General features: G+C 33.5%; 3 protein-coding genes and 1 pseudogene across 7 annotated transcripts; all 4 read right to left on the reverse strand.

Moving 5' to 3' along the window:
• Nucleotides 1–8,628: 8,628 nt before the first annotated feature.
• Nucleotides 8,629–32,385, reverse strand: RECQL2 (RECQ helicase L2). 3 transcript variants are annotated; one of them, XM_020680236.3, is made up of 20 exons: nucleotides 32,162–32,385; nucleotides 31,836–32,062; nucleotides 29,724–29,870; nucleotides 29,418–29,630; nucleotides 27,817–27,921; nucleotides 27,607–27,711; nucleotides 27,403–27,525; nucleotides 26,038–26,126; nucleotides 25,335–25,366; nucleotides 25,222–25,255; nucleotides 24,949–24,997; nucleotides 24,796–24,873; nucleotides 24,610–24,675; nucleotides 23,283–23,349; nucleotides 23,140–23,193; nucleotides 17,031–17,138; nucleotides 12,196–12,260; nucleotides 10,196–10,274; nucleotides 9,224–9,435; nucleotides 8,629–9,109 (listed from the first exon to the last, which is right to left on the reverse strand). In XM_020680236.3, exons 1-20 carry the CDS (start codon nucleotides 32,223–32,225, stop codon nucleotides 8,918–8,920), a joined length of 2,109 nt encoding a protein of 702 aa, XP_020535895.1. In that variant the 5' UTR covers nucleotides 32,226–32,385; the 3' UTR covers nucleotides 8,629–8,917. The 3 variants fall into 3 exon arrangements, with proteins under 3 accessions (XP_020535895.1, XP_012075079.1, XP_012075080.1); XM_012219689.4 differs by having other exon boundaries at nucleotides 24,949–25,001; nucleotides 25,330–25,366; nucleotides 32,162–32,383; XM_012219690.4 differs by lacking the exons at nucleotides 24,949–24,997; nucleotides 25,335–25,366 and having other exon boundaries at nucleotides 32,162–32,383.
• Nucleotides 32,386–41,043: 8,658 nt separating this feature from the next.
• LOC149492801 (secreted RxLR effector protein 161 pseudogene) lies at nucleotides 41,044–41,735 on the reverse strand (annotated as a pseudogene).
• Nucleotides 41,736–54,028: 12,293 nt separating this feature from the next.
• Nucleotides 54,029–56,933, reverse strand: LOC105636423 (uncharacterized). Of its 3 annotated transcripts, none has more exons than XM_012219688.4 (5): nucleotides 56,599–56,933; nucleotides 55,278–55,349; nucleotides 55,131–55,179; nucleotides 54,583–54,694; nucleotides 54,029–54,216 (listed from the first exon to the last, which is right to left on the reverse strand). In XM_012219688.4, exons 1-4 carry the CDS (start codon nucleotides 56,854–56,856, stop codon nucleotides 54,606–54,608), a joined length of 468 nt encoding a protein of 155 aa, XP_012075078.1. In that variant the 5' UTR covers nucleotides 56,857–56,933; the 3' UTR covers nucleotides 54,029–54,216; nucleotides 54,583–54,605. The 3 variants fall into 3 exon arrangements, with proteins under 3 accessions (XP_012075078.1, XP_012075077.1, XP_020535888.1); XM_012219687.4 differs by having other exon boundaries at nucleotides 55,278–55,373; nucleotides 56,599–56,928; XM_020680229.3 differs by lacking the exons at nucleotides 54,029–54,216; nucleotides 54,583–54,694 and adding an exon at nucleotides 54,707–54,866 and having other exon boundaries at nucleotides 55,278–55,373; nucleotides 56,599–56,932.
• Nucleotides 56,934–62,026: 5,093 nt separating this feature from the next.
• LOC149492802 (uncharacterized) lies at nucleotides 62,027–64,922 on the reverse strand. Its single transcript, XM_089715955.1, has 5 exons — nucleotides 64,557–64,922; nucleotides 64,347–64,475; nucleotides 62,803–63,112; nucleotides 62,423–62,565; nucleotides 62,027–62,380 (listed from the first exon to the last, which is right to left on the reverse strand). The coding sequence occupies exons 1-5, from the start codon at nucleotides 64,920–64,922 to the stop codon at nucleotides 62,027–62,029; spliced, it is 1,302 nt and encodes a 433-aa protein (XP_089572081.1).
• Between the last annotated feature and the right edge of the window lie 7,167 nt (nucleotides 64,923–72,089).

Raw genomic sequence — 72,089 nt, forward strand, 5'->3', positions numbered from 1 at the left:
TGATATGAAAACTAAACGATGATAACATTAAGCATAACCAACAATTCAGTAATCAAATTAATTAAAGTTACATTTTCTCTTGTATTAGTTAATCTTTCCATTTTTGTTTAATAGAAAAAAATTATTCAAAAAGATTTAATTAACACAGTGTGGAGTAACAGAGAAAACACCTATGTTGAAAAATATTTTTAATTTTTGGTTTATTTTATATTTCAAAAAGGCCTAATAACAAAAAAAAAGCATGTATGGCTAATGTGACAGTTATCTCTCACAAATGAGCCCTACAACATCTAATGTCAGCGTAAAGTCATGTATCTATGTATATTCAAAAAAAATCATGAATTTTAACGTTTTTATCAAATCTTAGCACTTCTTTTAATTTTATCAATCAATACCACGTATTAATTAATTTCTATCAAATGATTTTGTTATGTTGATATTTATTTAATTAAATAGTTTATTAATTAACCATATATATTAAGTGTATAATGGAATTAATTAATTAGAATTTAATTTTACTGAAAAGTCTTTTAACGATTTCTGTGTCGGTTTCCACCACATCTCATAGACTCTGGGCCTTCAAGTATGCCTTCATCCAACAGTAGTGTTGGAAGTCATCCTCCCTCAAGAAGTGTTTGGTTTTCTCATTTTACAAAAACTCAAGAGAAGCTATTCATTTTCAATCAAAAACAAAATATCCCATAAATTTTTTTTAACTGTAAATCTCAGTGCTTTTCAAATAATTTGTTTCATATTGCATGTTGAACATCTTCTTCTTCTTCTTCTTCTTTCTTTTTTTTTTTTTTTTTTTTTTTACTTCTAGTTATAACATTGTAAAATTATAGTATTTGAGAAATTTTTGAAGTTTGTAAATTGGATTCATAGTAATTAGCATAACAATATATCATTAGAATAAAAGGCAAGTCGCTAAATTGAAGTATAAAAACCTACTAATGTATATTAATAACTATTAATTTAAAAATATAATATATACATGTAGTTAATCAAAATTTTATTTTTGATATTTTTTATTTTCAACTCCACAACTCCAATTATATGGAATTAATTATACTTGGATCAAATTCTACTAAAATTGATAAAATTTATAAATGAATTCTAAATTTAAAAAGAGCTACGAGCTAATGAACTTTAAATACATATTTAGAATAAATTCTACATTTTTTTTTTTGATAAAGAATGAATTCTATTGTTGATTCAAAAATGAAAATTCATTTAATAATAAAATAAATTTGACATGAGTTTATTTCAAATATTATGTGAAATATACTTCTATTTTCTTCACCATTCCACCTGAAATTTAATACATTACTAATTAAATGTAGTAGTAAATATTTTTGACTCAACAATCCATATCACCTTTTAATAATTTAGAAAATTCAAAAAGAAGACATAAAGAACAAAATAAAATTCAATAAACTGGTATAATTCACTTAAAAAAAACATAATCATACCAGTTTACCAACCAAACTCACATACCTATAGTGATGAGAATATAAAATTTGCATTTATCCTTCATTATTCTGATACCAATTGATGCAGAACGGTCACGTAAATGTGAATAACGATTATATTCCGTCAGGAGTTTTGATCAATGACGTTTGATCTGATGAAAGAATTAGCGAATTAAACTCTCAAGGAAGTTTATTGAATATGAATAATGATCAAGAATAATAATGTCTGCTCATAATACAAATAACCTATTTATATGTTTAGGTTAATCACATAAAAAACCCTAAAAATAACACAAAAGTCGTAACTGGACAAAACCCTAGCAAGGTCGGCGGCACGAGCATGCGTGGAATGGCATGGGCGTGCTTGGACTTCCAGAGGCTAGCACGGGCATGCTTGGCATGACACGGGCGTGCCGACACTCGAATCGTAACTGGACTCGTCTGCACGGGCGTGCTTGATATGGCCCGGGTGTGCTTGGACTTCCAGAGGCTAGCATGGCAGACTAGCTGTGGCACGGGCGTGCTTGTGCTTCTTAAGCTTGGGCGTGTCTCGTGCCCTAGACTTTCAAAGGCTAGCACGGCCATGCTGGAAATTGCACAGTCGTGCCCCTTCTTCTTGGTTTTGTAGCTATCCAAGTCTTCCACATATTTAAGTGCTAGTTGCTCCACATCAATCCCCTCCACTTCAAAAGAACTCGACCTTGAGTGATCATCATCGGGATAGAAAGGGAATAAATCAGCAACACTGAAAGTCCTGGAAATCTTCATGTCTTCGGGAAGGTCAAGCACATAGGCATTATCATTAATCTTCTTAAGTACCTAAAATGGTCCAATCTTTTTTGAATCAAGCTTCTTTTGTCCTTCGCCACGCTCCTTGCAAAGATAAACCATGACCTAATCACCCATGGTAAAAGATTTATAACGCCGGTGTTTATCAGCTGTAGCTTTATATTTTTCATTGGTAGCAGTGATGAATTGCTGCACTTGCTTGAATGCCTCCACATGCTCGGTAGCTAAGTTATTAGCTGCAATACTCTTCTCTACACCTGCTGGAAGGGAAAGGAGATCAATAATATGGGTTGGTACCTTCCAGTAGACAATTGCAAAAGGGAACATCTTGGTGGCGCTATGGATGGAACTGTTGTAAGCAAATTCTGCTTGGGTAAGAGCAAGGTCCCACATCTTCTTCTTTTGGCTACAAATGCACCTAAGGAGATTACTAAGGGTCTAGTTCACCACTTAAGTTTGTCCATCAGTTTGGGGGTGCACGGTACTACTGTAGCGGAGTTGAGTGTTAAACCTCTTCCACAAAGTTGTCTAAAAGTGAGCTAGAAACTTTGTGTCTCGTTAAGATGTGATGGTTTTGGGAATGCCATGTAACCGAACAATCTCGTAGAAAAATAACTTTGCTATATGCAAGGCATCATTAGTTTGTTTGCGAGGGATAAAGTGTGTCATCTTGGAGAACCTGTCTACAGCAACAAAAATAGAGTCAGCTTCGTGTTGAGTTCGTGGTAAACTCAACACAAAATCCATGGATAAGTCCTCCCAGGGTTGTTCCGGTACAGCCAATGGAGTGTATAGACCGGTATTTTGGGAATGGCCTTTCTGTGTTTGGCAAACTGAGCATTTTTGTACTAGCTTCCCTGCTTCCTTCTTCAATTGTGGCCAATAAAATTGAGTCTCTAACCCCGCAATAGTCTTGTCTCACCCCAGGTGTCCACTCAATCCTCCACCATGGATTTCTCGGATTAACTTTTCCCAGAGGGAAGACCGAGGGATGCACAGCCTGTTTCCTTGAATAAATACCCGTCATGAACCAAGAAACCTTTGGTAGGCTGTTTAACATCAATTTTTGCCCATATGTCAGCAAAATATTCATCCGAGGCATACAGATCTTTAAGAAATTCGAACCATACAATCTCTTGCCTAATTGTAATCAATAAGGCTGCTCTCTTGCTCAAAGCATCCGCTACTATGTTACGAGTACCTGGTTTGTGCTTAATGATATAATGGAAAGCACCAAAATAAGTTGCCCAACGGGCATGCATCTTGCTCACTTTCTTCTGAGTTTGAAAATGAGTTAAAGCATGATGATCAGTGTAAATAATGAACTCACGCCCCAACAAGTAATGTTCCCAAGTCTTGAAAGCTCGAAAAACAGCATACAATTCTTGCTTATAGGTAGACCATTTCTGCCTAGCTTCATTCAATTTTTCACTAAAGAATGCAATAGGCTTTCCAGATTGAGACAAAACACCACCAATTCCAATCCCGCAAGCATCACAATCTACCTCAAACAATTTATCAAAGTCAGGTAAAGCAAGAATAGGGGCGGAAGTAAGCTTATCTTTGATCTCTTCAAAGCTTTTGTTTGCAGCTTCTGTCCACTCAAATTGATGAACTCTCTCCTTCTTCAAATAATCGGTGATGGGAGTGACAATGCTACTAAAGTTCCTGATGAATCGCCTATAGAAAGTAGTGAGACCATGAAAGCTGCGAACTTCAGTGTTGTTCTTGGTTATAGGCCAATTTCGAATGGCTTCAATCTTTCTGTCATCAACATGAATTCTTTCCTAGCTAACAATATAGCCAAGAAATAGGATCCGCTCGGTCATAAAAAATGCACTTCTTAAGGTTGATGTACAACTCATTTTTCTGTAAAGCATCCAACACCTGTCGAAGGTGATGAAGGTGTTCTTCCTCGCTGCGATTGAAAATTAAGATGTCATCAAAATAATCAACCACAAATTTGAGCAAGAAAGGGCGCAAAAACCTGAGTCATAAGTCACATGAACATGCTTAGTGCATTAGTCAACCCAAACGGCATAACCAACCACTCATATAATCCTTCCTTGGTCTTGAAGGCAGTCTTCCATTCATCTCGCTCTTTGATTCGAATTTGATGATACCCGCTGCGAAGATCTATTTTAGAAAACACTATAGAGCCTGACAGTTGGTCCAACATATCCTCCAGACGAGGAATAGGAAATCGATATTGCACCGTGATCTTGTTGACGGCTCGGCTATCCACACACATTCTCCAGGTCCCATCCTTCTTTGGTACCAATAAAGCAGGATGCCCACAAGGACTAATGCTTTCCCGGATATGTCCCTTCTTCAATAATTCTTCTACCTGTTCTTGAAGGATCTGACTCTCCTTTGGATTCATCTTATAATGGGGTAGGTTTGGTATCTTCAATCCAGGGATAAAATCAATCTGATGTTGAATGTCTCGCAAAGGTGGAAGTGTAGATGGTTCTTCAACTACGGTATGAAACTCATCTAGCAACTCCTTAACTGGTGGGGGTATTAGTGCTCCTTCATTAGAGCCTGTCTCTGGTTTGATTAACAATGCCAGTTGCACCAGATAATTCCTGCACATTGGAAGAAATAGCTAATATGGATTTCCCCTCCATTTTAGAAGCTTTAGCAGAAGATCCATAAGGTAAGACAATGATTTTCTTATTTTTCCAAGTGAACAGGTATGAATTCTCTTTTCCCTTGTGCAATGCATCTACTTCAAACTGCTATGGACGTCCTAATAGTACTTCACAAACATCCATATCCACAAAATCACAACTAACGGAATCTGTGTACGATTTTCCCATTGATATAGGAACCTTGCAAATCCGGTTTACTTCAATCGTTAGACCCTCTTTAATCCACACTACCTTGTACGGCGAAGGATGTGGTTCGGTGGGTAAATTTAGCTTTCCAACCAGCTACTTGGCTATCAAATTTTCACAACTACAACTGTCAATAATGAGTCGGCACACCACTTCACCAACCCGACATTTAGCTTAGAAAATTTTTCTTCGTTGAGTGTCACTTTCCTGTTTTGGAGAATCCAAAATTATCTGAACAACATATGTAACTTCTCCATCTTCAGAACCAGCCATGGATCCATCATCTTCGTCTTCTACCTCTTCAACCTCAGTCACCTCATCAACTACATTCACCTGCCGACGCCCATCATTAGCCCCCTTATGTTCTGGACATATATTTGATGTATGCCCCTATTTTCTACACCGGTAGCAATAATCTCCAGTTGGCTTCTAATAAGGATTCGACTTATTGTTTCTATCTGCCATGAGAGCTTTTCCTTGGGAGTCTTTCTTTTCTTCTATTGTAAGCTATTATGAACTCTGGTTATTGGAAGAAGTGGCTGCTCTTGAGTTCTGTCCACCAGAATCTCTACTGAACTGTTGATTTCTAGATGAATAGGGTTGCCTGAAATTCTGGTTACGATTAGGTGGTCGTCGAGGCTGCCAGTTAATTCTATCTTCTGCACGTTTGGCCATCTCAATTGCATCTGTCAAAATGAAAATCGTAGCTACACCCATCATACACATTATATCATGATTCAATCCCCTCTAATAATGAGCCACTTGCTGGGATTCAGTTTCACAATTATCGCATCGTACCTGCAATCTCAATAACTCTTCCGTGTACTCATCAAACTTTCGATTTCCTTGAAAACAGTCATGATACCTGTTGTATAGTATTCGAGAGTGATCACTGGGAAGAAATTTCTGCTCAATCAACTGTTTCATTAAAACCCAGTCTCGCACAGGTTCAATCCTTCGACGATGGCATTCGTTTTGAATAGAATGCCACCATGCTGCTGCACTGCCTTTCAGTTTATAGGCAACAATGGAAACTTTACGTTCATCCTTGACATTCATGATCTCAAAGAATCGTTCAACCTTGCTATCCAGTCGAGAGTGCTTTCTATATCTAACGATCCTAAGAAAGGTTAAAAGTCTACCTTTATCTTGTATCCGTCATGAAAATTGTCACCATTGCCTCTATAATTTCGGCCTCCATCATAATGATTTTGGCATCTTGTATAATCTGGTTGCTGTGGATTTGGGGCTGCCGTTGCAGCTGCAAGTTGTGGGTTACCTTGTTGGATTGCGAGAGTCAATTGCCTAATCTGTTCGGTTAACTCTTCGAACCTCGCCTTGATGGCTGTGAGTCGTGTCTCGTAATTGTCGGCCATGGAGATATTTCACCTTTCGGCTCTGATACCAACTGACGCAGAAGGGTCACATGAATGGGAATAACGATTATACTCCGTCAGGAGTTTTGATTAATGACGATTGATCTGACGAAAGAATTAGAGAATTAAACTCTCAAGGAAGTTTATTGAATATGAATAATGATCAAGAATAATAAGGTCTGCTCATAATACAAATAACCTATTTATAGGTTTAGGTTAATCACATAAAAAACCCTAAAAATAACACAAAAGTCGTAACTGGACAAAACCCTAGCAAGGTCGGCGACATGGGCGTGCGTGAAATGGAACGGGTGTGGTTGGACTTCCAGAGGCTAGCACGGGCATGCTTGGCATGACACGGGCGTGCCGACACTCGAATCGTAACTGGACTCGTCGGCACGGGCGTGCTTGACATGGCTCGGGCGTGCTTGGACTTCCAGAGGCTAGCACGGGCAGACTGGCTGTGGCACGGGCGTGCTTGTGCTTTTTGGGCTTGGGCGTGTCTCGCGCCCTGGACTTCCAGAGGCTGGCACGGGCGTGCTAGAAATGGCACGGCCGTGCTCCTTTTCTTGGATTTGCAGCGATCCAAGTCTTCCATATATTTAAGTGCCAGTTGCTCCACATCAACAAGGCACAAAAATTATAAAAAGAATTTGTTCACTTTGCACTTCAATTGGCATCAATCATAATGATTCTAGTTTAAGCCTAAGCACAATAATACTTAATGGACCTATTCAATTCAATTATGGCTAAAATACATAATTTTACCCATAATCTTTATTACTTTAATTTTGTAGCACCCTAACTTTTACTTTGACCCGTCAAACACTTCAATTTTTAAAATTGTACCTATTTAAACACTTAAATTTATAAAATCATCTTATTAAATACTTCAAACTTGTAAAATTAAATCAATTGAATACCTATTAAAAAAATTAAAAAATGTGAAAATTATTATCCTAAAAGTTATGTTAACTACACATCCAAATCAATATTTTGCATATAGAAGCTAAAAAGCCTTACTATTATTGTTAGTATGGAAAGTTATGTAATATTACCAAAATTTGCAACTTCAAGTGCACAATAGATTACCATAAAATTCAAGATATTACAAAATTAAAATTGTAAAGTTCAATGGTGAATTTATTATTTATATATTCCACCATTCAATTATCTGCAATAAACTAATCGTCATCATAGCTGTAATCAAAACCCAATTTCTTAAACTCATCAATTCCAAGTGTAATCAAAGATTGTACAAAAAAATAATAATAATAATAATAATTTTCACTTAATGGAGAAGGTAGAACCACAGGTTGTTGATAAATAACTCTTCTAAAGGCAAATGTTCTTACTTAATTGGAAATTTCAGCGAAAGTTGAAATATGTCAATCTAATTATCATGAGAGTCTCAGGACAATGAATCTCGTGGGTATATATGCACTATTTCAACTGATGGCATTGTGAGCCATCCTTTCCATTGTCTATGGGTCAATAATTATCTCACTAGAATAATTCTTCTTATTCGAAATTTCATATATGTAGTAGTGCGAATTTAATTTAATTTTTGATAAAGAAGAAAAAAAAAAAAAAACTTGAAAGAGATGGTCATCATATTACCATTTTGAAAAAGGTCAACTTCATACTTATTATTTATATACTCATCCAATTATTTGAAAAAAATAGGCAAAAACTTATACCTGGCCCAAGTTCACCCATATAACAAATTAACCAATATATATATATATATATATATATATATATATATATATATATATTAAATGGTATTTATGACCATTCACTAGGAATAAAGGATAAAATATGAGCAATTTTTAAAAAATTTCTTCATTGACCAGTTTGTCATGTTGATCCTAAAAAATTATGTTGGGCCTCTATAAAATAAATACTTCACTAATACGCTGATTATGGACTGAATACATAAATTCACCCTTCAACTTGGTTAAAGCAAACTTGTAATACCTTCAATTTTTGCTTTAATCCATCAAATACTTCAATTTATAAAATTACACATATTAAACACATCAACTTGTAAAATTAGATCAATTAAACACGTGTTAAATAATTGAAAAATGTGAAAATTATTATTTCAAAAGTTATACTAACTATATATCAAAATCAATATACTGTATATAAAAGCCAAAAATCGTGAAAACTATTATTGTCAGTGTGGAAAAGTGTAAAATGTTAGCAAATTTTGCAAGTTTAAGTAATCCATATAGTTTAGGGTGCATATCCAATTGCTTTTGACATTAGAAAAATACATAGAATTTAATATATTCCTTAATCCCGAGGGACATTTTCCAATTAACCAAAAAACTGAAAACCGACTGTTAACCATAACCAATCTGCCAGTGTAAGATGCAGTCTCTGTAGGGAGTGGTGCAAATAAGGATATTAAGGTCACTCGCAGCAGTGTACCTTATTCGTCTTCACTGCTTTCAATAACAACAAAATCCTTCTTGATTTTCTGTCTCTTTCTAGGTTTCTTCGTGCTGCCTTCATCATTCAACATATTATCATCAGGCTCATCGGTGTCTACGAACTTCTTAATTTCTTCAAGAATTCTACTCCCATATCTTTCTGTCTTCAGTTTCCCAATTATCTTCTCCAGCTGCAAATAAGAGTGGATGAAGTAGCAGTAGTATTAGGTTGATGAGCTAAATAAAAAAACCAGAATATGGTTAATTGGGTAGGCACTCAAAAAAAAAGCAATTTAGGAACTTGCCTCTTCTGCTGAATTCGGTTTCTGGGCGCTGATTATGCTCATCTGCTGAGCAGACAAGATAGAATGAGGGAGACCCCCATGGTTAGAAGACAGTTCTTTCCGCAGCTTATCAAGTTTAAATTCAAGCCCAGACAATGTGAGACTGCGCTTTGCTGATTTGTAGCCAGCTTTGTTCTGTTTATTAGAAATCTCGAGCTTAACAGTCTTCCTCTCTGCATGCAAAGTGAGAAACATTAAAAGAAGATGAATTAAAGATTTCCTTTTTAACAGTAAATAAGACTGCAAAAATGATAGGATTTCAAAATTCTTATCTCACCGATACAATTGGCTATGGCAAGGAAAATTAATACAGGAAAAACATGTATAGCAAACTTGTCCATTTGCGTTTGCTTAACCCTATAAGACACTGTTAAGCTGCACAAATGGCAACTTTTATAAAATGAGAAGATGGTGGATATAAGGGTAGACGTAAAAGATTGACCCATCATAATCATCAGTTGGATAGTTAGGGGCTACATTGTTAGAATCATATTATAGAAGTTGATTCCCCACCCTGGTGATTAGGGTCTTAAATAAGAAATTTGGTCCCAAATTTGGTGGCAGATTGCAAATTGAACTAAATATAGTAAATGTTTTATCAAAATTAGCAAAATGGATAAAATCAACAGTAAACCAATAGTTTAATGTATCATAATATTGTAGTAGACCTAACAAGTTATAGTGAAAGAGTGGTCGTCAAAGGAAAATATTTAGCAAAAATTTAGCTGTTAAAAAAAATAATGTCTAGCTGGTGTAGATCTACCATTTGGAATATGAAAACATTAAAAATATGAAGTAAAATATCATAATATGATAACATTAACATTATCCTGGGTTTATCATGTCAAGCTATATGGTGGAAATGATAATATTCAATCTAACATCGGAAATTAATGGCCAAGATTTATAACTAACCATAGAAGGCATCCATACCTTGCAATACATGCTTTGCCAGCGGTCCTAATTTCACATAAGCATTTGTAGCATATGCTGTATGCTGAAATTCTTCTTTCTACATCAAAAAGACTACATAAGAAACTGGTAAAGATTTTGCTGCAAATATATGTATTTCAAAAACAAAAGATAAATCATTCCATGAAACAGTTGTAGTTGGCAAATAGAGGTAATTGTCTTTTATCCCGGTGACCAAGATAAAATGATTACACAATTTTTCATTTGATTTCCTGTACATAAAAGCATGATAGTTGATTTTGTTCACCACAACACCACCAGCTCTGAACATGTATTTATACTTGTAATTACTTTGGACTTTCTTTTGGTTATTTGTTTTGGTGAGTCATGTGGAACTCGTGGGTCTAGTCTATTATCACATTTGTGTAGATGAAAAGCAAAATCTTCATAGTGAGCAGAAAGCTACTTCATTTTACTTGAATTCTCGATGAAAAGGTAACCTCAATCACCAGTCAATTCCAAACTGTAATTTTTCCACTGGACATTCACATGCATTCTGCAGTTTCACAATAATTCATACAGCTAGGATAAATTCTTTTCAACTGACAAAAAGTATCATATATTCACAAAATAAAAAATTGTGGGTGGATGTACTGCACCCTAAGTTTTAATAATGGAAATTCCTGCATGTTATTGATCAAAACTAGGTGTGCTCATGAACCGCTGTAAACCAGTCCAGATCACCGAATGGATCTAAAACCATGATTTTGAAATGTTGGTGGTTTGATTTAGTTTAGAAAATATAAAAAACTGAAAGGTCGGTTCAGTTTATAGTTTTGAAGTCAAAACCGCCAAAATTGAACCAAACCAAACATTGTATATGTATTATTTTTTCATGTGCATTTAAATTAACCAGATTACTTTTCTTTTTAATAAGTAATGTACCTTTTCATTTCAATAAGTAATGTATTGTGTTAAATAACTTAATTTGACACTTGAGGGGTAAAAAACACACTTAATTTCTGCACTAAAAATTTTATGCATATCTCGCAAATGTTAATAAGTTGACAGTTTTCTTTTCAAGTTATAAAGGCTTTATTAATGAGAAGCTATTTTCATCATTTTCTTTTTATAACATGAATACTTTTCAGAACATCCTCAAACAGCCAACTGAATTAAACCATATTCACAGGTTTTATTGGTTTGAGCACCCTTCATGGTTTGCCTCAGTTTAAATTATTTATAAATCACCATTATTGGTTAGATTTGTAGTAATTCTCCAAACTGAACCATGAACCATAAACTATAATCGGTTCAGTTTATAGTTTTGAAGTTCAAAACCACCAAAACTGAACCAAACCAAACACTATAATTTGTATTTTTTTTTTTTTCATGTGCATCTAGATTAACCAAATCACTTTTCTTTTTAATAAGTGATGTATTATATTAAATAACTAAATTTGACACTTAAGGGGGGAAAAAAGAACACACTGAATTCCAGCAGTAAAAATTTATGTAAACATCACATGTATTAATAAGTTGACAGTGTTTTTTTTTTTTTTTTAATTTATAAAGGCTTTAATGAGAAGCTATTTTTTTATCATTTTCTTTTTATAACAATTTAATACTTTTCAGACCATCCTCAAACTGCCAAATGAACCAAACTACATTCAATGATTTTGTTGGTTTGAGTACCCTTCATGGTTTGCTTCAGTTTAAATTATTTATAGATCACCATTATTGTTTAGATTTGTACTAATTCTCCAACAGAACCATGAACACCCCTAATCAAAACTACTCGAGGGAGCTCTAAATAATTGGCCAAAGTAAAATAATAATAATAATAATAATAATAATATATCAAAACCCTACAATCACTACTTTGTTAGTCGCTAGTATTGTTTTTCCTCTTCCAAATTAATTTCATTAATTTAAAATGTTTGTAAGTTCACTTTTCAAGATTTGTTCATAAGTATGTTTGCAATTATGGATCCGAAGTTATAAAACATGAGGATACTTACCAAAACACTTTCTAGAATAAGTTGTATCACAAGCTGTTCTATCGCCTCTCTCTTAAGGTCAGCACCTGATATTTTCATACAAAAGCACATTCTTATACATATGCAAATTATCTGTATTTGTAATGGCACGTACTTAAATAAATGTCGAGATCTTCGGTGGCATAAAATGAAAATATAAACATGAAGATAACTGGATGAAAATAAAACAAAAATTATCAAACCAAAAGCTGTAGAACATATAAAAATGCTTGGAATGGCAAAAATTTTGTGAAGACCAAAAAACATATAGTATAGACAAAAAAAAAAAAAAAAAAAAAAAAGGAATAATCTTAAAATATTTCCTGTCCCTAAAAAGTACACTTAAGACATTTCAAATGCCATTGGCTATAAGATAACTTAATTGCATCTTTAAATAAATATTTTTTTATTTAACTTAAAATCCTAAAACTTGCAGTATTTCCTATATTATGAGGATTTTGTATTCTTAAATTGATGTTGTTTTATACAATGAAATAAATATTATGGTTCAGTAACTTGCGTTTTTAATGCAGTGGCTCCCTAAGGGCATAATGGGATAACCATCATAATTTTCATGACTTGCACCACAAAATGAGCTAAGAATGACATTTTTTGGAAGAAAGTGGAGAAGGTTCATTAAAGAGTTGCACTTATACAAACCAGTATTTTTTGCGTTGCATGTGCGTATATTTCTATATTAGCATATTCTAATAAATTTAAATATTAAATACAATTTTTATATAAAAGATTGGATACCTAGGCCAAGAATTGTTCAAATTGCCATTGCAGAAAGCAGCAATTGCAGGAGCATAATTCTTCGAAAGATCATGAAGTATAAACATCAAGTCTTCCCACTCAAATTCCTTTGGCGTCTTCATGTTAGATAGTATCATTGTGTCACCCTTGAAAACCAAGATTGACATAGCATTAGCTTTGTCAATTCTGTTTCCCTTAACAATTAACCCAGTTTTTTCCTTCCTATAAAAGCACTCAAACGCCTTTTCAGTAGAGGTTCTTGAATGGAAAGTGAAAAAGCCATAATGATCACCTTTCCGTTTACAACCTTAACAATATCACCAAAATTAAAAATTCTCTTTAACGAATCAACATTGTCCAATCCTTTTAAGCCACCAAGAAACATGGTTTTGGGACTGTTCAATCTATAATTCAGAAGGTAGAGAACAATCCATGGGAGTGAATTGAAGGATGAGAGATTTAGGTACGGAATTGAAGGTTGAGAAATTTTATAGATAAAGAGAGTTTAGAGAGACTAGGCGAGAGAGTAAGAGAACTTGTTCTTTGTCAGTCCAGATGACTTTCGACTCAAAAGCTTCAGTTACCACATTCACTTTACCCAAATGGTATGATATGGTGCAATCAGTCTTTGAAGAGTTCTGTCTATAGGTCCAAAGCCATATCAAACTTAAAGAAAAGCTCTCATTCTCTTGCTCGGTCCCTCTACACTCACCTTATTACTAAAATATCTCATCTTTCAATTCTTTAGAAAACTCTCTCATCCCTCAATTGAATTTTCCGTCAATCATTTCCTGCCTCTTAAATTAGAAAGGAAATGGATCAATAAGTTGATTGATCCGAAAGACGTGTTTGTTGGTGGCTGGCTTGAAGGATAGTACAATAGTGACTCATTAAAGAAAAAATGTTTAGACTTTGGCATTATAGTTAAGGTTGCAAAGCCAAAAGGTGATCATATTACAACTTGTCACCGTCCATTCAAGAACTTCTGCAAACTGGTGCTTGAGTGTTTGTTTAAAATGAAAAAGAGCCGTTTAATTGTCGAGTTGAAGAGAAACGACAAAGCCAATGCAATTTCAATTCTGGTTAGCGATGTTGACATAACGATACCTACCAAATTGCATTCCCTATCCTAGAAAGACCTTAGGAAGACATTTGCGCGATGCATGACTCTTTCTAGTAGTGACAGATGGAGTGAATGCTATATGTTATGTCAAGTCAAACCTCCAAATTAAATTTTTCTGGAATTTGGACACAATGATTTCATTGGTACAGAAGTAAAAGAGGTTTAGTAGGACACAAAAAAAAAACGGTGTTTAAAAAGTTTCACTTTACCAGTTCCCAAAAACTTAAAACTCAAATTTGCAATAAAAAATACGTTCTACATATTAAGATGTAATCAATATTACATTTTTTGTAGGATTCCAAACAACCTTCTAGGATAAGCTAAACCTTTTAAAAGAATATGAACAATTACCAAGTTGTGTGGTGTCTGTTTTGTTCTTTACACACATATCATCTATCTATCTATCTATCTATATACATACACACACACTATTCCATATCAAAATAATAGTCTAAATTAGTTCAGGACTGTAAAAGAGTCAAGCTTAATTAAGCTCAAATTAGCTTGTTAAAGATACACCCAAGTTTAAAAAATTGAGCTTGAGCTTGATACTCAACTCGATTGGGATGTAAATGAGCTAAGCTCAGCTCGTTTCAGTTCGTTTATAGGCTTGTCTACATGCTCAACTTGTTTAAAGGCTCATTTACAGCTAGCTTTTAAGCTCAACCTCAACCTCAGCTCTATCGAGCTGGCTCTCAAGCCAGTTTGCAAGGTAATGAGTCAAGATGAAGCATGACTCATTACTTAAATGAGCTCAATAAACAGGTTTGAGCTTGGCTTGTTCAGCTTATCAAACAAAACTTGAACGAGCTTTTTGCAAATTGAGCCTCAAGTAAGTAGCTCATGAGTGATTTCACTCGTTCACAGCCATATTCACTAATTTGGGATGTTTTAAATTAATTGTCTACTTTCTCATTTTAATTAAAAGTTAACAAGTCAAAAGTTTATTTTATCAAACATATTGTCGAAGTAACTCCCCAATCACTACAGGTAAAAATGGGAGATTAACAAAAATACGTCATTCAAAGACTTTACTTAATCTCTTGTCAAAGTTAAAGTAGACTATCATTTTGGGAAAGGAGTAAAACTATATATATATTGAAAAACAAGTTGATGAAATAATGTTCTATTCTTTTAATTTACGGAAAACATTTTTTTCTTTTAAAATAACAAAAACAAATATATTTTAATAATATTATTATTCTTTGAGAATTCAGGGGGAAAAAACATAAACCAAACAAAAATTTCTAAGTTAAAATCTAACCTATGAAGGAAACAAATTCTCAAACAAATAAATTAGTCAAACATGCTAATCAAGACTGAAATGCATTCCATAGACTTAACCTCATAATTTTCTATTAATTATAGAATTGATAAATGTAGTTTCCAACAATCAATCTTTTCGATATTTTGGATTTCTTTATCATAGTTAATAGTAATCAAGCGCAGACAGATCTATTTGGTTTGCCTTGATATTGAAAAGTAAGGGTGTTGAAATGAGTCATCACACGGGAATACGATTCGCCTAACATGGAAATTATGCAAGTTAGGATTGAATCAAAAAAAGATTTGTGTCATGAATTGGTGACCCACATATTACACGATTTTAAACTGGTCATGTCACAGGTTGACTCACGTAACTCATCTAACCCATTTAATTAAAGGTAAAAAGGTAATTTCATATATAATATATATACCAAGTGAGTATAAGTGTCATAAATGTTGGGTTTTTTGACTTGTATATAGCCATCTAATTAAACAAGTTATGTGTATCGTTTTCATATCACTCGTTTAATTTTCATTTCGTGTTTGTGTTTAAATATTTGATACGATTATTAAATGGTTTGTATTCGTATTAATCTCAATCGTGTAGCATTTTAGGTGGCAACCCATTTTCACACCCGTTTAGGAAAGAAGAGCCTAGGCTTATTTTGTTTTCTTTCTAGTAAGTTGGCTTTGGACAAAGTTCAGTAACCAAGTTTAAGCATATACATAAATACACGGATGTGGGGAACAAATGAATTGATCAAAAAGGCTATGGTATAATTATATTTACAAAAGAAAAAATCTTTTTAATAATTAAATTTATTTATATTATAAAGATGTGCAAGCTTATATGGTCAAACTCATTTCCTAATTCTAGCAAATATTACCATATTTTGCATTCTCATTAATAAAGGATGTTTCCCGATATACTTCTAATTTTTCCTATTTAATTTCATTGATTTTCTAATTAATATATTTTTTAATTCTTCTTATTTAATTTCATTATGTCCCTATATATACAATAGTGTACATATTCTCAATATTATATATGCATATAAGCATGCACATTAAAAGAAAATAACTAGACAAGTGTATAGAATTTTTTTTTCTTGACTTATTTTTCACACATAATTTTTCATCATCATCACTATAAATATAAAATTGATTTTATTGTTCTTTCTATGCATATATTACAAATGTATCTCTAAAGTGTTCTATGTTTAGTTAATGTCAATTAACTTTATAATTTTTAGAATTTTATTGAAATTATAGTATTGAAACTTTTTTTAATTTTGAATGTTTATATGAAACATATTTTCACAGTATTTTTTTAAATGTTTTTTATTTAATAGTAATCAATTTTTTGCATAACATTATATTTTTATGTAACTAAAGAATAAAAAAAAAAAACAAAAAAAATTATATTTGACAATATTAATCTAATAGATTCTCAAATACAATAACTCATCATTATTTTTAATTAGATTTCAGCTTACTATATTTAAGAGTTATTACGAGCCAACAAGCAAAATTGTGAAAATACACTGAAATCAATGCAAATCTGAACGAAACAATTTGGAAACTATTTTACAGCTAAAACAGGATACGCATAGTCTGTGTAAGAAGATCATCCCAGCCCAATTAGAACAAAACATCAAGCTGTAGAAAGAACCTGTTTCCTTGTGCTTATTTTTCATTTTGTCCACCAATTGCAACATTGTCAATCGCTGATCATTCTCCTGCACATCTTGAACCAATGAGACCATAATTTTTGCATAACCTGTAAAGCAGCAATATTTCATTAAGATCACAACCCTTATTTATAGCTATTAGATATTCAAAACAGAGAAGGGATTCTGAAAAAATAATAACAACGAAAATGACAAACATGGAAGCATCTTACAATTCTCAATATCATGTTTATTTTGATTCTTAGGTAGCTAAATTGATGAATCAAAATAAAAGTAGATCTCATGTTTATACGAACGCATGGGAAGCCCTAAACAATAAGAGGAAATGAAACTAAACAACTAAGTAAATATTTCTAAAGGTTTAATAAGAGCACGTTTGGTTTGGCTTTTAAGTCGATCAAACCTACTTTTAAGTAAAAACTCATGAGCAGAATAGTGTTTGGTTTGGTTTATAAGTTAAGAAATCTACTTAAAATAAGTCAAAAGCCATAAGTAAGTTATCCCTTACTTTTAATTTTCTACTTATTTTATAACTATTCTTTGACCAAATAAAAGATTATATTATCCTAACAACTTTTAAATAGGCCAACAATAGCATCATTTTAACAAACCCTTGGACTTCATATTTAATTAATATACCATTTTTGGTAATTGTGATAAATTAAGTACTTGTTAAGTAATTATCAAACAAAAACTTAAACTATTTAAAAATTACTTTTAAGTAGTTTTATCAAAACATGTGACTACTTATTTTTAAATTGACTTATAAGTCAAAAAAATACATTTTAAGTCAAAAGTTAAAAGCAAGTAGCCAAATGTAGCCAAACTAAACACCAACTAAATTACTTCACCTAAATTGGATTATCTTCTAAGTTTCTAACACCATTTTTAAACAAAAGTGACCAACATGTTATGCTACATCAACTACTCTTTAAATAAATACTAAGCCCAAAAGATGTCCATCTTATCTATAATATATATAAAAGTGGAAATCTATAATCTATATCTAATAATATATATATATATATATATATATATATATATATATATATATATAAAAGTAGAAAATGGATAGGGAACATTGGGATTGCCAAAAATATCATTAGGGATTTTAATTTGATAGGTTGAAAAAATAAATGTAATTTAATTTTAATTGGTCATATTAATTTACTATAAATCTAAATTATATTAGATAAAATAATAAATTATATTATATATTATATAAGGTATATATTAAATATGGTAATAATATAATAGCTTTAAAGATTTTTAATTTTATTGGTTGAAAAAATAAAAGTAATTTAATTTTGATTGATATATTAATTTTCCATTTAAATCTAAATTCTATTGGATAAATTAAGAAATTATATTATATACTAGATAAGGTATACACTAAATATGGTAATAATATAATAACTTTAAAGATTTCAATTTTATTGGTTGAAAAAATAAATGTAATTTAGTTGTGATTGGTTATAATATTATATAAGGTACATATTAAATATGGTAAGAATGTTTAATTATTACTTTCAATTAATCTTTAATTTGATTGGTTATAATTATTTCCTACTACAAGAAACTTAATTATTCTACAAAGAATAAATTAATTTATTATTATTTATTAAAAAATATATCATAAGATTTATTATTTGATATAAAATAGAAAATAAAACTTACTAGAAATATATATATGTATGTAATATATAATTGTAATATAACACGTTATACTAGCAAACCATATATATATTGAAAGAATTTTTCTTTTTTTTTCTCAAAAGAAGCAATCATAAAATTAATAATACGTTCATAGACTTTAGCAAAAGTAAAAAAAAAAATAACATAATTATAAACGATGCTCTAAAAAAACGATTAATATATTAATTATTATAATAACTAACACTAATTTCTTATATTTTAACAATATAAGCAGTTTATGATATTATATTATATACACAAGAATTAAGTTAATTAAACTTAAATTATTATAAGAAAATCTAAATTAGCTAATAAGAAATTTTATTTTCATGAAAATTTGATTATCAAATTATAATAGTATTTTATATTATAAATATGTTCTTTCCTTAACAAGTTCTTTAATTATTTGAATTTTTATTTTATTATTTCATAAAATATTCTTTTTTTCTACTCTGTAAGTGCTCTTCAATTTCTAGTATTATAAATTGGTCATAATATTATAATTCATAACAAAAAATTAGTAGAAAATTTTTAAATACATTAATATAAAATTATTTATATAAATTAAATTACATTTACTTGCAACAAGTAAAACTTAACGAATACAAACATCGTGCAATGCACATTCAAGAAAACTAGTGATAATAAATGGGCCATTGTTATCTAACCTATTCATGGAAAATCAAAATAGTGAAATTGAGGAAACTATAAAAGGAATTAATCTACCAATACTAGCACCAAATGCCCAAAATGTCCATAAAATAAATGTTGCAAAATGTTAAAATAGATGCTTAGATATACAATGTTGGACAAGATTAAGAATGACCACAATTGACAAAAGGTACATGTAACAGAAGTTGGAGATAAAATGAGAAAAGGACATCAATGGTGGTTTGGCCACGTGGTTCATAGATGTAACACCCCAACCCAGCAAAGCGGTCTGAAGAGAGCGGATAGAGCAAAGGTAGGCTTCTAGGATGGTAAAGCTAGCTAGAGTAGTGGAATGCGGGTACGGGAATGAACCGAATCATACATTGAAACGGGGGAAACTACTCATCAAATGTGCCTTTCAGTCGAATAGTCTGGAGAGTTCGAAGAACTCCAAAGTTAAGCCTGCTTGCTTAAGGGAAATCTTAAGATAGATGACCTCCTGACAAGTTCCTCATTTTACTTGCGAGACAAAACCGTGCAGATCTTGCCTTGCCAATCTAGAATGGGGTGGAATTGGTTTGATCTAAAGCAGAAAATTCATCTGGTGGTTGGAGTCAGGATGTGACAATAGACTCCCATGTGCCCTAATTCATAAGTGTGATACTTTGGTAGTACAGGGTTCTAAATGGGGAAGAGGCAGACCTAAAACCACATGGAAGGAAGCAATAGCGAAAGATCTGTGGTGTCTTGGAATAATGAAAGATCTAACCATGAATAGAACAGAATGGAAATCAAAGATTTATATAATAAATCCCAATTAATCTAGGATTAAGGCTCCTTTGCTATCATTTACCTATGCTTGCCTATATATTCTTATTTTTCTATTTATATATATATATATATGTTTCATACGCTTTTCCTTATCTTGCTATTATGGACTCGAGTGAATACAGTGAGAAAAGATTCATATATCCAACTCCAACTAATTTGAGATTAAGGCTTAGTTGTTGTTATTGTATTATACCCATGTTTGTACTTTTATTGAAAAATAATAGGAATGGCCTCCCAAAATGAATTCTATCATTTGAAAACAAATACATGAGAACGATTCAACAATAAAAACTAATCATATTTGTTTGAAAGCTCTAAAGTTTTGAGTTGGAAAGGCAGAAGATTTGCAAAAGTAGGATTATATCACATTATCCACTTTCCTTATCTCTTGGTAATGGGATCAATAAAGCAAGGCTAAACTACCAACACACAGAGAAGGCCAAGAAAGAGAACTAGCCTCATGGAATGGGCAATTCTCATTCATACATAAAATAACGTGAATGAAGTCATAAATGCATTAAAGTAAAACAATGGATGAAAAGAATTTGTTCAAAAATTTATATATAAAAAAAAAGCTTTTCAAAAGGTAAAGCAAGCTAGTGAACGAGTCTAAGACATATGCATTAAGTAAACTTCATGCATTAAGAAAGCATAACAAGAGAACGACTTGCTAATACATGAGAGGCATATGAGAAAATCAGAAAGAAGAACGTAGGAAAAACAAACAAAAACAAGTTGAATTGACCCATTCACCATACAAGATTACAGAAACCAAAATAGCAGCCCAAATAGAAACCTGAATGAAAACCAATTAAAAATGCTCCACATCGTCAAAGATTACAGTTGCTCTTCCTAAACAAACATCATAGCATGCACAAAGGTGCCGTCCACTAAACATTTAAATTCTTAATCCCCATTTTTATATCCTCACCAAAGCCAACAGTAAGCAAAACTCCTGAATAATTCTATTAGTAAAAAAAGTAATTAATTAATATTCCTCGCTGGTAATCACACTATGAAGAAGGTAGCCAATCGTTTCACCCTTCATTAAAACATGCAGCATCAATCGACAAAAGATTTTCCCTTCTAATTCCCTTAGAAGTTAAATACGTGAGGCTTTATATTTTATACCCACCTAAACATCTAAAAGGCAATAGATTGGTCAAATGGTACAAGGCAGCATTCCACGGCAAAAATAAATATGTGTATGAAGTGGTAGATTGGTGATATTCCTATTCTGAAAGAGCAATAGAAAATAATTTACGATTAAAATAAGGTAAATAAACAAAGGTCTGGTAACTGATGGGCTTCCCTGTTGTGAATGATGATCATGGTACTGTAACAGCAGAAATAAGGACAAGGGGGGAAAAGAAAGACAAAAGGGAGAAGCAAAGCATAGAAATCAATACATGTAGATGTGCCTTCACAATCAAATGAAAACACTCAATTGCATTATCAAAAGATTCAAAAACTTAATTACGTTGTGTGGTTATTTTAGAGACCTAACTATTCTTTGCACTGTTAGGATTATTAATCCCAAATAGAAAAATTTGCAAACAACACTAAATAGGAAACAACGAAATCCCTTAGTGACAATATAGAAGTTACCGACAGACATTTATTATAGATCAGAAGTTATCATGGGTTTCCAAATAGGACAGCATTGACCAACCATGGTGTTCCATCATTGTTGCACTTTTATGTTCTACAACAGAGTAAGGAAGTTCAAAATATAATCTTGAGATTGAGAGTTTTCCCCAAATAATAAATTATGCTAAAATGACGTCACCTTAACATCTCTTAGCCTCAAAAAGATCAAAAAGTTTCCTATCAACTCCTAGTGCTCCAAGCTCTCACTTTTCAAGAAGCTAGTAATCCACTTCCATTTTCATTGCCACACTAAACTGTCTCACATTGAACTAAAAAGCCTAAAAAAATTAATATAATCGCATCCTAAACATTAAAATAAACTTCTCTGGTGGATCTTCTTGTTTACATTCTGTTTATGTAACCAACATACTGGCCATAAAAAGGCCAGATTTTGATTATGGGAAAAAAAAAAAAAAGGAAAGAAAGAAAGATAATGCATTTTCATAAAGTTACATAGATGCATTTAAACAAGAGACAACTACGATCAATTCAGGCAAAAAATTAAATCAGTTGACAAAATGAAATACAAATAGAAAAGAACTGAATGGTGATGAACTAGATTTTAGGCAACATAAGAAGAATCAAGAACTCCAAATGAAAAAATATGGAAGGTGTTAAGAATCCCACATGGACTAAATATCAAATTCACAAAGGGCATATAAGGGTAGCAAGCTAGCTAGCTAATTTGTTAGTACTAACCTTTTAGCATTGGTTAACCCAAGCCCAAGTAAGCCCACATCGCACATTTTCACCTTATAAGTTCTAACCCCTTACCTCTACCCTTTCAACTTCTAATATGGTATCAGAGCAGGTCCGGCCCGGTTTAGTCATTTCTCAGTTCATCGGTATTGCCACTATGTTTCAATTTGGGCTCTCATCTAGATGTCCCGTCCCAATGAGGCTCATTCCATTTCAAGGGCAAAAAGCCCAATTCATTTCAATTTCAAGGGAAGGATTTTCAAGTATCAAGTGTCAACCGGATGTTCAGTCCCGGTTGCACTTGAGGGGGAGTGTTAAGAATACCATATGCACTAAATATCAAATTCACAAGGGGCATACAAGGGTGGCGAGCTAGCCAACTAATTGGTTAGTACTAACCTTTTAGCATTGGTTGGTCTAAGCCCAAGTAAGCCACAACGCACATTTTCACCTCATGGGTTCTAATCTCTTACCCAATTCAATTCTACCCCTTCAACTTCCAATAGAGACAAATATCAAATAAAATTGTGTTTGATCAAAAAAAAAAAAGGTGAAGAAGATTACCAGACACATCAACTTCTGTAATATCACTTGAGAATGCACAATTATCACACATCCCTGCAAAGCATAAGTTCACACATGTAAGAATTAATGCCGCAGGACAGTCAAAAGCAAAACATTTGTAGGTAACAAACATCAAATAATACCATTGCAGTCTTGTAATGGCTCAGAAAAATGTCGGAAAAAGGCACTTCGGCGACATTGTCTTCTAGACTGCACACAGAAAATTAATAGGTCTGATGCAGAACATTTTGCATAGTACAAAGCAGATTTTAGAATTTACCTATTCTCAAATACAAAATTATATTTTCCACTAGATGGCTACTGTATACAACAGTTAGTAGAACATTGACTAGGGTTATATAAAAAAAATGTTGCTTTTATATTTTGACAGTCGAACAAAGGGCTTCAGGTTTGAAGGAATATTAGGAAGAGAAAATAACAATAATGCTTAAATGGTAAACAATATGCGAGCATATTACTGAGTCCATATTTTGGGATTTTATGTCATGGATGAACTTAAATTTTTATCTTTTTCATTTTTTTTTTTTTTGTGTGATTTCATCTTTTTTTATTCTTTCTTTTTGTCCTCCTTTTTCTGTTGCTGTTTGTGAAGTGGTGAAACCCATTTTAGCTATCAATTGAAGTAGAAGGAAAAATAGACTGCTGAAGAAGAAAAGAAAGAAGTGAAAGATTGCTTTTAAAACACAAAAATTGGAATGGGTACAGTCATATCACTTCTACATGGTTTGGTCCGTAGTCTGAATCATCATTTTCTCATACTAAGGCCACAATTGGAGTCCTATTCATGTTAGCATGTTTTGTTCGTTTATCATCTTAACTGACTTTGTGAGGCAGAATCAAAGGCTTATACTAAGAAAATGAGCATTTACAAGTTAGCATTGATATGTAAAATAGTTCTCATTTTGTAAGTAAAGGGAATCATCTTCCACATTTTGCTTAGGCTTACTAGTCAAAAACAACCCAAGATTTTCACACTTTTCAAGTTTTACCTATAATTTTTTTGTACCAATTGTTCCCAGTTTCAAAATTTTGTATCCATTATACCATGGGCAAAAATTTTACTACTAAATAAAAGATTAAAGAGTCAAATGGCCCAAGAACTTATTATACCATATTTTTAATTTACTCCAAAAATCTATGTACATGTATCAGTCAGATGGCACCTTCCAAAGTGACAAAAAGGATCCACCTACTAAAACCATAGCATCTATTGCTATCAAATAAATGCTTCTATGTACATCTCAACTTAAATAGCATTCTCCTATTCACAATCTATCTCTTGGTCATTCCTGCTATCAACTTTCAAATTATTGTCCCACATTTGGGATATTTCCTTAACTTCACTTGCTTAAGATATTCCCTAAGTTTTCTATGGCATTCAAAACATATAATTATGCCTGCCAAAACTAGTTAATCTACAGTGACGTGATTTTGTAATATAGACTATACCTGGCAATATCGTACTATGCCATAAAGATTTTGCAATCCAGAATTCTCATAGAAGACCATCGAACTCTGACAAGAAAAGCATTAGTTGCAAGATGGTATGCAAAAATATTATAGTAAACCACAATGCCAAAAGATAGATAAGTAAATAAAATTATTAAAAATTTAAGAAAGAAAGAAAGAAATTACCTGCCTGGGAACATCAGCAGGCCTAAAAAAGAGTACACATTCAGAAGCTGCTCCATCTCGTCCAGCCCGGCCACTTTCCTGCAGCAAGAAGAATAGTCCATAGAAAAATGCCTGGTTAACTACTAAAAGGAAAAGGGATAAAAAAGAAAAAACCTGGTAATATGTTTCCATTGATTTGCTCAGGCTGTGATGGATGACAAACCTAACTACAGGCAGTTATTTTGAGTGTCAGACCACAGACAATTGGCAGTTAACCATGATTATAAGCTCTCTTTTCTACACAATGATTTTGGTTAATTGCATGTCCACCAAGAATGGGACACTTCTGGGTTGGGGGGCTTTGTGGTTAGATATGCTTAAGGAGTATATTGAAGTAAATAATAGTGATATGCATTGTAACACAAATCCATAAATTTTAGTACTCACCATCTGGTTTGTTGATTCCCATGCCAAATGCCACCTGGCACACAAGCATGGCATTAGAAAAGAAGCAGATATTAATACTGGAAAGAAATTCTAGATTCACTGACATACCGTACCAACAATGACCTGTAACTTATTTTTGCTCCACCTGCAGCATGAAACTAAATGAGAATCCGAAAAGTACAAGGAAATGATTATCACTCACTTTTCCTTGCATCAAAATGGACTACAGTTTCAATGTTCTTTAGAGATTGCTACAATCCTGATTCCAATTATCACAGAACCAGAACTGGAACCTTCTGAACCGGTTATGATTCGGATACGGCGACATTCCTACCAGTTCAATTCCAGTTCAGAACTAGAACCTCTGTTAGGTCTAAATTTGGGTCTATACCAATTCTTCAGTCTACCTTCATTGTTAGAAAACCAGAAAAAATTCAGCAATTTATGCTTTTCCTTTTGAGTTGTGAGACGCAAAACTAACTGTAGGAAGTTTGATGCTTTCTTGATTGGATTAAGTCCTAGATTCTATTAGTGTGATTTGTCTGCTTAATTCTCCTTTGTTCTCACAAGAAAATCAAATCTGCCAAGTAAACTTTAAGCCATAATTCTTAATTTCTGTGAACTTAGTCATAATCTCCTAAAAGTTCTAGTTTTCCAAGATGCCATGTGTCGACACTGAAGATCAAGGCACAAGAATTTTGAAATTTGAAACAATAAAAGCAGTTTACTTCAATGTGCACTATATCAAGTGAATGAGAGAAACTATCACATCACACAATATTATATAAAGCTGATAATATTAGAAAATTGCTTTACCTCATATGAACTTTCTCACGAGCATTAACATCCATATCTGCATGGTAATAATCAGCCAAAATTCCTCTATCACGCAACTCTGCTGCAACCTACAACTCTCAACAATACAAGGATAAATATTTTTCCAACTCTAGAAATGCCACTGCCTTATATATATATATATATATATATATATATATAGAGAGAGAGAGAGAGAGAGAGAGAGAGAGAGAGAGAGAGAGTCTCAGCTGCATGACCTGCGTCTACTCTACAGCTCAATAAATAAGATAAATCATTTTCTTCCTAAAATCCCCCCATTTTATTTTCATTAATTAAAATCGCTTCTCCCACCTCAGCATGCTTTTCTCTCTCATTTAAACATTCTCACATTGTTCCTCTTCTATGTTGTAATGGATGAACAAACTAATTACATTTGCATTGGAGAACTTTTCATCCATCCATTCTCGTGGCATCAAGGTGGAATCAAAGATGAAATAAAGTAGAAAAAAGTGCCCAACCTGAAAGGGTTGGGCACTCGCGTGTTTCAACCCCGATATACTATTCATAGTTGTGGACTATGTACTTACAACCTCTATCATAAGCAAGTGAATGGCGCCAATGCACGTTGAAAAGGAATAGTTAAGTTAATCAAACTATTTCTCGCCTAACACCCCCAAATAATGACTACTTTTGAAATTAGGGGCTAATTGCTTCACACCTAACTGCAATAGCCCTTTGACATATTTTGGAACTTCTTAATCCAATAGATTTGTAGATATTTATTGAGTTTCCTTGGTAAAATACCAGCCAGTTCTTTCTTTATGATATCATAAAGCTCAAAGTTGAGAGAACAAAAAGGAAGACCATCAACATAGGGGAACAAAAATTTGGAGATATTATGTTGCCAATGAAAAGCCAATTTAAAAAATTACATTAATCCTTTAACCATAACAATCATCCTTAAAAAATGTATGCAATAAAGCAATAATTCAAACCATTTTTGATAACAGTTTGTCCTTCTCATTGCTACATGTAATTTTTAAATTTTACATAATTTGGCAATTGTTCCATTTAAGCTATCTGCATATCACTTTACTGTTACATAGAATTCTTAAGAAATGAGTAGCCTATAGTGGATATCCATCTACACTGTTTGTGCAATAGCTAATAGATTAAAAAAAGAAAAAAATTACATTTTCATGAGCCATTTGAATATTTCTTATAAAATTATCATAAAACTGATATTTTTGAGTTTAAAGATGTGAATCTTTAGCGTTCTACAACCAGAATGAAGGTAAATTAGTATGCTTGATTACTAATTTCCAGTAACAACAATACAGCAACAAAAAATGACACAAAGGAATCACTGATTAGAAAAAAACAGACCTGTTCACATTCCTTTCTTGAAAAGCAATAGACTATCCCAGATTCATTATTTGGATAAGATTCTCGAATGAATTCAGCAATTTCATTAATAACAACCTTAGCAACTGATGACTTTTCTCTTACCTGCAAAGTAAAGGAACTTAATTCTGAGTGCAAAATTATAATCAGAAACTACTTGAAGCAAAAATTTTTTATTAACTATACCATATAAAAGAGATTTGGCCTGTTGACTGTGCTAACAAATTTAACACATTTTGGAATATGCAGCATCTCCATTAAATCATATTGGACTTTCTGAGTGGCAGTTGCCTACAGAGTTAACAGAAGTCATTCTGATTATCTTAATATTGTGAAATGTCAATTCTACATATTTTATTCATATTCCTCAAGGGAAAAAGAAAAATCAAAACATACAGTCAAAGCCAACATTGGAACATTGGGAAACTGAATCTTGAGGATACCAAGGTTCTTGTAATCAGGACGAAAGTCATGTCCCCACTGACTACAACAATGAGCCTCCTGCAAATCATCTCAGATAATCAAATACAGTATGGTAGCAATACTCAAAACTGAATGCCAAAAATCTGTGACAAGAACACTGATTATCTAAAGTATTTAATGTCCATCAAAGTAGTAGACATAGTCTGAAAATTAGGTGGATTTGCAGAATATTTTTTAGAATTTTTTGTTTTAATATTAAATGATGTATCCCAGAATAACCAAAATTTTACCCCCAAAAGTACACGGGATGAATACAGGGAACTAGCATATCAGGGGACAGGGACAGGGGCAAAAGAATTGAGAACTTCAGGAGAAAAATAAGAAAAAGACAAGGATAACACGCAAGTTGTTCAGATTTAATGTAGGCTTCATTGGCAAACAACAATATAGAGCAACTCCTAGCTTTTTATATTATGCAACTATTGAATAAGAAAGTTGCTGGTTTGGTAGTTTATGAATCAAGGGAATTTTGTAATTTCTAACTTGCTAGAAACGCTGTTACTATTTTTTCAGGAGTCTTTACATTTATTTTAAGTCTTCATTTTGAGTCCTTGCTGGCTTGGAATAGTATTGATCCTTTTAGTTCATGTTGGGAGTCTGAAACCTTAAAGGACATGGACTAGTTCTAAAGCATTTTCTTAAGATCAAAATTACTTTAAATCTAAAAACACCTAGGACCTGCATGGGAGAAAACTGTGTAGGACGTTTATGCTTTGTAGTTTCATAACAGCAAAACCTCTTTCATCCCAGGCCATAGATGATACTTGGCGAATTAGTCAACTAGATGAGGTGAGTCACATGAAAAGAGTCAGGCTAGTTAATGTTAGGATTGTAAGTTATACAATCTTAAGTTGTTTTTGTTAAGAGATCAAAGGAAAGGAAGAGAAAATAAGAGAAAGAGGGAAGACAGGGAGAATAGCATAAAGCAATTGAAGAATTATTATTGAATATGAAATTACAGTGCTGACCTTCTTTTACAGGTATTACTGTTTATAACATTAAGCTAATTAGTTACAAATAGTTGCATCAGGATTCACTCAATCTTTCTATTACTAACTCAGTTAATGATCAACTTTTACAATTGCGTACATAAGAAGGAGCTAGAATCACACCTTATATTGGTGTGATTAAACAATGAAGGAGAGTCCTTTCTCTCTACACAATTTTCTCTCCCTCTTTCCCTCAGTTTCATTCAGTCTCTCTGTTTACCTTACTGAGAAGCCAAACACAGTTGCAGATTTTATCTGTAAATAAAACAGCACAAAATAAAAGGCCTCAATCCTACATTTTCCTCCCAACCACCTCTATAAAGCCAAAACCTTGACCAAAGTCCCAAGTGAAAGACAATTAATGACATACAAAACCAAAATAAAAAATTCAAAAAATTATGCAAAAGAAACTCCAATGCAAACAAACAAAGGAGTTAAAAAGGTTACCTGTGTTATATTAAGTTTTAAATATGTCAAGATGAAAGTTAAACAAAAAAAAAAAAAGGTTAAAAACAGTAGACTCACATCAATTGCAATTAGAGAAAGATGGCCTCCATGGTGGCACTTTTCAAGTTTTGACATGAATCTTTTGCTCTTTGATATTTTTTCAGGTGTGACATATAATATTTTAACTCCTTCACCCTTTTCAAGAGCCTTGTATATAAACTTCTCTTCTTCCTTGCTAGTGGTTGATGTAAGCATGGATGCTGGAATGTCCAAGGCTTTTAAACCCATAACCTAAATAATTGATTGTTGTTAGAGAGATTATTTAGGATGCAAATGAGACAAGGTTAAAGCACATCATTTAAAATGTTAATAAAAGAGGAGCACCTGATCTTGAATTAAAGAAATCAATGGACTAACAACAAGAGCAATCCCATCACGAAGAATAGCTGGTAGCTGGTAACAGAGGCTCTTGCCCCCACCTGCAGCCATAATGACAAGAACATCTCTTCCACTCATGACAGCATTGATGATCTGTTAATAGTTAACTGCTTATTAATAAATTCATAAAGATGGAAAAGCAATTGACATCACATGAGAGAAGAATTTCCAAATTAGCTCCATTTAATTTAAGGAAAATATTTCTCTAAATAGTTTAGTTTTTGGGTTTCATGAGAAAATTGACCACTAGAAAACATCTTTCTCATTGAAATGAAAAACCAAGTCTTGAGAATGTTTCAAGGAAAATGCATTTCCATTTTGAAAAGGTGATGTCCTTTTTTTTTAATTCTCTGAACTCGTAAAAAAGCAAGGAATTGACAACACAACCATATAAACACATATTCATTGGTCTAATAACCAGTGTCTACCATCAAAAATCTCCATTCTCCGCCACCAATCATCACCAATAACCATAACTCAAACTTTAGTTAACTTTCTTTCACATTTAAACATAACAAATAATTGAAGATAATTGTAGAGTTCTTGCATGTGTAGAAATTCTCTCAATCTGATTGACTCCAAACCCTCAAATATTATCACAGTTTACTTTTCAGCATTACATCTAAACACTAGACAGCATTTGTAGTCCATTCTCTCAATAATTTTTTCCATAAACCTTTCCACCAACAAATTAATTTCAGAAACAAACAAAGACTAGTTAATGAAAACATTTTGAAATTAAAATATAATATAAATTTAAAGGAAAGCTCTTGGCACCTTTCTGAGTCAAAATAGATTAAAATAGAGCCCTATTATTGAACCATTTCTAGTTCAAAAGGCCACTAATTTGTTGTTTTTTTTTTTTTTTTTTTTTTTTTTTTGTAAGTTTTACATCCAAGTATATTTTAAATATTTTTATCTGTAGCTAAAATATTTGTTCTCAGGTGGGTTTTAGCGTTGCGTATATTTTTAGGCTTTATATCTGGTCAATGTCCTTAGCTTCAATCCAGAATCCAAACTGATATAGTTTCTACCTAGAATCCAAATTGATAAATGGATTTACAAGCCCATAAATGAGGGTACTGTTTCCCCCAATTACCCATAGGCTTTGTGGTTGGGCAACTAGAAGATCTCGGCCAACAGTCATGCCTATTTTTTGAGAAAGTATCTGCCTGACGGTTGATTCTACTGGTTTCTTGCTAAAATTCTAGGATGGTATACATCTTAAGCATCTCACCCAACTTAGCTCCAGTCATATCCATCCTCTCATTTAATTGCACAGCTCCAGTATCACCTTCAGGATCTTGATGAAAAGAATTGAACTTAGAACTAATTTACGTTTTATCACCATCTTAGACAAAGATTAAAGCAAAAGAATTCCTAGAATCTTTAGGTTTTGAAATAAAACAAACATAGAATAAATTAGGTGGGATTTTCATCTTAAAAAATTAGTCATGTAAGCTTATTGTTCAATTTGAAGTGGAAAGAACTTAGGTGATCAATATCAGCTATTTTTTGCAGGCTACATTTATTTCAGTAAAAAGTGAAAGAATAGAAGTAAACAAGATTCTACATTTGTTCATATAAGTCCTTCGGCATCACAACCAAAATTCCCATGCTATGCATGGTTGAATTGAATCTCACAATTGCAGGACCCATAAGGTTCTAACCCCATGAATCACTTTACCTCTTAATCCAACTAAGATTTGAACTCCCAAATAAGAATCAAATCCCCCTTATATAATTAGCCTTAGTCCTATAACTACTTGCACTTTCATATAAAGCTAAAACCAAACCCGTGGCAACAAAATTTACAATAGTATCACTCATCTGCAATTTCATAAATGCTGAAGCAAAAGCATATTATACTAAATATAACCACCCCTATAAATGAAGACCACAATTCTAAATTTCTTTCACTATTTAAACCTTGTAGCCACATTTTTTGTAAACCTTGTAGCCACATTTTTTGTAAACCTTGTAGCCACATTTTTGGTAAACGTTAACCCAAACAAACAAATAATAATGAAACAGCCAATAGTTAATATAGGAACTTACTTCTCTCTGATTTGCACGATATGCGGAAATGCCAAAAACATGAAACTTAAGATGATCAGCTTTAGAGTCCCAATCAAATGGCCCTGACCAGTTTTCAGGTGAACTGTGAGGACCATCTTCGTCTTTATCAGGGTTCTCATTTGCAGTACATGCCTCTAATACCGCCTTCAGTTCTGATTGTCTATCATACAATTCCTCTTGCCGCTCAAGCAATACCTTTATCTGGTCTAAATAACAGGACAATTCAAGAAAACAATAAGCTAAAAAACTATTTTTAACGAGACCGCTAATTTCCTCAATTAGCAAGAAAAAAAAGGTAAAAATACCTTGGACATGTCGAAGCTCAGTTTCGACATTGCCAAGCTCCTGTATTATCTCTTCGGTTTCCATGTTTTTCGTTAACTATGGTTGCTTCTGCGCGAAAGAATATTTTTGCAGGCTGAATGCGTTTGTAGAGTTCTATGCATCGCAGCGCTGTTTGCTCCAGCGACGTGGCAAGTAATAAGGTTTTTTACTGGTTGGTTGATTGGATTTTCTCCGCTCGCCCATTTGTTGGGATGTGCAAAACATCCGACCCAAAGGGGATTCGGTTTCATCGGCTTAGTTGGATTGAACTAAAATTTTTCGTGGTTCAGCCTGGCTGGTTCTGTGGAAATTAATCGGTCAAGACTAAAATCTATTCGAAATAATAAAAACTGATCAAAACCGACCAAACCAATTGACTTGGCTCAAATCGATTCGATACAGATATCAATTTTAATTCAATTTAGTTTCCGTCAAAAAAGTTCATTTTATATTTTTACTCTTTGTTCTGTTTGGTTCAAATCCAACTGACCATTTGCTGATCCCTACCCATTGGCCCAATTCACCATTTATTCTACATAAAAAAACCTTGCGATGTTGTAGTAGATGCCAGATTTTGAAATTTTGGTTAAAAAATGACACTTTGATTTAAATTATTAAAATAACTAATCTTTTTTATGACATGTCTTGCATATGCTCATTATATATTTGTATTTTTTAATTTTTTTATTTATATCATATTAAAGCATAAAAAATATAATTACTTAATTCATATCGGACTTTGTTGTACAAACTACTAGTAATTTTACTTCTTATTTACTTAATTCTATTTTTTTTTATAATAAAGTGGTCTCAAAATAAAATTCAACCCAATCTCTAAACCTAATCTTTTAGTACTACCTAATTTATAAATGCAGATTATTAAAACCTTAATAAGTGTCCAAAAAGAAAATCAAATCATCACTCAATCTCTAACCCCATATCAATATCTATATACAGTTATAACGAAAAAAAAAAATAAAAAATTATTTTTTACTGCTGGGTAAAAAAAAAAAAAAGAAATGAGCAGAAGATTTGAATTGATAATGGTAATTATTTTGGCTACAGTGACAATGTTACTTACCCATTGTATTAAGGAAAGGAATATATGCACATACACACAAATTATTAGAAGCCCAAAAAGTGACGCAAAATAAAAATTTATAGTTCTAGTTTTTTTTTTCCAATTTTATAAATACTATTTTCTTTTAAGTCAAACAAATTTATAGTATAATAGAAAAAATATTAAAAGATTAAGAATGTTTATTCATCAAGAGCCATCTATTTATTTCTAGAGAGATATAAATCTCTTGCTAAATTAAAGTGATAGTAGTTACAAATTAATTCAATAATGGAAAAATAAAATAAAAAATTATTATTAAGAATAGAACTCTTTTCGAAACTTAACATATAACAAGAAATAAATTATATTAAAAAAATTACCAATTTAAATTTCAAAAATCAATCTCTTCTTTCTGTATTTAATTCCATTTAGATTACATTCTTCTTGGGTTATTTTACAATCGATTTGATTTGATTTTTTTAATTTTGCTTTTCTTGTCTTCTTCTCCGTTGGTGTTAGCTGCGATGCCAGATTTCTGTAAGTTTCAGGTGAATTATTTTGTTTGCATCCACCATTGAATTGAAAAACCTCTTTATGTAAATACATTTAGATATAATGTATTTACCGTTGAATTGAAGAACTTAGTTTTTCAGTTTATTTTTTTTTTCTAATTTTTCGTTTTACGTCTTTTTATTTTGTTTTTCATTTTTCAATTATAGTTTTTTATTTTTAGTTTTGTTACTTTATTACTTCGTTCTTCATTTTGTTGTTATGTTTTCTATTTGATTTTATTTTTCTTTTATGAATGAGATGTTTTCTATTTGGTTTTATTTTTCTTTATTGAAGGATACTTGACATTGTTTGTTGTTTGTGGGCAGAAGGGTGCGACATGGATTCGTTAATGTTAGGTTAGAAATTATTGATTTATTTTTTTTTTATCAAAAATAACATTCTCTCTATTTCTAATCTTTTTTGACATTTTGTTTAGTTTGAAACTTCATTTTTAATATTTATTAATGCTAACCTATAAAAATACTCTCAACTTTTTGACTATTATAAATCATTTAAAATGACTTTTGTAATCCGAATACTCTAATTTTGAAACTTAGATATATTAGCGTCCAAAACGATAAAATAATATATAATGGGACCTACAGTATAATATTAGTTAACTTAACTAAAAACTTAAACGCGTCGTTTTAATTACCACCATGTACCTAGTATTTTCCTCCCTCAACTTCTTCTATTTCCCTCTTTCTCCACTGTTGATAGATACCCATCTCTCATCCATAACGCTTCTTCCGCTTTTGCTTTTTTTATTCTTTTGAAGCTTTATTCCAGATTTTGTCTCCTTCTTCCCCCTGTGTCTTGTATATTGCATCTGGAAAATGTCAATATTTGCACTTTGAACATGATTGTTTATTTGAATTCTCTTCAGTGGGCTGTAGAAGATTGAAATTTTTTTTACTGGTGGAAAAATGAAAAGGTTGAATGGAGATAGAATGATGCATGGCTTTTGCATTTGATGTTTCATAACTATTTATTTATAATTAATAATTACATGTTATTGCTGGTCGTTCTTTTCTTTTTTTGTAAAAAAAAGGGAAACGTCATTTTTTGCTCAGTATATTGCTGAGAAAATAAAATTTTTTGGCGGTATTAATTATTTAACTCCAAGAGAGACTGCTATGAAAGAGAGAGGTTGCTATTAAGAGAAATTTCCTCTCAAAACGGTGCATTTTGCACATCTTGTGTGTTTAGATTAAGTTAACCCAATGTGGCAAGATGGAGCCCATAAAAATAAATTTTTTTATTATTTTTCCTAACACTAATTTTATATTGAGGTGCTAATATATATATGTTTGAAAATGAGGGTGCCCAAGGCATAAATGTCATTTTAGAGTGATTTATAACAAGTCGAAAAGTTGAAAGTATTTTTATAGATTAGTTATTAAGATGCCTCAAAAATCTTATAGCATTCTCAACTTTTACTTTGATATTTTAAATACTTTAATTTATAAAAATTAGGCTTAATTTTACTCGCCATACTCGAACTATATCCCATATGTCTTAATTGGCATAAACTTCAATTAGTCATTTACAAATACAATAACTTCTATTAGAGTAATATAAAAGTCTTTTTACTGATTTTCAATCAACTACCAGTGAAAAGCTGACGTTTAATAACCTTTTTGATAAATTATTTATTTTAAAAAAATAACATTTTTGATAAATTATTTGTTTTTTAAAAAATACAACATTAGATCTAATGTCATCGCTTGTAATTCCACCCACAAACTACACCCATGACGCAATCTCTCCACTATCAGCAATGAAAATCCAGATGATGTTATCAAACACAAAATAATGATACTAATAATAATGACATATTTTCATCTATTGTTCCTAATTTGTTGTCTCTAATCCATTGTTGTTGATATGAATATATTTTTAACAAAATAATGAAAAGAATTCCACTAAATTTGAAGCAAAGATAAAAATTTTATTGTTCAAAAGATGTACATGAGAATAATAATAAAAAAAAAAGCTCTATAGTTTATTTTTTCCATGGTCTTTACCCAACTTCTCTTTATCTTCTTCTATCCTCTTTTTCACAATTCTTGGAGTGTTTAGGCGAAACCATAGATTTAGAGATTTATTGATAATGATGCCATTGGTTTTTGAAGCCATTAATAGGTTTTTTTAGATGAAGAACTTTTCAGATTGAAGAAGTTGAGGAAAGAGTGTTATTTTTTTTACTCAAAACCAATGAGTTTCTCAAATCTCCATCGTGTTGAGAAGAATAACAATGAATATTGTGGTTGATTTTTGGATTTGAACCTTTTGAGATTGAAGAAGTTGAGGATAGTGTGGTTTTCAAAACTAAGACCAAGTTTTTCAGATCTCCATCGTAGAGAGAAGAATAACGGTGAATACTATGGTTGAGACTAATGCCATTGGTAAATAATGGATAGGTAACATTGTATTTACTGACAAAGTATTCTTTTATAGATTTAGAGATTATAATGCAAAGGTTAAGAGAGAAGGTTAGTGATGGACATGCAAAAGGCAAAGAGGGGAGTTAGTGGGAGAGATACGGCATGAGAGAAAAAATCTGATATGATTTTTTTCATTTATTTTGTTAAAAGTATTTTCATGTCAGCAAATTATCGATACTTGATTAGATAACTAGTAATGACACTTTTTTGTTACTCGAATAATAATTAAGGATTTTTTAAGCAACTAATTGAAATTTAGAGACAATAAAGTAATAGTATATATAGTTAAATAAGCCCAGTAATAATAATAAACACTAGATGCCATTTACAGAGGATAACTAAGACTAACCACATGCCTGTGAGTTAAAGCAAATTAATCAAAGGAAAATAATAACATTGGTCCCTAAGTTACAGTCAAATTAACATATAAGAACCTCTATTTTCAAAAAATAACTATGAGTCCCTGGTCCTTAAATATGATTTTATTGATACTTTAATTGTTTCATTCAAAATAGAGAAACAAAAGTATTAACGGAAATCATAAGGGAATGAGTAAAGTGTTAATGGAATCATAAGTTAGGGACCTTGTTGTTAGTTTCACTATTATTTAGGGATCAATTTCTTAGTCAATTGCTAATTAAAAGTCGCTACTTTGGACACAAGGATGAAGGAACGAGATCACTTGCTAATAAACAAAAGTTACATTGGTCCCTTCTCTTTCCTTTCTCTAAATCGGAGTCAAAGTGATAGAGATGAAATGATGTAGCTTAGTGTTGCGGTGACTGGTGATGAAGTGGAAAATGTTGTTCTCTAGACAAAAAGCATGTAGCAGAACGAATAATAAGCTAGTGACACAAGGAGCGCGAGAGAAAATGTAAGACAAAAGAAAGGAGAGAGAAGGTAAGAGAGAAAAAGATGAAATAATATGATGTGGCCTTTTTCTTTTCAATAATTTGCTAACAAAGTTATTTCATGTCATCTTTTCGCCAATACTTGATTAGAAAAATGACAAAAAGAGTTTTGTGTTATTCTAATAGAAGTTGATGTATTTGTGATGAATTTTAGTCTAAGGATATGGTACATAGTTCAGGGTCACCATATGAAAATGAGCCTAAAAACTATACTCGTGATATTTTTCAACTTGTTATTGAATATTCGAACTTATAAAATTAGATCGATTAAGCACTTTTTTGATAGTTGAAAGATGTGCAAATTATTATTCCAAATATTATACAAACTACACATCAAGTGAATATTTTGCAAATAAATGCTAAAAATACCAAAAAAACTATTATTGGTATTATGGAAAGGGTTACAATGTTACCAAAATATATAATTTCAGGAGTAAAATATCTCTCATAAAGTTTAGAGTACCACAAGATTTTTGTTTCGTAAAGTACATGGGTGAATTTATGCATTTGGCCAAGCTTATTTTCGCTCTAAACTTTATTTATTCTGTAAGTTGTGGGCTTTTACTTTAATTGGAGTCAATTGATTCTTTTTTCTCAATTTTAATTTTTAATCCCTCCATTAAACTTTGATAGTTACATTTGTTTATCCATTTAGATGAACTTTGGCATTTTTTTTTTCAAATCCAGTCACTTCTTTGAATTGTATCAATTAATGCCGTGTACTTATTTTTCTATATCAATTTTAGCCTTCATAGCCTTCCGTCCAATTTTTATTAATGTGGCCATTATATCATAGAAGTGGGGCCTACGAGATGCTATACAAGTGCCCAATTATATTTATATGTGTATTTACAAAAAAAAAAAATAACACCGCTACCCTGAACGACACAGTTTCAAGCTAGGGTGGATTTTTATTTTATTTTTTAAATTTCTATTAACATCAATCACAAACAACAAAAAAGAAACAAATTTGCATCCACTCATCGCTATCAAATGAACTTTTCGGCCACCAAAATGATCGGAACGAAGTGGCAAACGAATCCTCAGACACTGGTGACTATATTTTCGACTTCTTTCATTGATGAACGTTTGTCCTACGTGAATCAAGGCTTCCTTTTCTTTGCAGTTCCACCATCTTCTCCAACTTATTTTCCAGCCAAATTCCAGCAGAAATAGAAAATAGAGTGAAAATTGAGCGACGAGGAGTACGCAATCCAAGTTCAAGAATGAAGACGACGTGTCTCATTGTAAAGAGAGGAAACAATTCAAGAAAGAAGCCATCTCCATTTGCAACCCCTTAGCCGCCACACACTCTACTTATGCTATCTCCTTAAAACACATTGGAGCTTCCTTACTGATTATGCCCAAAGCGTGGTCGGAGACTATGCCTTGTTTGCCACTGCTGCCATAATAGCAACAGAAACACAATGGGAAATATGATTATCTTTGTCTGTTATTGTTACATATGGATTTTTTCTATTTGAAAAATAAAAAATATATTTAAAAACTATTCTTTTTTTTTTTGGTTTATTATATGGGTATTGTATTTAGGTTCTAAATTTTGAGAAGCTTTTCATTCTGGAATTTCAATTTCTTTATGTGGATGTTAAAAAAAAAGAGGACTCAGTATTTATTCTTAAGAATCTTTAATTGAAAGAGGAAGAATATCAACTAAATCTCTCTTTCTAGATCCAAATGGAGCAATGTGGTGGAAGGAGACAAAAAGGTCAAAAACCCGACGATGTGATTTGAGGAAAAAGCTAATAAAGTACAACAGGTGGAGGAGGATGGATCCTGTAATGGTGGTGCGATGCTAGTCCCAATATCGACAGTGGAGAAGAAAGTAGTGAAAAAGACTTTTGCTTTTTTCTTTTTTCTAATTTTTTATATTTGAGGTTGCTTAACCAACCTAATTTAGCACTTGTGGGACATATTCATCAAGGTTAACAGACACATCAGTTTAATTTGAACGGATTGTTAACGGAGACTAAAATTGATACAAATTAATTAGTACGTGGTATCATTGATAAAATTAAAAAAACTGACCAGATATGGTAAAAATGTTAAACTTCAGTTACATTAATTGGAGTCAACTGATTTCATTCTAACAATTTTAATTTTTAATCCCCCCATTAAAATTTGTCAATTACATTTTTTTTATCCATTTAAATGACACTTTTAAAAAATCCATGTAATTTAATTATTTTATTCCACCTTTGGTTCAATTAGACGAGCATTAATTAAAGGGCACTTTAGTCGATTACCATTATTTTCTTAAGAGTTAGAAAAGGCAAAAACTTTCAAATTTAATGGAACGGATATACTATTTTTATTCAATTAAGGACAAAATCTAATGGAAATACATGGAACTAGTGTTGTGCATCAATTAAATTAATCTCCAAACAAAACCAAATTAAAATATAGATAATTGAAACTGCACCGAATAACATATATAATCGGTTTTTGTTCATTTTTTTCAACTATGTTTAACCAATTTAGGGCATAAGGTAAAATTGGTTAGATAATATATAAAACTGAAACTAATTTAAAATCGATTACCTTTCCTTGTTAAAACTTAAATGTCCTTTTGAAAAACCAAACTAAACCGTCATTTTTTATTAAGATTTCATGGACAAAGGGGATAAGAAAAGCGATGGGAGCCGGGAATTAAGTAGCGGAAACAATCCAAGATCGAAACAACTGTGAAAGCAAACCAACCACACAAATTACACAAGAACTGACCTTTTGTAGCGCAGAATCGCTCATCAGAGTTCTTTCCAGAATTCTTCAAGTCGCCCTATAGTCTTTTATTGTGTGACCTTAATTGATGCTATGAATCATATTTTTCTGATTGGACAGAAAAATACAGTATGTCCGTTTCTCGAGAGTTTACTGCTTTTTTCTCTGAATACCTTGTTATCTCAAAATAATGCGTATTTAAAAGAAAACCAATAACCTCTCTTATCCGCGTGGAAAGCAAACGATAAGATTAATCATTTTGTTGCCTACAAGGTTGATATTTTAAATAAAATAAAATATTTCTTTTTTAATTAAAAATAATAAATAAAATTTTAATTAAAAAATTAATCTATTAATTATTTAAAATACATAATCCACGTACGGTCCAAATAATTAACGCACAACAGAGACCGCATGAATAAATTAATAAGACTACAAACAATAATAAGAATCCATACAGGACTAGTATATTCTTATTATAATTAATCATAAATTATTCCACTAAAAATTCATAATTGAACTCCTTATTAATTTAACTTTCCATAACATAATAGTTTATCATGTAAAGATTACATATGCTTGCCAAATAAAATAAATCACTGACTATTTATTTAAATAACAATTTTAATCTTTAAGATTATTGCTTAACTTATTTCATGTGTTGGATTAAAAATCCACCTACAAGGTTTACACAATGAAACCTTATAAATTTACTTAAAGTGCATCATCATTCTCCAAACCGAGACATGGATTCTATCATTAATTGATATTTCACAAATATAAGTTGTTTTGCCCAATTCATCGAGAATTATTGTCCTGATAAATGAAACTCACTCTTTAATGAATTAAAGCACAAAGCAATGTATATTTGCTCATATTAATTAAACCAAGATTAAGAACATAAATCTTATTTCCTAATGTCCGAGAGTATATGTTTTAAAAGTCAGTATAAAACAACCATTCTCTACTTGGTCCAGTTAGGTACATACAAAATGTACTAACACTTCTATTATAAAATATGCTGAAAATTTTATTCATTTAAAGCAAATCTCCAATTAAATACATAGAAATAATTATTTAAAGAAATAACACCAAAAACATACTATTACATTTGCATGGTTACTAGTATATCTCTATCAATCTTCCACTTAGACTCATAAACATGTATCTATTATGTTAACTCCCATTCCCTCTACATGACTATCAAAAGTCTTTGCTGGTAAGCTCTCTGTAAAAGGATAAGCTAGATTGTTTTCCGATGCAATCTCTGTCACCACCATATCACCCCTTTGAACTATGTCTCGTATCAAGTGATACTTTCACTCAATGTGTTCTGCCCTTTTATGGCTCCATGGCTCCTTTGAGTTTGCAATTGCCCCGCCATTATCACAATAAAGTGCAATAGGCAATTGAATTGATGGAACCACACCTAGACCCATTAGGAATTTCTTAAGCCATACTGCTTCTTTGGTTGCCCAGAGGCTGCCACATATTCAACTTCCATGGTGGAGTCAACAACACAAGTTTGCTTGATCCTCCTCCAACTTATGGCTCCACCTCCCAGGACAAACACATTTCCTGAGGTAGATTTCCGGGAGTCCTTATCAGACTGAAAGTCTGAATCTGTACACCCAATAGGCACAAGATCTCCTAACTGGTAGACCAACATATAATATCTAGTCCTTTTTAAGTACTTGATTATATGTTTAACTGCTGTCCAATGTTCTCGCCCAACGTTAGACTGAAATCTGCTAACCATGCCAACAACAAAGTAGATATCAGGTCTAGTGCACAACATTGCATATATGAGACTTCCTACTGCCCAAGCATAAGGAACTGCCTTCATGCTCTCTATTTCTTCAGGAGTCTTAGGACACTGATCTTTAGATAGAGTGATTCCATGTCTGAAAGGCAAAAAACCCTTCTTAGAATCTTGCATGTTGAAACGAGCAAGAATGGTATCAATATAAAGTGCTTGAGATAAGCCAACCATTCTCTTCTCGATCTCGCATAAGCTTGATCCCAAGAATATAGGCAGCTTCTCCCAAAATCCTTCATATCAAACCGCTTAGACAGCCAGTCTTTGATAGAAGTCAACACACCTACACAATTTCACATAAGCAGAATATCATCCACATATAATACTAGAAACACAACCTTCTTACCATTTCATTTCTTATACACATAAGACTCGTCATGACACTGTTCAAAACCAAGGTTTTGATCAACTGGTCAAAACAAGTATTCTAAGACCTAGATGCCTATTTAAGTCCATAAATAGACCTATTTAAGTAACAAAGTAAATTTTTCTGGCCATTAGATATGAAATCCTCTAGCTGCTTCATATAGATGCATTCATCAAGCTTCCATTTAGGAAAGCTATCTTGACATCCATTTGCCAAATTTTATAGTTGAAATGAGCTACAATGGATAGAAGAGTTCTAATAGACTTAAGCATATCTACTGGCGAAAAGGTTTCCTCATAATTGATCCCTTCTTTATGAGTATACCTTTTTGCAACAAGTCTTGCCTTATAAATTTCCACTTTACCATCTACACCCCTCTTTTTCTTATAGATCCACTTAAATCTGATGGGTTTAACCCCTTCAGGTGGTTGTACAAGTTCCCATACTTGATTAGAGTACATGGACTCCATCTCATATTTCATAGCTATAAGCCAGTTATCAGCATCTTTATCTTGTAGTGCATCATCGTAACATACTAGTTTGGTATTCACTTCTTCAGGGACCCTATCAAAAGCTTCTCTTAGAAGTGTTACTGAATCGGCTAATTCTCCCACTACGATGAGGTAATACTAGATCAACCATACCGTCATCTTGCTCTAGCTATAAAGCCAACAAATCTATGACTGGTGCAACAATATCCTAGTCAGGTTCCTAAGCCTCCTCAAAATTTTCTTCAATACCAGTAGGTAATAAAATGTCAATGGGTTCCACTTGTTATTAGGGCTCAGACTACCTACTAGCGTGGCTATTCAATGAAAAGGAAGGAGCAAGAGGGCTCACTTTCTTGAGTACTCCTCAAGCGGTTATTCAAGTATAGAAGTTAAGAGATCAAAGGAGCTAGTGATGGGGCAGTGGTTCAGTGGATTGTTTGGTAACTAACTATGGAACTTGTAAAAGGAGCAGTGAAATAACATAGAAAGCTGGCCAACTTTCTCGACGAATTCAACCATTATTTGGAGGGAAAAAGATAGCTTAATTAAAGGACAACTGATAAGATCCATGGATCCTTATAAAGAGTTCTATAGCAGGATAGAGATATAATGAACCAAGTGAACTTATATAAATTGCTAGACCGTCAATCCAAATGAGTTTGACACATTAGTTTAAGAAGAAGGGGATGAAAATAACAAGAGTTTAGAGGGACAAGGGGACATGAGAGAAATATAATTAAATTGGGGTGTTTGAAAAGAAAGGGGGATACAAAGTGTCTTGAACACAAAAGTCTCACTTTGGAACACTTTCTAGAATAGATGGTCTTTGACTTTGGAGGTCTTTCATGATCTTACCCCCAAGTATGGCTTTGGATCAATCGATTGTTATTAAAGGTCGGTGTCCTCTTGTGTTAAAAATATGCCACCATTTTTATGGATTGGTGTTTGATCTATCGTGTAGGCATTGATTGGCTTAGAATGACCACTATCCTTTTGAGTTTAAAGGATACTTTTATGAGTTGGTCACTTTTCTACTGGATAAGCACTCATTGACCCAAAATTCCATTATCCTTTTGAGTTGAGAAGATATTTTCATAAGCTGGCCATTGGTCAGCTGCACAGGCATTGATTGATCCAAAATCGCCGTTATCCTCTTAAGTTAAGAGGATATCTTCATGCATTGACCACTTTTCGATTGTGTAGGCACTAACTGACCTAAAATGACAGCTACCCTCTTGAGTTGAGAGAATATAATTACGAGTTGGCTGCTTTTAACTAGTACTATCAATACGGGCTGTCTGGCCTGGCCCAGCTCGGCTTGTGCGGACTCGATCCCAAAGTGAGCTGAGCTAAAAAAGCTCGTTAAAAAATGGGCTTTTAATATTTAGGCTCAGCCAGGCTCGCAGACGGGCACGACATGTCCATTTTTTTTTTATTTGAATTTAGACTTAAAAAAAACTAAGTAAATTCATGCTATTAAAAGCCTCATATTATACCAACAATAATCAACAAATGAAGAATGACACTATAATCAACAAATAGATTTCAACTCCCTATTATTTGTTTTCTGTTCTTATGTCAATCCAACCATACGCTGTAATTACCATGCAACAGATATTGGTTGAAATTAATATAAAATAATAATAAAAATCATAGCTTTAACAACTTTCACAATTTAAAACCCTCAAATAAAAAGAAAAACAACTTAAGATATAATTAAATTAAAATCTAAACAAAACCTATTAAAATCATCCAAATAACGAAATAAACTTAATAAAAACTATTCAAAATAAGAAAATATCATTCAATATCATCTTCCTTCAAATCAACAACATTTGAATCTTATTTGGAAATTGATGCATCTTCTCCATCTACTCTTTTGTTATCTTTGACGTCTTGATCTTCATATAAAAAAAATTGATAAATAACATGCATAAACATAAGTGATAAATTAAAATAAAATTGTTTACAAAGTACTACTTACCCTCGAGAGCATAACCAAGCAACCAATTACGTGCACAAATCAAAGCTTGCATGTTTTTAGGAAGTAAACAACTCCGTTACTTGTTTAGAACTCTAGCAACAATTCTAAATGCAAACTCTGAAGCCACCATGGTGATTGGAATGCTTAAAACGTCATAAGCCATATGGGACAAGTCAGAAAATCTTGTCTTATTCTCCTTCCACCAGTTCAAAACATCCAAATTTTAAAAATCTCTCCAATCAAGTCGTAATTCATCCAAGTATTTCTCTAATTGAGATTTCTCAGACTGAGAATGACTGAGGCAGCTAATATCTATGAAATCCTCTTCAAAAAATCCAAAATTATTCAAATAATAATACAAATATATAAAATAATTATTTGATCATTGCATAAAACGAAGACAAAAATTAGAAAGGAATTACATATACAAAGACAAAAATTAAAAAGGAATTAGAAACTTACTGCAGCTGGTGTGGATCCAAATCCAAATCCTATGGAGCTCACTGGACCACTATTAGGCCTCACTGAATTTGAAGGATTAGATTATGAAGAAATATTTGGTGACTTCTTGACATATTCATTAAAGAGTAATGACAAATTGCTCTTAACTTTTTCAATCTTACTTGGAGTACCAACTGGATCAACTTCTGTAAAATAATACTCCACCAATGTAAGCTTCATACGAGGATCAAGTACAGCTCCAAGTGAAAGAATTTCACTGTAGTCTTCCTAATACTTGTCAAACTTGGCTCTCATACTCTAATCATTCTTTTAATTACTTCATCTTCACTATTTCTTTATTAAAAGAGACTCAATCTTCCAAATTTGATGAAAATACAAGTGTGAAGTTGGGTAACTAGAACCTGAGATTAAAGTAGTAATGGTATAGAAAGGTAGCAACAATTTACAAATCTTTTCTCCTCTTTCCTACTCTTGATCCGAAGGACACCACTTATAGTTAGTATCATACACCTTCAGATAGTTAAATGCATGCCTATATTTCAAAGCACTTTGGAGCATCAAATAAGTGGAATTCCACCTAGTGGGTACATCCATACATAAGTGCACTCCACCTTCAATACCATCCCGTTTGACATACTCTCTAAAATTCTTCTACCTTTGGGCCATTTCACATATTTCACACTCTCTAATTTTGTGTAATGCATATTTTACGGTATGCAAGCCATCTTGAACAATTAGATTAAGAACATGTGCACAACAACGCACATGAAAAATTTTTCCACCACATGGCAAACCATAAAAAGTTGAAAGTGTATCTCTTAACCTATCTTGCATATTGTCATTAGCAGATGCATTGTCTAAAGTGATTGAACATATCTTATGCTCTATAGCCCACTCACTAAAAATATTAAAAAATTTTTGTAACAGCTCAAATCCAGTGTGTGGAGGAAAAGCAGAAAAGGCTAAGATCTTGCCATTCAACTTCCATTCATTATCAACAAAGTGAATAGTCACATAAATATAACCCTCAATGGTGCAAGCAGTCCAAACATTAGCAGTAAGATATATTCTACTAGAAATATTTTCTAGAACCTCTTTTAATTTATTTCTTTGTTCCTTATAAAATTTCCAAACATCAGCTGCAACGGTTGTCTTAGTAACAAATTTGACATCTAAATTGAGATATTTCAAGACTTCCCTAACCCCTTCATACTCAACAAATCAAAAAGGAAGATCACGTTTAATGATTGCCATAGCCAATTTCTCATGTAAAAAATCTTTTGGAAAATCATTCTACTTCTAAGTTTCCAGCTTGGTTAATAATCATATTCCCCATATCATGATATTTGGCTTTAATTATTTTACAAGTTGAAGCACGATGAGAAAGAGTAGACGTCCCATACTTTGACCCTTCCCCAACTAATTCAACCCCCAAGTATTACATTTTGCTCTAGGTTTTCCATCTTTATCTAACCCTACAGTAGTGAAATAAGTCCACACATCCGAAGTTCGCTTATGTTTTTTATTAGGGGGTTTACTCTCATCACCTAAGTCTATCTTGCGACTTTGTATTTCGCTTTGTTCTTCAAGAAGATTTGTTTCATTAAAAGAATGCTTCAAGATGCCTTTTACAAAAAAATGATATATTAATTCTTACTGAACATATCTAATTAATTAAATTATTTTAAAATAAAAAATTAGTGGTTACAACCTTGCATAAAAGAAATATATGATTGAGAGAGAGAGAGAGAGAGAGAGCATAAAATATTGACTTAATAATTAAAAGAACTATAAATTTTATGACTTGTTACAATTGCACATTAAATTTTTTTGACAAATGTACGTTAAACAAAGCTTAAAGATTGATAAAAAAAAGGTTCAAATGCACCTAATTCAAAGTTTGAGAGTATTTTGGACCCTAAAATGACTAATCCATTTATAATTTATAATCTCTTTCATGGAATAGTGAAACAATAACTGATAAAGAATTAAATTTATAATGCCTTTTCTTTTGAAATATTTTTGAAAAAACAAAGTTCAATTTTTGGTTCTGGAAATTTCAACTGAATTTATATTTTTTAGATTTTTTTGTTTGTATTTGAATTCATGATAATGGATTTGAAAATTGCAAAATTGTAGGTTTCATTGCATTAGAAATTTAGAAATATTCAGCAAATTCTACAAATCCAAATCTATGAATTGAAATAGCAATTCCAGTTTCTTGGATCCTAAACTCCAAAGTTTGATGCATTGCAGACTTGATAGTCTTTTGCTTAATTATAATAAAATTGAAGCATGCATTTTTTTTTTTTTTTTGGTGTGTCTCAGGAAGGAAAAACGATGCATTTTGAAAAAAAAGAGAATGGCCGAAAGCATCAAAGTAACCTTCTTCCATGGTAAACAATTTGGCCTCACTCAAACATGTAAGAATTCAAAGATTGATCAATGTTTTTTTTTTAACTTGATCGCTCAAACATGAACTGCAGGAGAGGCATGAATTGGCCAGATACACAAATCCAAGCATTCCTTAAAACAACTAAGTATAAACTGCAGGAGTCTTTTTTCTAACATTTACAGCAAAGAAGTTTGCCATACAATTTAAGATGCCCAAAAGGAACCCCAAGATTGATCAAAACCAAGTACACAAGAACAGTATCTAAGAACCCTAACTTTCAATTCACTAATTTCTAGTTTTCTAGTAACAAACCATTTGCAAATAAACAATGAAACACATATAATACATGAAAAATATGATCAAATGCCTTATCCAAGAAGAAGATTAAAATAAAAAGGAGAGTTTAATTCCCTTGGAATTGGAAGTTGCACCAACAATAACAAAGAAAGAGTCAGGGACTGATCGAAGAGAGAAAGGAGAGGCCCTAGCGCATCGTGAAGACAAGAAATACTGAAATAGGATCGGCTATCGATTCTCGATTGAGATTGACTATGTCAGATTGATTTTGTGAGATTGAGAGAAAGAAAGAAAAGTATCTACGTTTTTGTGTTGTGTGTGCGTCGTGCGGCTACACAAATGCTCAGTGCATCAGGTTTTTTTTTTCTTAATTTTAAAATGATGTCGTTTCAGTATTTCTAAAGTGGATAGTCCACGGACTTGTCCGATCTAGTCCGTGCGGGCTTACTCTCAAAACGGGCTGGGTAAAAGAAGCCCATTTTGAAAATAGGCTTCAATTCTCTTGTTTAGATAAAAAAAAAAAAAAAAAAAAGGGAGATCCTAAGCTGTCTGCGGGCTCGAGCCCATTTTGACAGTACTACTTTTGACCACGTGGGCAATAGTCTGCCTAAAAGGACCGCTATCCTCTTAAGCTAAGGGGAGACCTCCATAAGTTGGTCGCTTTGTGACCATGTGAGCACTAACCGACCTAAAATGGCTACTATCCTCTTGATTTGAGAGGATATCATTACATGTAGGTCACTTTTCGATTGCGTAGGCAATGGTCGATCTAAAACAGCCGCTATCCTCTTGAGCTTAGAGGATGCTTCCATGTGTCGGTCACTTTTCAACTGCGTGGATATTGGTCGACCTAAAATATCCTTTTGAGCTGAGAGGATGCCTCTATGAGTCGACTACTTTTCAATAGCATAGCCACTGATTGTCTTAAAATGCCTGCGCTATCCTCTTAATCTGAACGGAGACCATCTTGCCCTCTTGAACCAATTAGCCAATTAGGTCAGCCGCTCACAAAATGGACTAAAGCAGTAGAATTTCAGCCAATTTTGATCGCATCACTATAAATTGCCCATCTTTCTCTTGTAACCTTCAATTGGCCAATATTTTCACTCACTTCAGTAACAGCATTTTGTGGGTCCTATTGACTTGCCAAATGATATTCCATTAGTCGCTGAAAAGCTAGCTTAAATAGCATATCATAATTCGGCTAGTAGGTTGACATTAATCCTACTATAATGATCCTTGTCAAAAAAATACGCATCCCACTTACGTGCGAAAATCTTTTTGGGAAAAACAACCACTTAGTTAAATGACCACCCGTAAGATCTGAGGGTCCTTGTAAACACATTCCAAAGTAACAAGATTGGAGTTTAATGAAATAAGTGCATATAGGTCGTTAATTGTAAACACATTCCAAAGTAACAAGATTGGAGTTTAATGAAATAAGTGCATATAGGTCGTTAAACCATCAAGCCAAATAGGTTGAATACATTAGTCCAAAAAGAAGGGATGAGAATAACAAGAGTTCAGGAGGGGAAAAACAATTGAACGCAAAAGAAATTGGGGGTTGGAAAAAAAAGGGGATATAAGGTGCCTTGAACATAAAAGTGATTTGATTTGTTGTATTGATTTGATCATTTACAAAGAATATGAGGAGGCTATTTACAGGCACAACTTAACTCGCCTACCACACAAAGCAAACTTGGCTTGCAAGCCAAACACAATAATGAGAATTTCCTAGAATAATGTACTTAGAGCCCAAATTAATATAGACCTTGTATTTTTTGAGTGTTAACATAAATCAAACTCTCTGACAAGCAATCAATTTAATTTTTAAAAAATTGTCTTTATTTTTTTTTCCCAAAGTTCTATTAATTTACTTTTCCTATAATTACAAGCTATCTTTCAATATAAATAATCAGAATTCTCTTTCACAATTCATTTGCTCAAATTTACTTTAATTTCATAATTGGTGAAATGTATATCTATAGATCCAATCCGCAGTCTCAAAGTTAGATTAAATGTGCATTTAATTTTTAAATTGGTTTACTACACACGCCCATAAATTTCAATTCAAATTGTTAGTCAAGTAGCTGATATTATTTTTGCATCAACAGAAATTCAATTAACTTTCTTGGATACTTTAAATTTTAAAAGGAAAGCTAACATATAAGCTTTTTTTTTTTTTAAATCCAAATCTCTAGTAATATTTAGACTAATTTTTGGATTTCTATGTTTGTTTCACTCCCTCAAATATCAAACTTTTAAAAAATAATAAATAAATCTCAAATTGTGAATTCCTTCTCAAATTGTGAATTCCTTAAGAAACTACAATGCCTTCTAGTGAATAAAAAAAGAAAATTTAGCTAGAACTATTAATCCTAAAAGGCAACAAAAAAACGTATGAAATAATTTAACAAAATTAAACATATAGTAGTTTAGAGACTAATAGTGAAAGAATGTTTTTTTATTGACTTTTCTATTAAGAAAGAGAGATTAAAAGAATGTTTATTTATTTTTTTAATAATTATTTATGCTTTTCTTTTTGGAAGTTATAATTATTCTTATGTTTAATTTTCATTTTGTGATTTTATTAAAATTTTAATTACTTATTATATTTTAAATTTTATTTTATTCAACTTTATTCATTTTAATTTGTTATCATTTTTTATTAAAAAAGAAAATGAAAAAAAAAATGTCCATATAAGATTCTAATCCTAAACTCAAAAGCCCATATATGCCACTCCAAAAGCCTAAATCTACATATGACTACTTAAATGCTCATAGGCTAATATCTTATATGGAAATAAAAAGGGATAATAATATATTTAGTATCTTAACTTTTCGATTTTTTTTATTTTGGTGTCAAAATAGAAAACACTAATGATTGATTGTTTGAATTTTTAAAATTTTATAATTGAATCTCTCGCACTGTTATGGCTAACCAGGAGTATGATTGTGCAATTCTTGATAAGTGGCCACTAAAAAGAGCTCCAAAATTGTCATATAATTCAAATATGATATGGACATGCTTAAAATGACATTTTTAACCCCTATTTATTTTTGCCCAACACTCCTATATTTACCCTATCGATCAAATCCCAAGCCAGCCTCAACAATCAAATACCTATACTCAGATGGACTGGAAAAATCATAGAGGCAAAGCTTCTCCCTAGAAACGCATATCTCAAATGGACTCTGAAACATGGGTCTTGAGTAAATGCTCGAATTGCACACGGCGTTACAGCAGCTACCATGGCCCCTTTTTTTTTTTTTTTTTTTCTTTTTTTTTCTTTTTCCTTCCTTACCTTTCTTGCAAAGATAATTGAGACGAGGCAGAGCGACGGAGGCTTAGGAAGCTGGCATTTATCATAGAGAAAGAGAGAGAGAGACGGCCAGTGTCCAGTTAACTGGAAAAAGGTAGTCTTTAGTCGACATTACATCTCCCAGACTCCCACCCACCACAGTCTCCACGTGATAGATTTTTTTGAGTTTGTTCTATTATAGCATTAAGCTAAATAATCACATGCAACTAACTAGAAAAGATGAGTTTTATTATTTATTATCCATTGGCGTGGAGCTTGAAAGTATCTGAATATATATATATTGTTCCATTAACAGTAAATTGACAATTTTATCATAAAAATTCTCCAAAAAAGACAACTATATCATAAAATAGAAACCAGACCACTAACAAGTATATGTTAAGGATTCATTATATCAAGTTTGATAGTTCATAGTCAGACTTGGGATTACCAAGAGCTAAACGAGAGTTTGGTTTAGTTTCAACTACAACAGAGAAACAGAGATCCTAATAAAATATAATACTGATTCCTACCTTGAAAGCTCTATGGCTTCATGTATAATGATCAATCTTTCCATAGGAAGACTTCTCACATGATCGGCTGGTAGGTTAATTGCATGTCCTAGTTGTCTTTCTTTTCTTTTACAGTTTCTTACTACAATGTAATCTCACTTGCTTAACGTCCTCTCTTAACAACACCCAACTACTTATAAGAGATTTAATCCCAAATCAAGTTTAAATAAACCACAATACTTCCAAAACAGGATTGATTTAATATGATAAAGATCCTTGATTTGCTCTACAACTACCGGTTTTCAGCTCCTTATTAAAACCAAAACCAAAACCATTCCCTTCACTTTTCATCCATGGTTAAACAATATGTTTTGGGCTAAGGAGGAAAACAAGAATACCCAAAAACTCATCCAAAATCCAGAAGACCCAAAATGCATTTTACTATACAATTAAATTATCCATACTCGATGATAATATATTGAGGATCTAATACAATACCATCGTGGAGGAGGTGTCAATGGTTAAAAAATCAACAATCCAAATTTCTCTTATTCAAAACTCCTCTCTTTGCCTCTACAAAGCTCAATCGACCGTGAAACATAGGTTAGTTGTCTCCTTATAAGATTGTAGCAATGATCTCAACTAAATACCATGTTTTCCCTTCTTCGATTGACTTCTATCTTCACTTTCCTTATTATATCCCTCTCTCTCTCTCACACACACAGCTTTTGCTAAGAATTATAGAGGTTTAAAGAAGCTCTTGTGTGATTGGCACTAATAAATATGAGTCTTTTAGCTTGATTCTTCGAATTGTTCAGATCAGTCTTTTAACATCCATAGAGAGAAGATTTAGGATTCCTAGAAAGAGAAAGGGAGAAGATTTAGATCATTGCGTTAAATGAGGGGTAGAAAGGGAAATCATGTAAGAGTACAAGTAGAATCCATGTGTATTGATGATGTGGACAAAAAAAATACATCGATGGCGCCGACACATTAAAAATAGACTCATAAATGTCCAATTGCTGTCAACACATTAAAAATAGACCCACAAATGTCCCGACCGTCCAAATCCGAATGAGATATTTAATTGTAAATTTTAAAAAATTTAAACACTATTTAGACACTAAATATTTCAAAATAGAAAAAAAATTGAAAATTGAGACGCTAAAAATAATATTATCTCTTCTATGTTATGAACGACAGCCACAATGTCTATCGTTTCTCTCCTCTAATGTCTAATACTCAAAAAGCTTATGGAAACTCAGACAAGAAGAAGAAAATAGCAAAGAATAATAATAACAGGTATAAAACAGTGTTCAAAATCTGCAATACAGAAAGAATTGAGGATCCAACAACATATCACAAAGCCATCCAAACAAAAAGTATATAACCCATGAAGCTTACGGGTCACCAAATCTAGTATGAAATTTATATTGAGTTGGATAAATTATCAATGGAGAATTGAAGATATTTGCATTTGGAAGTGGTCAGGTGTAGAGAGGCTATTACTCAAACTGTGTCCAAAAGCCTGGCCAGGAACTTGGTTTTTTCCGATTCTACCAGTTCCCAGGTTTATTCAAATTTTCTCGGTTCATTTTGGTTTTTTGACCCACCGAGTTTTAATGTTAAACAAGACCAAACCAATTATTGGTTCACAGTTTAAACGGTTCAATTGATCAGTCTAGTCCAATTTTGAAAACATTGCTTAAATGTGCTAAACTGAAGAGAGAATCGGTATATTGCAGTAACACTTTGATTTGGGAAAAAACTAATAAAAAAAAAAAGATATTATCATCATTTGCTTCTGAATGGTGATTTTTTACATTGTGAATGCCAAATTTTCTTTCCAAAACGGGAAGAATCCAAATTGGTGGGCCTAAGAGAAAATACCCAATATTTTCCTTTACATTTTTCCACCGTATTTCTAAACAAAGGATTCTTATTTTCCTTCCAAATTTTATCTCCATATTCTCTTTCCTCCCAAAAAATCATCCCATCCAAACAGGCGGTAAGAGAAATTGATTTAAAAGAAATGGATGATGACCAAAAATTGAAAAAAAATGGAAAATAAAAACAGGTGACTAATTCTAGCCATCATCATCCTGTAAAATACCGCCTAAAGAAAATCTTATTAGGATTCATTTGAAAAAACTCATGTCATTTCTATGAATTCAATTCTAATATAAGAATTTTTCCAAATACCATATAAATAAATAATAAATTCAATTTATTTTATATTCTTTATTATCCTTATTTATTTTAAAGCAACTGATAATATTAAAAATTTAGAAGATTATAGTGTACATTACAAGGATATTCTTATAATTTGACAACACATTACAATTAAATTAAGTTCTTGCATGTACAATTTAAAATGACATAAATTCTAAAATTTCAAATTATTTTTTTTATATGAAATATCTCATTTCCAAATATGAGGATTGACAAAATAGAACGAATTAATTTGAATTACTGTACAATTTGGCTTTACAAATAGGATAGAACCAGGAGAAAGAAATGGAGCATCAGAATTGGTCTATGCCATTGCCATTACCATGGTACTAATAACAAAAATGTAATCATCAATTTACACTGCTTAAAAGGCATTCATGAGTCACCTTTTTATAAGTCTCAGTACTCCATTACTTAAAGAGAGAATATACTTCACCAGCTAGTGTTTAGAAGTTGGAGCAGAGATCTGCATTAATTAAGAAAAGAAAAAAATTATTAACAAAGCTATCTTCATCTCTAGGGAATTGGATAAATGAAAAGTTGCTGATCTTTGTAAATAAAATATTCTACTACCACTCACTGCATAATCCTCACATGTTGATTCTTTTCTTTAGTAAACTCGTTTCATAGTACTAAAAATGGGTAGCTCTCAGGGTAGAATCAGAAACAACAAAACTGAAAGTTTACAAACTACAACTACTAAGTTATAAGAAGATACTATGTGAAAGCAAGATTAAATCCAATATCTGATTCTTGATTGGCCGAACAAATCATTGGTACCTATCAGTACTGAAATAAAGACATCAAAAGTATTGCATGTGAAGATACTTACCAAGAAAATTTCTTGTTGAATGGCTAAGTAGATGGAATCCCAAAACGGCTTTGGAGGTTGCCGATTGCTTTGTCACATGATCTTGCAAGTTCAGGAATGGTAGTTTTGCACACTGAACAAGGTTAACCACATTTTAAGGAATGATAACAGTACGTAGCTCACTTTTTTTAGCGACCTTTTTAATCAGCTTGCATGCAAATTTCCCCCTCAACCATGCATAGATAATAATCCTGACTTGATGCTACTCTATAGCATTATTGCTAGATTTAAGTTTCGTCCTGCGACTACAGGAAAGTATCTCATGTTCATAGGTCTGATGAATTGCGAAGAAATAAAATATCATACTCATGTATGAAAGTGAAGGACTATGTTGAGAGGAAATGAGTTAACTGAGTTCAGCTCAAATTGGTGTTGACTTGTTATGTTATTCAAGAAAGAGTTTAGTGTTCAGTTATGGATGTTAATTCCAAATCCAAAGTCCTGGATTCTGAATTACATATATCTTATCACGCTGAATTGAAAATCATAAATATATTATACAAACGTACAACGGGATGAAGTGGCTCGTGCATCTGCCAAAAGCTCTTCATATGATTCCTGAGAGCAAGAAATCAAATTAACACTTGGAATAGCAAAAGTAACACACCAAAATCAGTTTCTTTGAACTGTCCAAGTACAATCAAAAGCTTTCTCACCTTCATTGCCTCACAACTTTCATTAATCTGTTCAGACATCTCCTTAAAATCGTTCTCTGCTTCATCCATCACCTGCTGGCATGTTTGGGACTGGATCTAAATCACAAAAATAGACATTGTTGTACTAGTTTCAAAGTAAATAAGAAATATAAGATTTTTTGAAAATCATTAGTAATCTAGATATTCAATTTACTCATAATATTTGCGGTTCCTTTATTTATTTAATTGATTTTTGTGCAGCAACCATATAAATATCTTCTACTGAAAAAGGAATAAGAGTGTAAAGAGTTTGGCACTCTCAATAAATGATATCAAAATAGGTCTCATAAGATTAGGTTTAAGAACCCATTGGTCAAAGAACAAAATCACTTTGATCAATATTCACCAAGTGTGGTGTGGGAGAGCTACGCTAAGAGATCAACACATGAAAAGCTCAAGGATATGGCTACACTTACACATATTGAATTGAAGCATATGCATGCAGAACCCAATTTTAAGGCTACTTACATGAAAATCCAACCCTTGCACTAGAAAAGATAAATAGAATAATGAAAGCATCAAAACACGTTAATTATAAAAGAAATTCAAGAATTTAAGCTAAATCAAAATTCAATACACTATGAAGGGCATTCATCTTATTAAATTCTCTCTTTTCTTCATCCGGAATCAAATCTATAACCGAAGATTTTAAAGTATCATTGCATAATAAAAATAATATAACAAGCCAGCTAATGTAATTTTAAATATGGTTTTCAAAGATAGAGGTTGTTCTCAGTCTAATTAGCACATTGATTGTATCATTTTAGGAACAGTTTGGCAACTAAACCATAATACATTAACAGATTCTGAATATAACAGAGATAAGGAAAATATTAAAGGCTCTATAACATGAAGAATCGATAGCCAAAAGCCTAGATTGAACATTAGGCAATTCAGTTGTTGGTTGACCAAATCAATATAAGAATCCCTTAATAGTTGTTTTCACATCGATTACAGCAAATTTTTCAGATTTGATAAGGCAGTCAGTGCAGATACAAGGCCAAGCTACTGGTATAGAATTTAAAATTCAAATTGGTTTTATTATTCTCACTCGTAGAGAAGCAAATCGTAAGAACATGAACTAAGACCGTAACGTAGTAACTCAAGTTTGTTTCTAGTAGCCCAAAACACCAGCATATACAAAATACAGAAACTAATGCTAGAGATCGAAGATAATACAAGTACGAATATGATAAATAGACCTGAATTTCAAACATAGTGTTGATTTATTAAATTGCTCAACAGCCAAACAGGATTGAGCGAGAGAGATAGTAAGAAAGACCTTGAAGCGTTTATGGAGGCGAGAGTGAAAGGCTTCGAGGTCTTTGAGAATCTCAGAATGAGAGTGATCAATGAGATTGGACTTGACATGGTGGAGGCGTGAAGAGGACATGTCCTTTAGATCAGAGATGGAGGCTATGGTTTTTGGAGAATCTGCAAGATTAGGTTTCTTCTTCCTGAGAATGGTTGATTTCGGAGTTGGAGGCGAAGACGCGGATGGCATTGGAATTGGCGATTTGCGACTTGCTTTCTTATTCATTTTCGAGTTTGAATTTGTGATTTGCTCTCTCTCTCTCTCTCTCTCTGCTTGTTTGACTGTTTTAGAGGCAAGTGCTTTTATTACGGTATATGTAACGGCGGGAGATTTTTGGATTTGGGGGGCACAGGATTTTTAAGTTTCAATTTTGTGTTTTTTTTTTATACGGACCTATGAAAACTAGGTGATGTGAGAAATTATTATTAGATATAAAGTTTTGTAGGTATTTAAAATAATATAAATATTTTATTTTTATAGAGATTTATCTAATTGGAAGTATATAATTAAAAGAAATAGTAAATTATAATAATTAATTCATCATTGCATAAAATATATTTAAATTCTTTGATATTACACATAATTAAATCCCAACAAAAATAAACAAAATAAAACTAAACTAGGCAAAATATAAAATGAAAAAATAAAACCCGACTCAAACAAAGCAATGAAATACCATAGTTTTTTTTTTTCAACCGGCAATCAGAGAATCTTTTAACAATAGAAAGAAATTTAAAAATTAAAAAAAAAAATAGAATAGTCAACACAAAGGTAATCTTGAACTCTCTATTTATATATAACGATTTATAAATATTTAAATTCTCAATTAGCATAAGAAAAATTAAAAGCTAAAATAATTAATTTCATATCAACCTAATTCTTTAAATTTTAAATTAAAATAAGAAAAATCACATAGATAGCTTTTTCATGATAAATTCGATATGGTCGTATAAACAATAAATTGAATTTAAAAATCTCAAATCGACTTGAAAACATTCAATTTATCATAAGAAGAAAAACTAAATTTGTTTACTAAAAAATTCAAAATTAGAATCAAAAAAATCAAAAGAGAAAAAAAATGAAAAATACTACTCATCAAATTATCTTATTGTTTTTAAACTGCATGAGATTATTCTTGCACATTGATAGGTTATTTAAAATAAAATTTGTATCGAATAATTTACTCAGAAATTAAAAATCATTACCAAACAAACCAAAAATAATGTGTATTTTTGAAACACATGATTTTTTAACATTTTTCAAATTATTAAATTTTTAAACTTACTATATTTGATTTGAAGTTTAGACTATATAAAAATAAAAAATTTGTATTTGTAAATTATAAAAATTTAAAGATTTAGACATTGTATTGTTTTTTTTATCACATATTCGATTTCTACCAAAAAAATAAATAACATATTTGATTTGAATTTAAACACTAATATATATATATATATATATATATATATATATATATATATATATATATATATATATATATATATATATATATAAATTATGAAAATCTGAAAAATATAATTGAAATATGTAAATTTTTTATATTGTCATAATTAAATCAATTTTAAATTCATAAAAATGAAAAGATAATTAATTATTGAAAAGTAAATGACGGGAGAGAAAAAGTAGATAAAAAAAAGAGAAATGCTCAAAAAATTCTAAAAAAAGATAAATCACAATATTCAAATTGTAACACCTACCGCCAATCCCAAAGGATCTAACAGTGGATGCCACATTCAGTGTAACAGCCCAGCCCTAGTGTGATATTGTCCGCTTTGGGTGCCAAACCTGGCCTGAACCCTCACGGTTTTGTTTCTGGGCCAGGGAAACCTCCGCTCTGCCAGCCCAAAACGCGTCACACTAGTTCAAGGTTGCCACCCTTTATGTATAGGACTTCCACCTTGTGCGTAGCCGATGTGGGATTCGCCTAAGGTGTTGTGCCCCAAACCTGGGATGTCACATACACCCCCCCTTAGGGACTCAGCGTCCTCGCTGAGGTTTGCCCCACCACCGGCCAGAGGGACAAGGCTTGGCTCTGATACCAAATTGTAACAGCCCAGCCCTAGTGTGATATTGTCCGCTTTGGGTGCCAAACCTGGCCTGAACCCTCACGGTTTTGTTTCAGGGCTGGCAGAGCGGAGGTTTCCCTGGCCCAGAAACAAAACCGTGAGGGTTCAGGCCAGGTTTGGCACCCAAAGCGGACAATATCACACTAGGGCTGGGCTGTTACAAGGGAAAACCGGTAAATAAACAGAAAAGCACAGAAAGGGAGAATGTTCTTTACATTACCTCCCAAAAGTAGTAGGTCCCGCTGAGTTTAAAATGGCCCCGACTCAGATCACACATGTCATCATACATGCGGCTCAGAATAGCGCCAGCCTAGTCGTACTCCTCAAGATGGGCTAGATTTTCCAAACTCTTCAAGATGGAAGGATTAAACTTCTCTTTCCTGTTGGACCAGAAGGTCGAAGCGAACAGCAGCAACAGGGTGAATCTGGCCACCTAAGTAGCTGTCAGCTCTCCCTGCCTATATTTAGCATAGATGTTGGGGGCCTGGAGGGATAACCAGCATCTGGAAATGCTCAAAATGGGAGTAGTAGAGCCTGGCCCGACAATCTGGGGCAAGTCGATCCCTATCAGCTCAACCATCTGATCAGGAGAGACCTCAGTCCTCCAGTCATTGTACAGCTCAATCGGCCGAATGCCAAAAGGAATCCCGGAGATTACCGAAAAATCAGTGGGGGTCATTGTCATCTCACCCCAAGGGAAATGGAAAGTATTGGTGGTGTCCCACCATCTCTCGGCCAAAGCACTCAGCAATTCTTTGTGGTTGTTCTGACCCACGTCAAAATGCCTCAGGTAGCCCAGATGGGACGGACTAATAATCGCTCCGATTGGCTTGTTATGGTCAAATATCTCGACTGGAATTTCAGCCACAGAGGTCTCACCCACATCCAGTTTAATATGAGGGTCCTAAAAGGTAAAGCAATCTAAGAGTTATTCCTCGGTTCCTTACTAAGGATAATAATATCTTAGTTCTACCCTAGCATGCATACTAATAAAACAGTAAAATGAAAAATATGATAAAAAATAAAAAAAAGAGAAGAGTAAACTTACGTGGGCGTAGATGCCAGTCACGGAAGCGTGGGTGTCTGCGTCCGCTGTAGGGTCGGGGTACAGGGAAATTCCCAAAGACTCCAGGAAATCCTCATCGCTGCTGTGACCCGGAGAAGTCATGATGAGGAAGTTGAGAGAATTTGAGAGAGCTCTTTGATTTGGAGAGTTTAGAATGAAAGAAGAAGAAGAAACTTCAGCTATTTATAAGGAAATAGCCAAAAGGCGGGTTTTCTGGACGCGTCCGATTTTTGCCTTCAAAATTTATTTTTCAGACAACCACCGACGCCCATAAATCCCTTTTATGGTTGCCGGTGGGGGGCAACTGTGAATACTCAAATTTTGAGGCTCAAAAAGCCTGTTTTCCTGGACCGCAAACAGTCTGGCCGGACCGGAGGCCATTTTGGAAATTTACCGGAAGTATGCCAATATCGTACTTGAAACGTCCGAAAAATTGCGAGGATCGCAGAACTGGTCCTGAAATATTTTTTGGAGGTACGGAACTCCCGAAAAGCCTTCGGAACGAAAAACTAGAAAGTGGACAAGCCACGGCGGCGGAGGCCACCGGCAAGGGCAGCGGCTACCGCCGTCCACGGCGGCGACGGCCGCTGGGCAGGGCGGCTGAGGCCGCCGGCCAGCCGCCCTTTACGGCGGTAGCGGCCGCCCTCGCGGCTGCAGCAGCCGCCCTCCAGCCTGGATTTTTCCTATAAATACAGCCCCGGGCACTCAGTTTTACTCACTCAGTCTGTGTTGACGGACGCTCTCTTCTCCCCTACGCTCCTTGCGGTTCTTTTACTGCTTTTCTGCATTTAGTGTAGGCTTTTAGTATTCTGCTGTTGTGATACTTGGTCACTTAATTGAACAAATTTTAATTAATTTTTCCAAAACGAGGAGCTTAATCTGGAATTTTTAAGCTGAAGCTAAGAAGCGGCTGCCGATTAACTCAGGTAATAACTAAACCCTGTCTATTTAATTTTAGCACTTCATGCATATTCTTCTTCTACTCCAATTCTGAATTAAACTGTTGCATAAATGCATTCACGTCATCAACTTGGCAAATAAACTGCCTTAATTAAATATGATTAAGCTTAAATGCCCGGTTAACTAATAATCGTGGTGTTAAAGCCTAAATCCGACAATATTGGCTAAAGTATCTAGTCAATTAATGACTATGGTATAATCGCCTTTATTTCGAACAGTCCAGCTTAAGTCCAATTAATTAATAATTGTGGCTAAATGGCCTTAATTAAACACGTTTTTTTTGGCAATAAATTGCCTATATTGCAATTCAATTGATCACTTTTGGCAAACAAATTGCCTATAAGTAGATTAATCATTTTTAGCGACAAATTGCTTAAATCGAAGCTTCGGCAAAATGCCTTGAATTAATCAATCTTTTGGCTAAAAGCCTTAAATCACTCATTTTGGCGATGATCGCCCAATCAACACTTTTTGGCAAACAAATTGCCTAAATCAACTCATTTTGGCTGAAAGCCTTCAAATAATCAATTTTGGCGAAAATCGCCTAAATCACATCAACTTTTGGCAACAATTGCCTAAATCAATCTTTTTGGCTAAAATCCTTAAATCAACACTTTTGGCAACAAATGCCTAAAACAACAAATCAATCAAACTTTGGCAAAATGCCTAAATAAAATGCACAAAGCATACACACACTCATGCATTAAGCATACCCATTCAAAGTCCTTTAAAAAAGGCCTATCGAACTACGTCGACTTTGATCTTCCATTCAAACGGAAGTACGTAGGCACGTTTGGGATCTAACCCCGAGCGGCAAGTCGAAATCACTTAAACATTTCATTAGTCCAATTACCTTGCAAAGCATTCATTCATTGGTTAGTTAATCAGCATGACATAGTCTCGGGATCCACCTCGGGTTCGCAAACTATGCCTTAAACATTGGGATAATTAATCTAGTAATTAGGTTAATTAAAATTGAAGTCAACTTAGGGTTTTTTCCTAGTTTACCCTAAAATAATTAAACCAGGTGGCGACTCACACATTCACGTGCATTTCTGCCCTTAGTCATATGCATCATATGCCTATTTTCGGGGGAGGGGTACACATATGCATAGTAATTTTTCCGGACTAAAATAATACCAAGGCCCGGACCGATGGTACTATTCACAGACCGGTAAATCACTATTACCGACTCTAAAAGAAAATCAGACTGTTACAGTTCTCCCCCCTTAAAAGAAATTCATCCTCGAATTTTACCTAGTGTAAATAACTGAGGATGTTGCTATTGCATGTCATCTTCTCTCTCCCATGTAGCTTCCTCGGTCTTATGAGTTTTCCAAAGAACCTTTACTAGAGGCATTCTCTTGTTCCTTAATTCTTTAATCTCTCTAGCAAGTATCCTCACCGGTTCCTCCTCATTAGTCAAATCTGGCTCTATGGTAACAGACTCAACTGATATCACATGCGATGGGTCAGATCGATACCTCCTCAACATAGATACGTGGAAGACATTATGTATTCTATCCAGGTCTGGTGGTAAAGCTAGTTTATAGGCCAACGGACCCACACGCTCAATGATCTTATATGGACCGATGAACCTAGGACTAAGCTTACCCTTTCTTCCAAATCTTAATACCTTCTTCCACGGAGATACCTTAAGGAAAACCTTATCACCCACTGCATACTCTATATCCCTCCTCTTCAAGTCTGTATAGGACTTCTGACGCTCTGAAGCTGCTTTCAATCTATCTTTGATAATTCTGACCCTATTCTCTATGTCTCGAATGAAATCTGGACCTATAATCTTGCCCTCACTCAACTCTGACCAAAATAGTGGAGTCCTACATCTCCTACCATATAGTGCTTCGAAGGGAGCCATCTGAATGCTTGACTGATAACTGTTATTGTAGGCAAATTCCGCAAGTCGGATGTACTTCTCCCAACTACCCTTAAACTCAATGATGCAAGCTCTCAGCATATCCTCTAAAATCTGAATAACCCGCTCTGACTGACCATCTGTCTGAGGATGAAAAGCTGTACTGAAATGCAGTCTAGTACCCAAAGCCTCATGTAACTTCTTCCAGAACCTCGAAGTAAATCTCGGGTCTCTATCAGAGATAATGGAAGAAGGAACTCCATGCAATCTCACAATCTCATCAATGTAAAGTTCTGCGTATTGCTCCATCGTATAATTGGTCCTAACTGGAAGAAAATGCGCTGACTTAGTCAATCTGTCAACTATGACCCAAATAGCATCTTTCTTCCTAGGTGTAGTAGGCAACCCAATCACAAAATCCATGGTAATCCTATCCCATTTCCACTCTGGAATAGAGATAGAACCTGATGGGACCTGATGCTCTGCTTTAACCTACTGACAGGTTAAGCATCTCGATACAAAATCCGCAATGTCCCTTTTCATAGCCGGCCACCAATACTGCACTCTTAAATCCCGATACATCTTATTACTACCTGGGTGCATAGAATACGGACTACTGTGGGCCTCCTCTAGGATACTCCTCCTCAAAGTTGAGATCTTAGGTACACAGATCCGACCCCCAAAGTACAAGCAGTCATCTCTAATCTCAAATCTCTTCTTCTTACCCTCTCTGACTAGGCCTTTCCACAAGGTAATAGTCTCATCACCCTGCTGTGCATCTCTAATCTGCTGCAGTAGGCTAGGTTTCACAATAAGCTCCGCTACAAGAGCACCATCTCTAGCCATAGATAAGCATGCATTCATAGCACGAAGAGCAACTAATGCTTTTCTACTGAGTGCATCTGCCACTACATTAGCTCTACCCGGGTGGTAATCAATGGTGAAATCATAGTCCTTAAGTAGCTCTAACCATCTACGCTGCCTCAGGTTAAGCTCTCTCTGCGTAAGTAAATACTTAAGGCTCTTATGATCCGTATACAAGTGGCATTTCTCACCATACAAGTAATGTCTCCAAATCTTCAAGGCAAACACAATAGCTGCTAACTCCAAATCATGGGTAGGGTAGTTCTTCTCATGTGGCTTAAGCTGTCGGGAAGCATAAGCAATCACCTTTCCCTCCTGCATAAGCACACAACCCAAACCATTATGCGAAGCATCACTATAAACATCATATGGTCTGCCTGGAGCTAGCTGTGTCAAAACTGGAGCCTCAGTAAGCATCGCCTTAAGCTTCTCAAAGCTACTCTGGCATCTATCAGTCCACTCAAAACGGACATCCTTACGGAGAAGTCTAGTTAAAGGGGCTGCAATAAGAGAAACCCCCTTGACAAACCTCCTGTAATATCCAGCCAAACCTAAGAAACGGTGAATCTCTGTGACATTCGTAGGTGGCTTCCAATCAAGCACTGCCTCAATCTTCTTCGGGTCCACTCGAATACCCTCTGCAGAAACAACATGCCCTAAGAAAGCAATCTCAGTCAACCAAAATTCACACTTACTGAGCTTGGCATACAACTGTCGGTCTCTCAAGGTCTGCAGAACTATTCGTAGGTGGTGATCATGATCCTCTTTAGTCGGAGAGTACACCAAAATATCATCAATAAAAACCAACCACGAACTGATCCAAATAAGGATGGAAGATCCGGTTCATCAGGTCCATAAACACTGCTGGGGCATTTGTCAACCCAAATGGTATCACTAAAAACTCATAGTGACCATATCGAGTCCTAAAAGCAGTCTTAGGTACATCTGACTCTCTAACTCTCAACTGATGATGTCCTGATCTCAAATCAATCTTCGAAAACATAGTGGCCCCTCTCAATTGATCAAACAAATCGTCTATTCAAGGCAATGGATAACGATTCTTCAGTGTCACCTTATTAAGCTGCCTATAATCAATGCACAATCTCAAAGTACCATCCTTCTTCTTCACAAATGATACTGGAGTGCCCCAAGGAGATACACTAGGTCGAATGAAACCCTTACCGAGCAACTCCTGAATCTGAATCTTTAACTCTCTCAACTCAGTAGGAGCCATCCGGTATGGAGCAATGGATATCGGTGCAGTACCCGACACAACCTCGATACTAAACTCAACCTCTCTCGCAGGAGGCAAACTAGACAAATCCTCGGGAAATACATATGAAAAGTCACACACCGTCGAAATCTCATGGACACTGGGAGATCTCCGCTCAGGCTCAAGTACACAGGCCAAGAACGCCTCACAGCCATGTTGTATCATTCTCCTAGCGGTACTGGCTGAAATAACATTAGAGAGGTAATCCATCCTCTCCCCCACAACTACAATCTCCTCTTCAGACGGAGTCTGAAGCTTAATCCTCTTATGTCTACAATCAACAATGACCCCATGTCTAGACAATCAATCTATACCCAATATCACATCGTACTCTCGAAAAGGTAACTCTATCAAATCAACCAGAAATACATGCTCATGAATGACTAAAGGACAATCTCTATACACCCGATCAACTACTACACTCTGACCCAAAGGGCTAGTAACCTCAACGCTGTGCTCTAATGTATCAGCATGCATACTACCCAGTCTACCCACATGTATGCATATGTATGAATGCGTGGAGCCCGGATCAATCAAAGCAAGTACAAAAGTGTCAAAGATGGAGAAGGTACCTGCAATGACATCCTGCGCATCCCGCTGCTCCCTGGTCCTGATGGCATAAGCCCTCGCCTGTGCTCTAGCCTCTGGTCTCTCCATAGTCTCAGAAACTGGTCTCTCACTCCTAGTACCATATCCCTCACTACGGCCTCTGCCTCTGCCTCTCTGAACATAGGGAGCTGGCCTCCCAACTTGGTGAGCTGGATGAGTCACGGTCATAGGACAATCCCTGATCATATGCTCAGTGGATCCACATCTAAAGCAAGCTCTCGTAGCTCCCCAACACACCCCAACATGTCTCCTGCCACACTGAATGCAAGTTGGTAGACCTGGCCATGCAGCACCTCAGCCACTAGCAACAAATGTAGCCGGAGGAGCTGATCTCGTAAATATACCCCGACCAACTGTCTGGCCCGGTCTGACCCCCATCTGCAGTCCGCCTCTAAATCTCTTGCTACTAGACTGGACCCCTGAAGTCTGTCCAGACGTAGCACTCTATAATCTCTTATACTGACTGCTCTGCTGGGTCCTCTGACCTTTAGCCTATCTCTTATTCCAAATAATCTCAAGCTCTGAAGCAGTCTTCACCAAACAAGCTAATGTGGTGTGGGGCTGGGATGTCAAGTGCATCCTATAATCATCCAGTAACCCCTTCCAGAACCGCTTACACCTATCTGCCTCAGTAGGGACCAACTTTGAAGCATACCTACTCAACTGCAGAAACTCCCGCTCATACTCGGAGACAGTCATCCGTCCTTGCCTAAGCTCAAGGAACTCTACTATCCTCTGATCCGTGTATAGCTCCCCCACATACTTCTCCCGAAACTCAGAGAGAAAGAAATCCCAAGTAACATCCTCGGCTCTTGCTGTCTTAACCATAGACTCCCACCATAGGTAAGCCTCTTCCTTCAGCAAGGAAACAGCACAGATCAATCTATCTGGAGGAGTACACTACATCTGGTCCAAGATCCTCTCTGTAGCTCGGAGTCAGAATTCTGCTATAGAAGGATCATCATCCCGCTGACCCCTAAAATCCTCAACACGATACTTCCTCAATCTCTCTACCGGGAATGGATTGGAACAGGGGCTGGTGCGACTGGAGCCTGGGGAACAGCTCCCGCAGCCTGCCTCAGTGCAGCTACCAACTGTTGTACCAAATCACACTAATTAGGCCCCGCAGACCCGCAGTAGCCTGCCCTACAGCCAAGGCGCGCTCTGCATCGGAACCCAGAATGCCACCAGCGACACCACCGGCTGGCATACCACGCTCTAACATAGCACCCTCTGGAGGGGCATAACTGTCCACCTCCTCATCCGGCAGGTGCTGAGACATCATTAAATACCTACAAAGACCAGCAGATTCGCATGTAACACCCTCCACCCAGTCCCGTGAGACCCAACGACGGATGCCACATTCGGTGCCGGAGACACCATCTTAACTTAACATACAAATCATAAAATAAGATTATGAATTAGAAGTAATTGAGTATTCACTTAGTATATACAACCTCCATAACACAATATTTTATATACATGCCAAAAATCATCATTGACAAAATATCCTTCCCAAAATGGTATATCTACTCTGATGCTACTCCTCTTGTCTTGACAAACATCCTCTGCTCCTAACCTGCACGTGATAAAAATCAACGCGTTGAGTAGAAGACTCAGTGGTGCTAAATAACCAACAATTAAAATAACAAGAATAGCCAAGGCAAGTCTTGCAAGTGCTTTAAATTACTCAATTATATAAATACCGAAATCACATTAATTTAATTCAAACACTTTGAAAGCAATAAGAAGATTATAAATATAAATATGTCTTCATTCTTTTATAGCAAAAATAACATTTCATTCTTAGTTAAGGCTCGTACTAATACAGAATGAACATAAGCAGATTTGATCGTGGCCTATGTTAGCGCCACCCCCATCATACAATCGTGGCCTATGAAAGTGCCACCCCATCACACAATCGTGGCCTATGAAAGCGCCACCCCATCATACAAATAAGCGTGTCCGCCTATTTATAAGGGCTGATAACCCTAGCATATGATCATAGCTTCATATAACCAAATTAATCTCATCATACCACATTTCAATCATGCATAATAGAGCCCAAATCAAAATCATTCTTAATTCATAATACTTCTCATAAAACTTGTCTTATTCTTTAGTCTTTTTAAATTCATAATGTAAGCTTACTGTAGAACATAAGTAACTCATGAAAATTTCTTACTTAAACATAATTACTTAACATAGAAAATTTCTTATCATATGAAATCATACATGTAAGCTTACTTTTGAACTTAAGTGACTCATGAAAATTTCATACTTCAACATAATTACTTAATATAGGAAATTTCTCATAAATTCCTTTTCTTTTAAAACTTTCTTAAAGTCATAATGAAATTTATCATAAGAAACTTCTTATCATATAAAATCATACTTTCCTTATTCAAAATTCAAAGCACATACACCTTAAATACCCATTTTTTTTAAAACTCTAAACATATGAAAATTATCAAAATAATCATACTTATGTCATATATATAGATAGCATACCATACAAAAAAAAAAAAAATAATAATTAAGTAAGCCTTACCACCCTAGAGTGGTTTGGCCTCTTAATGAAAACCAAGGGGAGGAATTTCCTTCTCCAACCAAGCATACTAACATAACTCTCATGCACCAAGGTATCCATTTCTATCCTCATCATGCATTATCTAAACTAATTCCACACTTTATTCCAAAATTTCCAACAATTTTGCCCATTTATATCCATTTAAACATATCTACAATAACAATTTTCAAACTTATATCTTATTTTGGTCAAATCAATCCTCAAACATACAAATAATCAAGAGAACCTCATCACACATGATTCATACATACATTTATCCAAATAAACCTATGATTCAAGGCATAAGAAATTTCCAGCATTAAAATAACCTTGACCTTTGCTGTGTTTTTAAGACATAACTTGAGTTATAAGTCTCCAAATTGAATGAAATCAGATTCATTAGAAAGCTAAGACAAAATGCTACAAATGTTATGAAGGGACCACAGCCCAGATCAATGTATGAGATAGCAAACAAAAGCTATTGAGGATTTATATAGTTATGAAAATATAGAAGCGTTGTTGTGTTATGATGATTATTTGGAGATGTTGGGAGTTTGGAGTTTAATTTGGAGTGTTTTGTATTCATATGTTTAGCGAGCTCAGTTTTTAAAGGGAAATTCTTACAGTATTTCTGTAGGATTTTTCCTAATTTATTTTTTCAAAAAAAAAAAAAAGAGAGATGTAAACGAAATGAAATGATTATCTAATATATATATATAAAAAAACATATTGCTCGCTAAACTTGTGAATACTCAATTACTTCTAATTCATAATCTTATTTTATGATTTGTATGTTAAGTTAAGACGGTGTCTCCGGCACCGAATGTGGCATCCGTCGTCAGGTCTCACGGGACTGGGCGGAGGGTGTTACATTTAGTGGTATCAGAGCATAGGTTTAGGCGGTTCTAGGTTTATGTTTGATTTAAGGAATATAAGTAATTAAGTGAAGATATATGTTATATATGTTTGATAAGCAATTTGACTCTATAGCGGATCTTCTATGAATTGGTATTGGAGATAGAATGTGGATAAATGTTTTGGATCATGAAAGTAATATGACCTACTATTGGAGAGTAATGTCATAATATGTAAAGGTTGACATTAATGATTTTTTTTTATATATGGTATCCCTTCGGATAGTTTGACGGAGTTACTCTTTGGAGAAATTTTTTTTTAAAAAAAAGCTAAGGATAGATCTTTGAGAGATGTGATGATTTTCCTGAGGCATTAAAGGATTTGTTTCCTCCTCTCCTTTGAGTTGGTAGGATTTCCATGTGCTTTGAATATGTTTGAGATTTAATTTGAAACTTATGAATTTTGACTTTGGAATTGATTTACATTTATAACATAAATAGTATGAATGTGTGATAAAGAAAGTTTATTTAGCTTAACTTTTTAAGACAAGTATCTTTTTTCAATTTGCTATTGAATGATTGATTTTCGTTATGAAGTTTTTTCCCTTCCTTGATATTTGGATATAAGAAGATTTGATTTTCAAGTGTAATTTTACAAAGATTTTGAAAGATGAAAAATGAATTTACATGTGTAGATTATTCATGTGTTTATGAAGTGTGTTGACTTGTGAATTTGTATGTACATAGATAACACTTGCATGAGATCTAGGCATGTGATGTGTATACATGAAGCATGAACATATGTACATATATACCCAGTGAAAGATATGTTGGTAATGAGTTGCTAGAATTACCAAGTAAATGAACTATATGATTTGAACTTGAGCACATTGGATTTTAAATGATTGAAGTGTGATGCTAGTATATGAATTTTGATGAGATTTGCATGGATTTTTTGCTAGAGAGTATTTATGATTTTAAGGATAACTACTTCTTTTAGTGAAGTAAAAAGAGTATGTAGTATTATTGCACAAGTGTAATTGATGAGACCTAATCGATATATACTTTGAGGTCGTTCACTTGGAATGTGAGAAATGATTAATATTTATAAGAGATGATAATATTTTGTGGAGTAAAAGTATGATTAGTTTCTCATAAGCCATTTATGAAATATATATGGATTTTGTGGATAATATGGATTGTTATGATGATAAGAAAAAAAAAATTATTGTTTGTAGTAAGAATTAAATTGTTTTAATCCTTATGTGCAAATTTTGGAGCTCGTATAATTGTGGCACCTTATGGTGTAGCATAGAATAAGTAGGCATTGAATTCTATGATATTGTCTTTTGATGTTTACAGAACCTATCGAATGATGCTATATGAATTATAAGCAGAGATATTGGATTAATGTGAGATGTTATAATGTTAGAAAAGTGAATGATTTCTTTAAGAAAATTTAAGATGATTATGCTATATAAATGTCATGTCATGAGGGTTAAGAGAATCAGTTAATGACAATGAGAATTAAGATATGGTTTGTTCAATTATTAAATTGATGTTTAACTTAGTGAGCTGGATAAATATTAATGAATATGGTTATGTCAGCATTTTAATATTAAGAAAAGAACACTTATAAAAGTTGAAAGGAATATGACTTGACATGACCTAGAAGAGACTTAAAATTTGGGTTATTATTAATCGGTGATTTTTGATTAATTAAGAAACCATTGAGTTCTAAGAATTTATGAAAATGGAGGTAATGAGTATCAAGCTATAGACTTGTACATTTTGAGATTGTATAAGTTAAGTGTGAATTGATAAGCATAATGATTTGAGGTGATCTTATCATGCTTAAACAGAACTGATTTCTATGCCAAAATAATCAAATATATATGAGTAATCATTGTTAAGATGGAAGGATGTAGTGTGATATTTAAAGGAGTTGTTTACTAGACATGAAAGGTTTATGGGGTTACATGAAATCACTATAATCTTAGGAATATGATATAACTTGATAAATTTCGGTTGGTGTTATAGGTCAAGCCTTCTTAAATAAATGAGCAAGTGGGTATAGCGTACATATGGAGCATTTTCACAAGCTATATTAAAATCATCTTGTTGCATTCATGTGTGTAGACTTCACTCTTGGATTTAAGTGGGTGCTACCATATGAATCTAAGTATTATGATATATATATGTATATTCATTTGTGAGTTAATGCATGTTATCTGTGATTTGGTTATGTGGCAACAGATCAGACCTGATTCAGCAGAACCAAGTCCAATGTTTATTGAATTCCTACTTAACCACACACTCAAATTAAACCAATCTAGAACGAGAGAAGTCTCAAGACACAGGGCAACAACTTTTCTGAAGAACTCAGAACCTAATCTTCTCATTATAGTGGTTAAAATGGGCATTCAATTCAGTGATGCATGTGGCCCGACACAACAGAGTTAGTTTGGGTGTTTCAGCCATAAGTTGAGCTATGTATCTCCAAATTGGACACAAGAGCATGGGTTGGAAAGCTAAGAAGTAGACCTACAACTTTCATGAAGGACTCAGACACAAATGGAAAATAGAAATGGTCGAAAACTAGTCCTTAATCTCACCCAATAACACTTTTTCCTAAATTCAGCTTACTTTAATCATGAAAAGAACATGAGAGACAAAGATACAAGGTAGAGATTTCTACCACATACTAAATACTCATCAAACATCATCCTAAGAGCATAAACCAACAAAGAATATCAAGAAAACTTAAGGCCTTATGCATCAATAAATTCTACCACTCTTGGAAGATGAAGAAGAAAACATCAATAAATGTTTTCCTCATCAATTCAACATCTAGGCATGCTTAGAAATCTCCCAAGAACACATTTATACCACCAAAGTTCAATAATCAAATCATTTCATATAAAATTCCCAATTGTCACAAAATAGTATAAACTTCACAAAATCAAAAAGTTTAACAAAGTAATTGTGTTTATGAACACTAACCTTAAAAACAAGCTCTAACAAGCTTAACTAAAACTCTTTAAGCCTTAGCTTGCCCTTCTCTTTGGTAGAAGATTCTCCACCCTTTGACCCAAGTAGGAAAATCTCCAAATTTCTTGAAATTAGTCACCAAAAATCACTTCTCTATCTTCACTCTCAAAGATTAATTACTTAAATCAAGTTGGATGAGGTGAATTTGGTGGATTTAACAAGTAGAAGTTGAAGAAAAACAAAGAGAAGAAGGAGAGGAAGTTGGCGTTAAAGAGAAGAAGAAGAAAAGAAAAAGTGGTTGCTCAATTA

This window comes from Jatropha curcas, chromosome 11, assembly GCF_041381405.1.
Source record: "Jatropha curcas cultivar XTBG-Jc1 chromosome 11, XTBG_Jcur_1.0, whole genome shotgun sequence".
Lineage (NCBI taxonomy): Eukaryota > Viridiplantae > Streptophyta > Magnoliopsida > Malpighiales > Euphorbiaceae > Jatropha > Jatropha curcas.

Bases quoted from the DNA above. Each gene is read 5' to 3' on its own strand.
- LOC105636423 (XM_012219687.4), bottom strand. From the start codon at position 56,856: ATGAATAAGAAAGCAAGTCGCAAATCGCCAATTCCAATGCCATCCGCG. The intron at 55,374-56,598 runs GTCTTTCTTACT...TTTGTGATTTAG, and splicing joins GCCTCCATAAACGCTTCAAG to ATCCAGTCCCAAACATGCCA. The intron at 55,180-55,277 runs GTGAGAAAGCTT...TCTTGCTCTCAG, and splicing joins AAAGTTGTGAGGCAATGAAG to GAATCATATGAAGAGCTTTT.
- LOC149492802 (XM_089715955.1), bottom strand. From the start codon at position 64,922: ATGATACAACATGGCTGTGAGGCGTTCTTGGCCTGTGTACTTGAGCCT. The intron at 64,476-64,556 runs GTGACACTGAAG...ATGTTTTCGAAG, and splicing joins ATTATAGGCAGCTTAATAAG to ATTGATTTGAGATCAGGACA. The intron at 62,566-62,802 runs GTACTAGACTGC...TATTTTGGTCAG, and splicing joins GAAGTTACATGAGGCTTTGG to AGTTGAGTGAGGGCAAGATT.
- RECQL2 (XM_012219689.4), bottom strand. From the start codon at position 32,225: ATGGAAACCGAAGAGATAATACAGGAGCTTGGCAATGTCGAAACTGAG. The intron at 17,139-23,139 runs GTAATCTTCTTC...GCTGCTTTACAG, and splicing joins TACAGAAGTTGATGTGTCTG to GTTATGCAAAAATTATGGTC. The intron at 12,261-17,030 runs GTTCTTTCTACA...TGAAAATATCAG, and splicing joins AAATAAGCACAAGGAAACAG to GTGCTGACCTTAAGAGAGAG.